This window comes from Tetrao urogallus (genome assembly GCF_951394365.1).
Source record: "Tetrao urogallus genome assembly, chromosome: 7".
In the NCBI taxonomy this organism is placed as follows: Eukaryota; Metazoa; Chordata; class Aves; order Galliformes; family Phasianidae; genus Tetrao; species Tetrao urogallus.
Genome location: NC_136820.1, coordinates 43,297,598 through 43,369,686, shown reverse-complemented (window position 1 = coordinate 43,369,686; position 72,089 = coordinate 43,297,598).

Below are 72,089 nucleotides of genomic sequence, written 5' to 3'. Positions count from 1 at the left end.
AGGAGGTCAGGAAGGTTCTTAGTTTCCAACATCCTACTGTGTGGACTGCCATGAAGGGGTGTCTGATGTATCCCTTGACCAAACTTTTCAACAGCTCACACAGGCTGTGCTGATCCTGTCATCTCATGAGGCCTGTTTTCCTTTAAAAATCAACACTGGGTCCCATCAGTTTGCATTATTTAATTACTCACCACAAAGAAGGCTGCTGGCAAGGTGCTTCAGCAGTGAGATAATGGTAGGTAAGCATAAATAATCATTTAAAAACTTACGGGACTTTAATCAACATGCTGTTTAGGCAGGATTTTTATGTTGCCTGGTAGGAGAGCATGCATAATGGGGCCTCATTGGAGGCATTTTTCACAACAGATTACTCAGCATATAGCAAGGGATATAGTTAGTATTAAGGTGTCTGAGCCAAAAGAACTGGGCAGGAATGGGCAAGCTCTACCAATTCGTGCAAGGAAACTCAGTGAGAATGGCTTTGTTTGCGGGCACCTTGCAGGCATTGCTCTTATGTCACGACAGCTTTGCTTGCACGGGATCACCAGTCCAGAAAGATGTTCTGCTGAGAGTTACGCAGCACAGACATCAGCCAAACACAGCCCTGAAGGGTTGTGGGTTTTAACGGAAAGGAGTTGCATCATGCTCTCACATGTAAGTAAAATCCAGACACAGACTATGCCATGTTGTAAATGATGTGGCTTACCTCTGAAGAAAAACATAATGCTATCCTTTCCATTTGATGGATAGAAAATCTACAGCAGAGAAGACTGGATTGCTTAGGCCTTACTACTAGCCTAGCAAAATTGAATTGAGACTCATCTTCTCAACCAAGCTGGAAAACAAAACTAATGAAGGCTCAAATACAGCTGAGCCATCATCCCTGGAGGTAATCAGGCACTGAAGAGATGTGGGACATGGTTAGTGGGCATGGTGAGGATGGGCTGACAGCTGGATTAGATGATCTTAGAAGTATATATGATTCCACAATTCTATGTGCCTGATGCTATGATTCAAATGGTAGATTTGAGTATAAATAATTATATTGTGTTTAAAAAAACACAAATGAATTTCCATACAGCGAGCAGAATGCTGTGTGAGAGTGAGATGAAGAGCTAAGGGGTTTACCTCTCCAGAGGTCTGTTTTGGAGTCTAGCATCCACTGGGTTCTTTTTTGACAAGAAAAACAGCCCTAGCAGATCTCTTTGGTTCCTGGATAACAACATATATATATATATATATATATATATATATATATAACACTACAGTTAATTCCTAAAAGAGATTTTAGATTCCAAGTCATGGGGAGGCTATTGACAATTTTACCTTTTTCTTCTTCCCTTGAGAAGTTTATTTTTTTCTTGCTTACAGAACATCCATCTCAGTTGCGCTTTGCATGTTTGCAGGAAGGTCTGAATCTGCCTGTTCTTTCTGAAGAATTTCCTGAATAGAGCTTGCTGTCAACACAGATTTCAAGACAAAGAAGGGAGATTTTTAAAAATGTAAACTGGAGCAAGGTGCCCAACTCTTTTGAACTATTAGTGAGAGCAAGGCACATTACCGCCCTTTGTGCTTTTAAAAATCATCCTCTGAGTTATTTATCAGATTAAGGTTTTAGCACAAATAGTTTGACTCTTGCCACAGTCTGTCCATTTAAATCACCAGTAAAGATGAATAGCTTGAGTTTTGCACTTGAAATATCCTCAGAAAATGTTCATGGTTTAAAAAAAAACAACAACAACAACAAAAAAAAAAACAACAAAAAAAAAACAAAAAAAATCTTTTGGAGTCTGTGTTTAAATCTACATTGAGCACTATGCAAATATTTGCATGCTGTAACTTAACTCAACATAAATCAGGGTTCTTGTCAATAGATTGTTTGATTAAACAGTGGCTTAATTTGTGCACCAGAGTGAGAGAGAGAAAAACAATCCAAAACAGCTGTGAGATTGATTTTTCCCTCCCGATCAGCCCTAAGTATTGTATAAATAACTAACTTCTATTGTGGTTAACTTCCGCAAAAGATAAAGAGAGGCCAGAGCTTGCTGTTCCACAGCCCTTACTTGGACACTGGTAGGTGAGGGCTATATAAGTATAAGCCTGGAAAGGCCCAGAGTTGTTGAGTGCTGGGACACTGATTTACACAAGTTAGATCACGTTGGGTGATTTGGCTTTGACTATCTGCAGAATATGAGAGTTTTCAACAGTTCTGAATTGTTCCCCAACTTCTGAGCTCTCTGACAGGGCAAGATTTGTTGTATAAAGTGACCATTTGAAACATAAAGGTTGTATGAATGACAGTTTTTGTTCAAATTAAAGATACATGCAGACAAGGATCACAATATCATAGAATCATTTGAGTTGGAAGGGTCCCTTAAAGATCAAGTACAAACACCCTGCAATGAACAGGGACACCTACAGTTCCATCAGGTGCTTAGAGCCCTGTCCAGCCTGACCTTGAATGTCTCCAGGGATGGGGTATCTACCACCTCTCTGGGTAACCTGTGCCAGTGCCTCACTACCCTTATTGTGAAAACTTTTTTATTTATATCTAGTCTAAATCACCCCTGTTTTATTTTGAAATCACTTCCCCTTGTCCTATCACAACAGACTCAAAAGATGATGCCCTCTGGCCAGCAGTAGATGCTCTAACTGTAAAACAAGCATACTGTGCGTGGAGTAATCAATGTAAACCATTGAATGAATATTTAATATTTCTTGAAGCCCTGATACTCGCTGACTTCCAGCATATTCAGTACATGATTCACCATGGATTGGTTGTGTTCTTGTCCTGCTCCAACCTTCACATATCAGCCCCTACTTACCCACTGTACTATTTACAGACATTTTGAGTTGCCTATGACTATTCTCCTTGTAAAGCAGCTTGGAAATATCTGCCTGGCAAGTGCCCTCTTGAAGGCAGAAGACAACCACAGGATGCAGATGCTTTTCAAGAGCATCCACTGAGGTAAGCAGGATCACCTGTTTCACAATTGGGCTGACTTTGCCCTCTGTGCCACACACAGATGCTCTCCATATTTTCCATTAAATCCACTCAATGTGGCAGATGAAATAATAGAACTGTAGCTTATAATACTGAGTGTGACCTCTTCTATAAAGTCAGCTCTCTCTGCAGTTGCAGGCTGGCACAAGAGCAAACTTGCTGCAGTGATACACGTGATTCCCAGCCATGTCAAGAATTAGAGGGATGTATGTCACCGTCTGTGTTATGGGGATTTGTATGGGTAAGTCATATTCTCTTCTGCTTAGACTGAGTGAGATGAAATGTCTTGGAAATCTATCAGGTGATAAGAAATTAAGAAATAGAGGTTGTGTTTGTGGTGTGGGGGAATGGGATTGCATGAAGTCACTGAAGAAATTTTGGCAGATTCTGTGCTTGCCTTGGCCCTGACCTTGCTGCATGTCGTGGAATATTTCTCAATTGTAGTGTGAGAGGGTACAGGAGGGCAGTGAAACATTTCTCTTCATCAGGAATATATCCAGGAATGCTTTGAAGGACTTGCTGGGGGTTGCACAAATAGAGGCTAAGGCAGGATACCCTTCAGGATACACACCAGAAAGTGAGAGTTTGGAATGGATACTGTGGACATCTCTTCAATCACACCGTATTCTCAAGCTTATGAAAGAATCTGAGTCTCTTCAGAGAGTAAGGACACTTCCATACCTAAAAAAATACAGAGTTCAGAAACACTCTTAGCAACTCAGAGATTGATTTTTTTTTTATTTTTTTTTTAATTTAAGATTATTCCTCTTTCCTGCCTCTTTTCTTTGCTTTCTTCTCCTTTGCCAGCAGTGTTTTCCATCGAAAGACTTCTAGTGTTTGGACAGTTTCACATTAAGGCTGACAAAACCCAGAGTCCTGCAGTGTGAAGGAGGCATATATATAACAGTATGTAGCAGGTTGACAGCAAAGGTTTTCAGTTGCTTAAATAGCCCTTCAGAACTGAAGTGTTGACTGTCCTTTGCCAGGCACTGTTTGGTTTTAAAATAGTGGCTACACAGTAGGAGTTCTGGTGAAATATCACTGCATTAAAATTGACACAGACAAGAAGAAATAAAAGATGGAGAAGCACAGGTTTCTGGGCAGATGTAAAAAAGCAGATTCTTGTTGCTAGGGATTTACTGTGATCAATAAAAGGCAGCAGCTCACGTTGTGCATTTGGCATAATTCAAGCTTTAATATTTGGACTTAGAGTACTTAAATGGCAGCCCAATCAGATATGGGACAAGGGACCATAACTTACAAGCCCTCCTAGAAGTTTCTGGAGCTTCACACACCCTGATGATTTTGTCAAAGCTGTATGTTTAAATTTTGCGTTAAACATAGGAGAGAATATTACAATTAATTTTTCATATATTTTGGAAATACAAACCAAAGATTTTGGGATATACTCCACGGAATAACCGAGGACAAGCGGAAGAAAGCAAACTAGACCACTCTCTGCATACTGTAGAAAATACATGTAAATATGCAGGTAGTGAGGTTTGTACCCACTAATTTCCAGGTAGATGGAAGTGACGGGGGCCCAAAGGGAGAAGTAGTGTTCCTAGATATACCAGAGAATCGTTTCGTTACAAGATTTGTTTAGCAATCAACAAGAACAGACACTGTTTTCACTGTGTCTTAGGAATAGAGCCAGGTATGATAAATAAGTAAGGAGTTGGTAAACATCCAGGGTCTCCTGTTCACAGTATCATCACAAAAACTCCTGAGGATATGTGCAAAAGTCAGCAGCACAGAAATATTGGCAATGTGGGAACAAAGAATGAGGTAAAGAAAGTTGACTGATATTGCCAGAAGAAACATCTTGTAAAAGGAGAAGACATAAAAGAGAAAGTTAGAAGTGATTTCATTTCAACAAATAAAAGAGATGTTACATCTTACATGGAGAAAATTCTAAACAAATTTGCAAAAAAATATATCAATTTTATACATTCAAGTTTTGGCTTGTTTACAAGCATAAGGTAAATATGGTTACATATCCAGAAATCAAACTTAGGCTTGGGGCAAATGTACATTTCTTTTTTCCCTTTCTCATGTAATGACTAATGACAAGGTCAGCAGTTGAATTTGTGTTAATCTGTATGTATCACAGCAGAACAGTGTATCCTTTTACACCTATTGAGAGAAAATCATTGCATTTTTTTTAACTAATTAAAACAACTGCTGATATTATCTTAATATACCTGACATTTTTTCTTACTTCTTTGAGACTCTTGGTCTCTTGCTATGTCATGACTATTGGATGATCTCACAGTGTGGAGGAATATTTCCATATTTACCTTTCCATATTCAGATTTGTATCTTTCACCCTCTTTTATGTTCTTTTGCTTCTGACTGGGATGAAGTGGGTAGGCTGCATTCATTTAATCTGTTCCAGTCTACTAGTGAACAGCCTTATCATGTTATTCTTTATACTCATTTTCCCTCTAAATTAATTTCTTATCATATGAATGTCAAACAGAAGCGTTCCTTGCTCCTACTCATCTTGTTTGTTTCTCTTTGAAGTATCTTCTTTTCTGCTGTGATTCAGTTGTGCAACAAACAGATTTATCTCGTCTAAGTTTAAATATGTAAAAGTTGGACACAATCTGGTCTGATTCAATCATGGCAGATTCCCTGACTTCCATGGAGGAAAGCAAGGATCTAAAGAGGGCAAATTTTCTGACCTGTTTCCGAAGGATTAAACATTTTTCTTTGGTTCAGTTATATTGAATGCACAGCAGTGACTGATGTCTTGCTGTAAAAATCCAGAGGCAAACATTAGTGCTGTAGATGTCAAAAGGCAAAGCTCTCCTGATGAAGAGGCCACTCTGGCATCTCTTTATGGCCTAATGGGATCTAGTAACAAGTGTTGTGGAAGTTTTGGTGCAACTCCTCCTCCTAAAGCAAAATAGAACTGATGAACCATGCCCAGATTTCTAACACGCAGAGACATCTGTTTAGGATCACCCACAACAGCTGAACCCATTGACACTGGTGAGGAGCTCTGATACAACAGTAATATATTACTCTAAGAAATTAGGAAGAGAGAGCATTTACTTGGCAGACCAGAGCCAACAGCCTTCTCATCATATTTCCAAAAACTATGGAGGCTTCATTGTTTCACTGAAAAACAAGAAAACCTTCAACTTGGAAATGGTTTTTGGACTCGTATTTTTTTTACTTTGTAAGAAACTTTTTTTAAAAATTGATTTGCTGAGATTGCTGTGAAAAGAACACTTCCAACTAGTTTTGTTCTCCCATATCATTTTCTTGTGCTATTCCATATATTTTCTTGCATTTTGTTTGCACCAGATTTGTGCCCACTGTGTACTGAGAAGATATTTTATGCCGAAAATTTCACTACGCCAGCAAAATACGTTTCCTCAGCCACTGCCATTCACTCAAAATCCCTCAGACTAGGATGAAGCTGACACACAGTAGCCTGCTGAGAAGCCTGGCACGCCCTGGGTGAGATTCACAGGATATTTGGCACCCTCATAGAAAAACACACAACACTTTCACCATTTTTAATTGGAGGTAAGGTACACTTTGTAGAAGCATGTATTATACAAAGAATGGGGAATACCATGAGTACCAGTAATATCTTGCATAACAGCAAAAAGTTGAAAGGGAACTTGTTTTTAAGGGCTCCCATAGTAATAGGCTCTGTATCACATGAGCAATCCCCTCAGCCATCTGAACATGAGCCGCGTTTAATTGACTGGATAAGCAGATCACATACGTTAAAGCTAGGAATGCCCCTTCAACTGTAACTTTGAACTATAGCTTGCACACCCTTTGGCAATGTGCTTACACAGAAACGTGTACATCCCTTGGCTATAACAGTAATTTTGGCTGCAACAGAAACATGTACACCCTTTGGCAAAGCTCTTGCACAGAACAGATTTTTTTTTTTTTAAAAGTGAAGCATTTCCCAGGTAAACACTGGCTGTACAGCACACTCATTTTATTATTGCAAGAGTATCTTTGAAAATATGTTTATTTCATCCCATCACAGTGAAAAAGTACTTCGTACTCTCAATATCAGCAAAAAGAAAACATGAAAACTAGGCTTCTTTTGGGTTGCAAATCAAATTCTTCTCTCACCCGTGACAATGGTGATCCGCAAGAAGTCTACTGAATTGGTCCATTTGATCACCTTTATGCACAGGCAGAAATTTCACTCTCTTTTATTTGACTCTTCCTTCCTCTAAGCATATTAAAATAATACCAGGAAGCCTTCCATGCAGCAAGTAAGTAAACACTGAAGAAAATCCTTCACAGCACAGAAACTTTTGTGCATGCTGTCATGAGCATAAATAATTCACACATACCTTTTGAAAGATAAGCTATAAGCTAAAACTTGTGACAATCGAGGTTAAAATCTGTTGGAAATTTGTGTGTGTATGCATATATACATACATGGGTGTAAACAATCTTTCATTAAAAAATTGTACCTTGTAGCAATGAGCCAGCCAATAAAATTAACCACAGGGCAGATTCTAATTTGGCTCAGCATTCATGAAAGAAGATGAGCCAAGGAGGAGCAAAGGACATTGCAAACAATCTGGCACAGGTTCCTGGCAGTCAGTGATCACTTCAGGTATTTTTCTTTCAAGGTGTGTATGGGCACATCCAGTGACTCACCTGTATTTATATACAAAGAGCCAAGATGGACCCATACTTTGGCCCTGAGCTGTACCAAATCCCGTATTTATAGCCTGCCTTGTTCCAGTAAATAGTAAGTGAGCAGAATTGCCTGTTAAATTGTCAGCTTGTGAAAGTGGGGATATTTTCAACTGATTGACATCCAAAGCATTGTATTCAACTGATGCAGAGTAACCCAACTGTTTCAGGTGGGGAGGGAACCAACAGGCAAGAAAACCTGCTGCACAGATGCCCCTGCATTATCCTCACTCCATTTAACAAGCTGTGCCTTCTCTCTTCTCTCACTGTCATTCTTACATTAGTCAGAGATGTATATTATTGTCACTGGTCATTCAGTGAGAATGGACTATCATTCCATTTATTTGTGATAAGACATGAACTTAAGCAACGACCTTCCACCAAACTCATTGTTGTCTCTCTTCTGTCTTCTAAACTGTGTGGCATACACATTGAACACACTGGGTTTCAAAATATTGGATATATTCTGTTCTTCATACTCAATTTGCCATTAGGAGTTTCTCCTCGTCCATTTTTGTCAGACTCCTTGTCAATATAAACCCAGAGAAATTCAACTGATGTTGTAAAACAACTTGCTTTCTGCGTACATTTCCCATGTCACCTGGAACAATGATGTCCTCAAGGAGAGAAGTGGTGAGCCACAATTTTCAGTTCCTGCTATTTTTGAAACATATTTGACTGTCATTATCTTTGCCTTTATTGAAGAAGAGCAGAGGTGGCTGAATGTGACGACAAGCTGAACCTTAAAAGCCTGAGTAAAGGTACAAACTTAGTAAAAGACTTCCTCAGTATGGGGTTTTAAGGGTTGGAGTGGGAACAATTAGGCTATACTGCAGGCCCCAAGGACATCCTTGGATTCTCATTGGGGCACCCTGGAAGTTGTGTATGTTGTCTTAAAACTAGTCTATCTCAATGATCCACACAGTCCAAATCTTCAGGAAATTTTCAGTCACCTTGGGAAAAGTACTGAAAAGATTCAGGGAGCAAAAACAAGGTCAGCAAGAAAGGAAGACCAATTTTTCTGTCAAAATGAACAAGAATTGAGTGGAACAAAAAACCTACCAGCCTTTTGATTGCTCCTGTGGTCTGAGCACCACTCCCTGTGAAACCTCCAAAAAGGGGCTCAGAGCTTGTATTCACATATCATTTGAATTAATCAGGTGTTTTTAATCTAATGAAAGAAATCTTTTGTGGTGTTACAGTCTATGCATCTGTAGGTCCTCTGCTTGATTAAGATCTCAAATCCTTTGTCTAGTTTCAATGCAATGTTGCTTTACATCTACTGGGAAAAGGCATATCAAACTCAGAAATGCATCTGGTAGAAGACAGGAAATTCTTTCTCATATTGTTTTTTGTATCATCCATATTGCCCTATCACAAACCACCTGACCTGCAGCCTTCATGCAATGGACATCATATATTTTCCTTTACAAAAGCATACAGACAATGCAAGCAAACAAACAAACCAAAAAAAAGCAGCATGGAATCATCACCAGAAACGTGTCGCACTACAGACAGCTTTTAAGCACTGCCTGACTAATGGTGCTTGCAAAGAGTCTGAATGAGGATAATGAGGTAGTTCTGCAACACATGTTTACAGGTGCTTCCTCCATAGCTTGAAAAGCAACGAGATAAAACACAGAAATGCCTGCTTGAAAAGGAAACAAATTGGCCTATTAACTTTACTTTCCTGGCAGTGTTAGTAGGCTGAGTGTTTCAAAAAAGCAGGAATTAAAAATAGGACATTTTTTATTCTGCATTTAAAGGAATACTGAAAACTGAGATACATGGAGACAACAACATTGAGCACAGCCCTGATAAAAATTACCTAAGGAGCTGCTGGACAGCAGCTGGACATGAGCCAGCAGTGTGCTCTTACAGCCCAGAAAGCCAACTGTATCCTGGGCTGCATCCAAAGCAGCGTGGTCAGCAGGGAGAGGGAGGGGATCCTCTGTTCTGAGCTGTGAGACCTCACCTGGAGCACTGCCTCCAGATGTGGAGTCTTCAGCACAGGAGAGACATAGATCTGCTGGAGTGTGTCCAGAGGAGGGCAACAGAATGATCCAATGATGGAACTCTCCTACAAGGACAGGCTGAGAGAGCTGGGGCTGTTCAGCATGGATAAGAGAAGGCTATGGGGGGATCTGAGAGCAGCCTGTCAGTATCTAAAGGGGCTGTAAGAAAGAAGGGAACAGACTCTTTGGCAAGGTGGCAGGACAGGGGGAAGTGGTTTCAAAATGAAAGAGGAGAGATTCAGACTAAATATAAGGAAGAAGTTTTTTTACTGTAAGAGTGATAAAACACTGGCACAGGTTGCCCATAGGTATGGAGGATGCCCCATCCTTGGAGACATTCAAGGTCAGGCTGGACGGGGCTCTGAGCATCTGATGGAGCTGCAGGTGTCCCTGTTCACTGAAGAGGAGTTGGACCTTTAAAGTTCTTCCTAACTCAAATGATTCCATGACTCCTTGGTTCTACAGTGGGAAATGCTAGGAATGTTTACTTCTGTTTTATTTTAAATTGATATTTCTTAAAGATTAAAAAAAGAGAAGTGCTTCATTTATTATGGAAATTGAATTATTCAAAGTATTTAATCTATTCTTTTCCATTACTTCTTTTTCTATACTTTTCTCCATAAATGACAATTTTCTAATGGAAGTCAAAACTGGTCAAACTCACCACCTTAGTGGAAAAGTTTGGCAATAAGTAAGAGTCATGCAGTTTCCCTCCACTGTCAGAGATGCACAATACACCCCATAGTTGGTCCCTCATGCAATCTCTATGCAATCATGTGTTTTCAGAGCGATCAACTTTATTTACAGTGCCTATTTAAAGCTGACATGAACCACACCCTCAAGAACCAGTTTCAACCCTCTGAGTGTAAAAGACGTGTAGCTGATTAGCTCAGAAATATGTGCCTACATTGTGTAGACCACAATGCTTGAGCAGAATACTTCTATTCTTCATGCTTTCTGCAAAAAAAAAAAAAAAAAAAAAAAAAAAAAGTTTGCAAGACAAATTTAGCTGAAAATCTACTTTTGATTCCAAAGCAGCTTTGACACAATTTTTTAATAAATGTTAAAAAAGATTTTTCTTGCAGCAGGAGAAAACATACTGGAATACTTAAACTTTATAGGGTAGCTCTTCTGCATAAGACAATTGAGTAGAAGTTTACCTCTGGGCATCAGACTGAACCTGCGTTTCATCAGCTCTCAGTCTTGCTAGGAATTAACTTCACCATGAATTCTTGATTAAGATAGGAATTGCATGGATCTTTAAAATCTATGTGTTTTCTACCTAGTTAATTTGCTTACTTTGTCTGACAAAGGGATTGGATAATTATGCTGGAGAGGAGACAGATCCAGGAAGATTTTTGTCATGGTTTACATGAAATTTACAGAGATTTACAGAAATTTACATTGTTTGCAGAAAGCAATGTTGAATGTCCATACACTCAACATATCTAAGCACAGAAATATCTTTCGAGCAAGGAGATTAAAACAATTCAAACCCACATACAACACCAGGACAAAGTTCCTTTTGTCTTTTTTGTAGCTCTCTGATCTTTCTTATTCCTGTCTGTGTCAAAGCAAATGCTTTTTATTCCCCTCCGTGAGGATGAGTCAGTATTTTCTGTTAAACTGTAGTTTTCCATCCAAAATCAGTAGTTATTGTGGGTAGAAACCTACAATAGCACCAAAAATCAGGCACTTAAAGACTTGTCTGAGACTAATCGAACCCATTAGTTCAAAAATAGCTTTATTTGCCAATGACTTCTTAGAGTCTGATCTCATTTCTTTTGCCGGGTTGATGAGAGTAGCATAGCTATATTGTGGATTGTTGAACAGTGCAATGCCAAAATCCTGTCTTCATTTAGAGCTTCAGTCCTCACCAGTGGAAGAACACAATGAGCAGATATGTAGACAAAAAGTTCAGGCAGGTTTTGAAAGATGCGCAGAAATATCAGAATGAAATTGCTCTAGAAATGGCATGACACTTACAGAGCTCAATAAAAGATCAGATAAATTTGCTTCTCATTCCTGAAATGAAGATTATGCCCAAAAAATTCTTGAATATCCACAAATGAAGTGAGAAATCACCTCTGAGCTTTTCAGCATTCAACGGATGTCATTTCAGTTCAACGCAATATATAAATTTTTTTTTACACATTATCATAATATTTAAATAGGTGTTTCTGCTGCTATAAATCTATCTTAATCATCAAATCAAAGTTCTCTTTGCATATACAAGAGATCTTGAAAATTGCCTGAAAGTTTGCCAGATCTTTTACAAAATACATCATCTTTGTAGATGTTATTCTCAGAACATATTAGTGAGTTGAAACCCAAATACACTTTGTAAATCTCATTGCAGCTGTCAGAAAGATGCATCCAAGGATCTCTCACAGACTCAAGATTGCTCTGTGTAAGTTACAGGTAGGTGTTATGTTCCTTGGTATGCTGTCTGTTAAGTGATAGATGTTGGCACAGATCATTTCTTTATTCAACTTTGTCTTCTTGGAAGCATAGTTTCTTTTTCTTCCTAGGTATTTACAGGAGACAGATAGCTTCCATGGATTTATACTTTGATTTATACTGTTAGATATCCCTGTTTCTACTCCTGTCTTAGTCACTAATGGTGTCCACATCTCACTGCTTTGCTAAGAATGGCTCAGCTGGAGTGCAGCACCTCTGAAACGTAATTTAGGAAGAAGAAATGGTTTAACAGGCCACAGTGGCATGATGCTATGTAAGATTCAGCTGCAGTGGGTTGTAAGATTCAGCTGCAGTGGGTTACATTTGTACAGACTTATATGGCCAAGGTAAACTGTAAGACTGTAGGTTACTATCAAATGGTTATAGGCTGGATCCCAGCACTGCACATGCAAGTCATAGAGGCCACAATTACATGGAAGCAGCATTTCATTTATGCTATAAGGCTAAAACCTTATTCATTGTGGTTTGTTATGTGTTTCTGCCCTTTGCACTTACTCATAAAAATTTGATCAGCATTGTACCTCCAAAAATATGTTTATCACATAGTTGTGCTTGCAAAAGGTCTGTCAGGAAGTTGATTCTGCTTTGTCAGGCTTCACCAATACTTCACCAATAGATGCCCCCTCATCTTAGAAACATTATGAGAGTAAGATGCGGGTAGGGTCCACCTGGTTCCAAGAACATAGTGCCATCTGAAAATATAAGTACCTTCCTACTTAGGGATGCTTTCTTCAGCTAGAGCATCAAAGACCATTGTGGAAGTAGCAATCATACAGTTTTGATAAGGAAACGTGCTCATCAGAAATATTACCAGCATATCCTCACAGTTAACATGATTTAGATTTAAGCCCTTTGATGATGTTTGTTAAATACAGAAGGTACTTCTTTACTTGACACCGGATATTGCAGGATTTGATTGCTATGTCTGAGGGCTTAAGGCATTTTATAATGAAAGAGCTATGATTTCAAAAATCCCCCAAATTATAAACAGAGTATCCTGGCTCCCATTTTGCCTTTGAAGGGAATAAAATTGCCTTGCTTACAGAAGCCACTAGGAGTAGCTCCCCTGTAAGACTTTGCCTGTACTATACTCACCCGTGACTACATGGTTTCCTATTTACATTCATCTGTGTTTATAATATTCTCTTTCTGCACTATGCTCTTACTTGTAGTAGCATCTCTTCCAGGAAAAGCAATGTGCCAAGGCACTGTCCGCATGAGTCTCAAGGAGAGCACTGGACTTATGCGTCCTCAGACACCAAGCTTGTACAGCTCCAAGAGACTCATGTTCTTTTACTCTTTTAGTCTTCCCAATTCCCAAGAATGGAAAACGTAGTCTCTCTTCTTCAAGGATGATGATTTCTAGTAGTAGAACTATGTCCTTCATTTCCTTTCTTCCCTGCCCTATCAAGTCAATATACAAAATAAGAAACACAGCTATACCAGTATTATGTTTACTCTTTGACTCTTCCTTCTGCTCTCTCCTGACTTTTCTTTCACTCTATTTTATTCTCTAATGATTGAATTGTGGTACAAAAGAAAAAAAAGGCAATTTATATGCTCATGTGTGACTTCTGTCCATATGGGTCATTTTAGTGGAGTTGGGAAGTTAAGCAGCTGGAAACATCCTAATTTTTCCAGAAAGCTACAAGACTGAATCCCTCAAGTGAAATATAGATGGTGGGAGCCATGGAGCCTACATTTGTATCTGCATTCCAACACTGCCTGTGAGGTTGTGGGCCTCATGGGCTAGTCCAAGTCTCAGACCAAACACTAGCAGTTGCTACTTGTCTGCATCTAGGCTTCTTTCTCGAATCCTTCTTTTTTTATAAAGTAGCATCCAAACACAGGATTGACAGCCATTAGGCAGAGTGATGACACACCAACCAAGACTCTTTGTGTTTTAAAATACTTATTAGTTTAGTTGACTCCAATTATGTACTCACAAGATGACCATCCTGCTTTGTCTGTGTCTTTGGCCATGCAATTAGAAAAATGAGTTCAGCTCTGCACATGTAACTCTGACAAGAGGGAGAGAGTTTCAGGGAAAAAAAGAGAACAAATGATTAAACAGTGGAACGATTGATTTACGATGAAAGATTAAAAGAACTGAATATGTATTGCTAAAGGGAGACAAGCTGAATGCCTATGAGAAGGTGGAGGGTGCAAGCACCAGGAAGGAGAGGCAGCGATCGCAGGCTCTATGAAGGAAAATGCAAAAATGGAGCAAAGAATATGCTGGTCTTTATCAGTAAAAATTCAAGAGACACTGTGAAGGAATGAGCTTTAGGTGATATTGCAAGATATTGCAATTGTTACAGAATGCTTCAGAATGCTTTGGGACAGTGACATTTACTGAGCTTCTGGAAGAATGTCTCTAATAATTGGCCTTCACTCGTGTGAAAGCCTGACCGAAAATGCTGCCCAGTTGTGATGAAAGGAGAAAGAAAATGTACTTCCCATGATTCCAAAGAAACTGCAAATATGCTACTGTGAAAAAGTTGTGGTTTAAATTGCTGTGGGTTAATACTATCTCCATTGCTGTTCCAGAAGTTTTCTTAATTTCTTCCCTATAAAACCTCTCAGCTGGGGACATCTGAGGAAAGCAGGGTGGAGAAGCCTCAAGTTTAGACAGTCTGAAAATAGTTTTTGGCTGGGAAAGGTGTGCAGCTTTCTTCTGGTTATAATTTCTTTCCATTTGCCATCTTGTAAGTACTTGAAAGTCAAAGTAAGGAATCTGTCCAAAAGATATTTTTTGTTGTTCAGTATGTAATACATGCATCTGAGACAGGATGAAGAGCTGGTAGTTGCAATGATCTACTCACCTGCTGAGCTCTGGAGCTGCTCACCTGCTGAGCTCTTTTCCCTTATTACAACAAAATAGTCAAGCAAATGAATGAGTCTGTAAACAGACTTCAGTGCTTATGTGCCAAAAAGAAGAGAACTCAAAATAAAGGTTAAAAATGGACTTACCTGTGCTCATGAAGGAATAGTCAAAGAGGATATATACGTTATAAAATAACATATTGTCTCTGAAACTAATACTTTTTCCCATATCTTTAGGTACACAGGAATAGCAACTTGTGGTTGTTCTTTCTGGTTCCCAGATTAAGGGCAAATAGAGTCAAGGAATGTCCTTTGTACAGTAGTTACCGAGTAAAGCTCAACTTCAACCACAAACTATGGGTGACGTATGTAACAGTAATGAGTGAAATGTTTCTGGGAAAGCTATTTACCTAAGTTGCATAGAGAGAAGAGAACTTATCATGTAAAAACATCTTGCTTTGATACGCTAGAACATGAGGACAATGAAATTAATTCAAATATACAAATATGGGAGGAGGTAAGGTAGGGCTAACAAGTGATACAGCAGTTAATCTCTGGCTTTACACACACAACAAATTAAGAGCACAATGGAAAAATAGGTTTAGTGCCATGCATGTAGGGGTCAAAGCTTTGCTTGTCTATTGCCTAACCTTAATATTCTTTTAAGGTCATTTTTATATTTCATAATAACAGAGGAGATAAGCAGCACCTACAAAGACAAGTGCAGGCACTGCACTCCTCTCCTTGTGCTCTGTGCTGGTTGGACGTGAGCTAGCACCAACCTCAGAGCCATGTAACTGTGTGGACAGCAAGGCATCAAATTAGGATGACCAATTCCTGGCCAAGGCTACACATGGGTTACCAAGGGCTTTATTGCATCTTACCTCTATTTTTCTCTTTCTTTAAGGTGATCCTTCAAAGGTATTCAGGGTCTACCACTAGGTTTGAGTGTGCTGTATGCTGTGAAGAACTTTGTGCCTCCAGCCCTTAGTTTTCCCATTTGTAAAAGGAAAATGTTATCTCCATTGCACAAGTATCCTCTGAAATTCTCATTACTATTATCTGTGCAGCTTCCAGGATGGAAGAAACCCTTCTTAGAACTGCAAGGTATCTGTGGCTGAAAATTGTAGTGTAAATTCTCTGCAGTCTGTGTAGGAGCATTGTGACCATACCTACTTTTCCTTGGAATAAATGTTGCCAGGGAAAAGCTAGGGAGTTTACTTTAAAAAATATTCATGATAGTGGGTAAGATGTTCTTCATTCTCATTGCCTCTGTAAAGGCTGAAATTATATTCTCTAAGAAATGAATTCAGAATGACATCACATATTGGCAGGAAACTTACCAGCCTCTCTTCCCACTCCGCACTGGCAGTAGAACTGACACATCTGTTGGTGTTTTGGTTGAAGTGTTTGTCATCCCAGTTATTTGTACAATATAAACGTGTTAACTATGATTTTGGTTTGTGTCTAACAAACAAGTGTGCAATTTGGTGTCTGCTATGAGTATGCAGGATTATGTCAGAGAAAGAAATGGCAAAAACAAAAGATTCTCCTTTGTGAAAAGGGTACAGTCATGGGGAAATAAGCAAAGAGGCTGACAGGTGCAAAAGCCAGCAGTGTTAAGACAGATGCACTGACCTATGCAGCAGAATCTATCTGACAAGGAATACAATCCTTTCCCAACAGTTAAAGACAGTCTTAATGTGTCAAGAAGACAATACTGGAAAATGCATGATAGGACACATAAGATATGGACAGCTGCCAGGCTTCTGAACAGCTGTGTGGTGTGTAAGAATTACTGCAGCTGTATTTAAACTAGAAATTAAATCTTTCTTTTCTTTTTCTTTTTTAATATGTTCAGGCTTTTTACTTATCCAAAAGAAAACATTAGCAATTATGAAATGTTTATTTCCCCACAAAACATGCTGTTTTTGTTCCTGCTGTCTATGAGCTCTGATGTGCAGGAGACATCCCTGCTCATCTTTAAGACTGTAAGTAGAGCAAGGGGGATATTTTATTTACATGCATCATTATTGGGAACAAGACATTGCGAATGGGCTTCACATCATTTTAACAGCAATTTGGAAAGGAATAAAGAATCAGGTCTCTTCTATTGTATTGGAAACACTGATAAGGAATCCATCTGATGCCAGTGTTTGTTCAGGATTCATATGAGACCAAAAACTTCAAAGCAGGTTCAGACACCTTAAATAATCCTATAAGCTTGGTGGATGTGCAGAAAGTAGAGTGCTTCTCACCACCACTAACTTAAGGGATGCTTCCATGTGCTTGTGAATGCTCTGATGAAATGATCACAGCACAGTTGGGCCAGATGTAATTTTATTTGATTTTCAATCTCACTCTTTTTCAATTTTTTAAAAAAACTAAAAGCATTAAAAAAAAAAACAACATATAATGTCAGTAGGAAATATCATATCTTTAACTTTCTCTCCCCTTTCCTATAATTTGATCAAGGTAGAACAGAAAATTGGTGAATATGCTAAAGAAGGTAGAGCAGCCCCATGAATTGCTGTAAATATTAAATTCCCCAACTGGCCACTTGTTGCACATTTGGCTGATCCCTAAGGCCAATGGACGAACTGAACATGAAATACCTCTCACTACATGGATGTAGAGTTGCTGGTTCCATACAAGCTGCCAGCTTTATTATTGCATGTGCTAAACAAGATACTGGTAGGTATGTGTGGGTTTGGAATGAAAGTTCTTGGGTTCTCCCTACAAAGCCACATCTGCAGTGTGTGGTTTGGCTGACAATCATGGATTTTGATTTGTATGCAACCCTGTGGACACTTATAATTTAATGTTTGTATGAAAGGCTAACTATGTGGCCACTTTTAATTAAAGGCGATTTCCGGACAAGTTATTTAACAGTTTTTGTGACTGGAGGGAGAGTACGGAATTTTTGAGTAACCACTGTGAAAATGAATGGGATAACACTTGGACAACATTTGTGGAAATGCATGAAGATTCATGGGTTTTGCAAGTAACAAACAAATCCAGAAATTCTCTTTTGACACTAATTCTCAAGCCTTCCTGTTCTACTTTTTATTAGTTTTCTAAATTACTACGGTTAGATTCACTTAAATGGAGAAGAGAGATACAGACATTACAATCTCAGGCTTGCCAGGTGCTGTAATTTTCAGATCTTCCCTTGAATCTGCATAAAACTTTTTTGTCCTATTATGTGTGGCGAGGATATCCCGTGCCTATTGCCTGCTACGTGAAAAAGCCCTTTCTATTGCTTGCTTTGAGCATGGCTTTCTCTAGCTTCCACTGGGGATCATGGTTGCAGTGCACTTTCCTATCTGAAATCCCCCCCAAAAAAATTTGGAGACTGTTCAGCAGGACAACTAAGTCTGATTTTCCACCAATGAAAACATTTGTAACACCCAAATGGAGCATGATATATTTTGTTATGACTTAGAAGACATCCATCTATTCTACTTAGGAGTAAACAACCTCAAAAGGAGGAAGATAAATGGAATATTAGTCTTCGTGTTCTCAGTTAATCATCTGAAATTTCTTACACCTGAAAACAAGCAAACAAACAAAACCTCTTACTTCTGTCAGCTATTTCTCAACAGCAGCAAAGAAACAAAATACTCCGGAATAACACTTGTATCTTTAGACCAAAATTACTGAGATTTTGAATAATCTTTGAATAATATCAGTGAATCAAGAAGGTCAATAAAAAGTTCTGGATATTTACATAAATAGAAAACTTATAAAAGATTAAATTTCAATAAATAATATCTTTCCATATATAATTTCAAAGTGCTTTATTAAGGCCCTAACCACTTCTATTTTTCCTACTGCAATTAAGTGATCACAAGGATGTGCAAACAAGTTGCCACAAGTACTAGGCTACTTAGTAATAACTGTGCACCTTTGTACCCATCAGTAAATGTAAGATCATTTACTTCCAAGAGGGGGAATTCAGAAGAGGGATAGGCAACCTCAAATTATCACACATTTATAACCATGTAAAAGCCTCCCCACAGGCAGTTACCACAGATGAGCTAAATTACTGCGAATTCAGACTCTAGCTGACATCATATTAACCACATTATGTGACTATCTCTACTTTTTAAAACAAAACACAATTTCTACTCAGAAGACATGCAGTTCTCATATAGGAGCACTAAACTGCATTGTTTAGACAGCTGGAAAAAAAAACAACACATGAATTTGGGGGGAACACAAGAAATCATGTTGATTTCACTCCTTTTCTGAAAAATGTTTCAGCTTTGATTACTCTTTAATTTCCTCTGAGGAAGTTTTTTTTTTCCAAGTGATTCTTCATCATCTCAGGGTGAATTTTTTTTTTCTTGTTGAAGTTAATGGAAAAATGTATCTTGATTCCTTTCAAGAATTCTTCCCAGCTGCAGAAAATCTATATATATCAATATCTATATATTGATATGTATGTATCAATATTTTCTCTGTTTTCTTATAAAAAATAATGCTATGGATTTTCAAGGGTTTGTTTCTTCATTTTGTTCTTTTGTAGGTCTAAGATGTTTGGAATGTAGAGATCTTCACTGGAAGGAATCAGACTACTAAAAATCTGCCTAAAAATATGAATTCAAAAAAAGAGGGAAACCCTCTGGTAAGGCTTGGACCCCATAAAGAATTCAGGGTACAGCACTCAGTAAAATCCCAAACTGCCAAATTGCTGAGCTTGTTGTATCATTGCTGAACGTGTTCAAAGATGAACTACATTCATTTGTCAGTGCTCACTCTTCCACAGCGAACAAAAGAAAAAAGTGAAGTAGAGACCAAATCTTGCAACTCAAGAACTGGTCTGGTTGAGTTATGGCTACACGCTGTCTAATTCTTATTCTATAAACTGTATCATCAAAATCTTGTAATTTCTTCCTAACAAGGACCATCATCTCTGGCTGCGAATCTGCCTCTGCCTTCAGGAAATCCTGCAAAACACTCGCCAGTGCAGAAGCCTACTTGCTTTTACTCACCTGTAACATGCTGGTTTTTACCAGCGAGTGACCTTATTCAAAATATTGGGCAGGTCTATTTGGAAGTTACTGTTGACTGAATGTTGATTTGGCAAAGAGTATGTAGGAAGCTTCTCCAGCTTAATCCCCTGTACACCTAGTTGATCATGAATTGAATACTTTTATCCTCTCATTTACATGCATCCTTGGTCAACATTTGCCAGATTCTGGTGTATCTGGAAATATTTCAGTTCTACTGTTTACACCCAAAGTTTATCATGTAAACTGTGTCCAAAGTCTTTTTTCTATTACAGACTTTCCTACTCCCAGTAGAGACAATGTATATTTTTTATACAGAACACACAAATTATGAAGTCATTCAGGCTGGGTAGGAATTCTGGAGGTTTCTGCTCCAACCCCGTGATCAGAGAACAGTAGCATAGCATTCAAACCTCTACAAAGCTGCATGACTTCAGGGAAATGTAGTGAAAGTTCAAAAATTCGAGAAACTTCTGGGATTTACTAGCATCTCCATAAAGTCATCACCTGGATAATGGCATTTTAAAAATAATACAGGCCCATGAATCATAGGTAATCTACCTGTGTACTTGCCAATCCATTTGCTACTTTGATTCTCTTAAATAACACCCATTTTTTACTCCAGTCTCTTGCATTTTACTATTCACCTGCTGTCTCCCTCACAGAGGAAAAGAAAAAAATGATTAAGTAGAATCAGTCTGTGCAATCAGAACTGAGCTGAAAAATGACTCGCATTTATCTGCTGGCATCTCTCAGCACAAATCTCCTGCAGCAACATCTCTCAAAGTCTCTACTAATTGAGCCATTTTCTGAACGCTAGCAGCGAATGGGAGCTTGTGAGATGGAGACCAACCAGCATACGAAATATGTCATTAGTGGGAATGGCACTTTTGCTAGAAGACTTTTGACGGAGTTGTACCGAAAGTGCACTTGAAGAAGTGTAATTTACTGCAGGCCTGCATTAAGTACTGACCTTCACGCTACTCAGTAGTAAGCTGAGAAACAGAGATGTTAAAATACAATGGAAGGCTTAAATAGAAGTGACTGTAATTAAAAATATATGCTGGACTTGGGAAACACCTGGGTACGATTTTAATGAAAACATTACCGTGCTGCTGATATTAAGATTTTAAATCCCTCAGAAAGAAATCATGAGCATAAGAAAAGATAAACCAACATGCTCCTACTTTTCTTTTCCTGCATTACATATCCAGCTGCATTGTCTCTTTTTGTTCAGTTGTGCAAAAAGCTTAATTCGATGGCTCCATTTTCAACAATATATTAGCATGGGACAGCAGGTGCTCATCAAAAACTGTTAGTGTCAGTAAGAGTAATCATGATGTGCTAAAAACCTATGAAGGATCAATGCATGTATAGCAATACATTCAAGGAAGGCTGTTTTTCATTGGTGGGCAAAGAAGCAATCCCTGCCCACACAGCTTAAATACCCCCAGCAGTGCCAAATAGCAGTCAGTATCATTTCTGCTAGGAAAAAAGCTGCAGTATTCTTAGGAGGGTGAAGATCAAATTGCACTGGAAAATAAAATTAAAATGACTCCTCTGGGTGAAGCAAAATGTCAGTTTTGCCCAAAGCTGTGCTGGTAGCTAGCTGAGGATGCCTGCAGAAGATGAATGAGATCAGTGCTTTTTCCTGAGCTGTACCTTCCCCGCTCTGCTCCTCTGCAGGTTAGAGCCTTCCTGAGCCAGAGGCTGTCTCTCTTTCTTTGTATTTGATAGACTTGATTAATTGCCTTTTTTTTTTTTTTAGTTAATTTATGTATTTGACATCCAGAAAATCCTGCAGCATCGTGTTCCACAATGTAACAATTTGCTGAATGCTTTATTTCTTTTGAATCCTCCAATTACTGATTGCTGCATGTCCATTCATTCCTTTTCTACCGAGGAAGATGAATAACCATTCTGATCTACTTTTCCCATGCAAGATTTATGAAACTGTGTAATCTTTGTTTTTGTTTTTCCCCTTAGTGTAGGCATAAAGCTCCTACTCAGTCTTACAGGTATCAGTTCTCTGGACAACTACAACTATCTCCCTTATCTACAGTGATGCAACTTAGAAGGAAGTAACAAAATTATGGAGACAGTCAGAGGAGAAGGGGCCAGCAACTTCCTGTGTTCATTTGATCTGTATCTCTGGTCACACTGTGGTTTATTCTAGTTTATTCTAGTTGGTACTTGCACTAGTTGTAAGGGAAACTTTTCACAGTACTCATATGGACTAGTTTTTAAACAAACTTTATGACTATTTTCACTCATAAACTGAAAAAGGAAAGAAAAGCATGACTCAGGATCTATACAGGATCTGTACTGTAGTTGAGTGATGGGTTTTCCTTTGCTTAGCAATGGAAAATTATTAATGTCTCCACTTTTCTTGAAATTTCACACTTTGAAATCTTCAAATTCATCAAATGTGTGCATCCCATGAGCAGGGATTTGCTAGTTGGGAATTGATTTCTCAGCAAAAGTCTTCTAGTGTTGATGCCAAGCAGAGAAGGACTCTGTTTCCCCATGCACTGCATGGAAGGTTTGGTATTACAGTTTTATATTTTGATGTTGAGAGTGACATTCTCCACTAATATATAACGTAACAGTCTGCGTTCTGCCCTCATTCTCCTTTCACTTGGGTAAAGATGCTATCAGCTGCACTGATTGCTGGGTGCTTTCTCTAGAGATTAAGAACAGGACCAGCTGGAGTGTTGCTATCCAGACATCATTTTAAAGGCCTTGGAACCTTTAAAAAAGGATAAATGAATTAAAGACTGCATTATTAGCCCACATTCAGTAGACTATACTTGTCAAAATTGGTCGAATATCCAAATTAAGTTGAAGCTAATCCCTGCGCGATCCTATAAAAACCTGCTCCCAATAAGCCTGCATAATAAATTCTTTGTGCCAGGAAATATGAATTAAATTGTTTTAAAGCAATAATGTTTAGGTAAGTTAAAAAAAAATGCCTCCTACTGAGAGATATTTTATGAACAAAATTAAATATTATAAAACCATATTATTAAATTCTGTCAAAAAGGTATTAATCTTGTTACTCTGGCATTGGTACCTCAGTTCTCCATAATTATGGATTAAGTCTGAAAACAAAAGTAGTGTAGAGGGTGTTTTCAAAGCTCCCAAAAAGGAGAACAAAATGCATTTTTGCATTTTGCAAACCTCTAGATTTGCAATGTGTCATTCTATTATTATTATTAACATATTAAGTGCTGACTGTATAATCAACATTGTCCATGGCTCAGTATGAATACTGTCCCTGCACAAACGAGTTTGCAGACTGTGCAATCCATTCTAAAGAAGATACAGCTTGTGATACAAAATGGGACAATGTAGATCTACCTGCATTTTCTGAAGTTAGAGAAAAGTCATACATTTATTTGTGTGATTCATATGTGCCTGCTCTATTTGCTCTTGGACCAATTGTAGAAGGGAAATAACCTTTCTAAAGGAGAGCCAATGATTGGGAAGGGAATTCCATGCATCACAAGAAAAGGTGCAAGTTTCTTCAGATGACAGCTTTGGTCCCAGAATACACCAAGTTTGGATGCATACCAAAAACTAGGAGTCATCTCATGTTTTAGACCTGTTCCATGGGTTATGAGGACCATTCATGGCCATTTTCTCTAGACCACAGAAAAATAGATCGCTTGTTCACTCTTCAAAGCCTTTCCAGATGCCTCCTTCTCTATCCCACTAACAGTGTAATGAGTCTAGAGTTGTTCTGGGAGTGAACAAAAGGCCCACATTTTAGTCCAGGTTATCAAGTTGAATAAGTGCACAGCTATATACCAATACCAATACAACCAATGAAGTCAATGGAAACTAAGTTCATCCTCTCTGGAGATCTGTGCCTTTGGGTATGTCAGTCTGGATCCAACAGGCCTGTGTCAGTTTTCATCCTCGGAACAGCCACAGTTCACCTCTAGGAGAACTATTTTAGTGCAGGAAAGGAACTTGGGCAGGATAAATCCATCAAGAAAGGTTGATGCTTTTTTTGCCTGGTCAGTCTGGCTTCTCTCTCTGAACATAAAGAAATCACACATAAGGAAAAACTGAAATGTAAGCAAAAGGAAGAGAGAAAAAAGTGGGGTCACAGAAGGTGAAGGTCACTCTGTTCACATGACAATAAGTCATGGAGAGAACTGATATGGTCCAGTCCTTTGCCTAAACGTGTGGTTGGGTGCCTAAGAACCACAGGATTGCAACCATGTCTTTGATGGTCCCCAGTCTCCAGTGCAACAAGAACTGTTATAGTATGATGAAGAGTAGATTCTATGATTTCCATCAATTCTAAAGTTTTTGAGAAGGAAGGAGAATAAGAAAAAATTATACCAAGAAAAATTCTAGATAGAAGGTATGGTTTTAGGATTTTTTGTGCCAAAGTAAATTGTCCCTCATGATCTTTTTTAATTTCTCCACTATAATTAGTAAAAGCATTCTGCAAATTTACAACATTGCCCAATTAGATTATCCATGAATGGATGCATAAGGTAGATGAGCCCACACCAGTACACATACACCATTACTCTCACTCTTCCCTGTAAGTCTTTGTAAATGGATCATAACCCTGGAATTGAGTCAGCAATTTTTGCTACAATCCAGGTCATTTATTCAGATTATTTGTTGGTACTATGGCATGCTTGCAATTTCATTACGCTTTCTTTACACTCTGTAGAATGTGCAGATAACCATTAAGCATGAGGCAACACTTAATCACATTTTACAATGTCTCTTACATACACTGGTAAGCCACTACTACAGGCAAAATAAACTCAGCAAATGTGTAATGAACTGGATTTTTGTTATTTTCTTCCAGCTTCATAGAAGACTCTCTGAGTTACAAAGTCTGTGACCTCCAAGTAGTAGTTTTGTTACCAGTTCAGAATGACCACTTACTGATGGTAGCTAATCAGTCTACAATGAGTTAGTTCCATCTCTTTCATCGTAACTAAATGTTCACCATACTATTTTACACATAGGATTAACTGGAGCACGTGCTTTTAACTTCTGCAAATGTGGCAAGAATTACCACTTCATCCCACCTGATCTCCCTTGAACTCCTGTGTTCCCACACTGGGGGACATCTTGCACTGCAGCTGAATATTACACCTACTGTTCTTATTGATAGAGAAACAGAAAGAATTGTGCTCACTGAGATGCAAACAACAAACACTGACAGTTACACAAATTCTGCAGTGATTCACAAGGTTTAAAAAATACCTTCAGACTACATTGTTAGTACCTGAAGTCTTGGAAATTTTTGGATGGTAGCACATAGCTGCATAATTCTGCACTTGTACGCTTTACATTTTGCTACACTTCATGCCAAAACTAAGTTCCAGTTATCATTTCCTTCTAAAATTATTCTGCTGAGGCACATAAACTTTGGATGAATCTGTATTGCAATTTAGATAGAAGACATAATTCTTTTTAAAATCTTTTTTTGCAACAATTATGAGATAATTCTAGAACTGTGAAGATGCTTCATGGAACATAAAATCTGGGGATAGAACAGGTCAACAGAAAAATGTAACAATCTATTGCATTTTCATAAAGATCTTGGATAAGTTTGGTGAACAGTGTTCACTGCAATGTGAAGAGCTACCAGCCTAAGGCCAGCTTATGGAGACTTAACATTCAAGGGCAGTCTGTTTTAATGCACTATTTGTTACTCCTCCCTGCCATTCATTTCTACTGCTAGACCTCTCTCTTTCCCACATCCTCATTTAGATAAGAACATAATAAACCCCTTGTGCTCAGTCTCAGTGGATGAATTTCAGAGAGGTTCAGTGTTGATGAATCAGTGACAAAGTTTTCAATCTTTGATGTAACTACTAAAATCTTTGACATCTACAATATTTTTGTTTGTTTTTATCTTAATAAAAGCGTAGAAATAAGACCTGTCCCTAAAGTGGAAGAAATGCATTGGATTTTTTTTTTCCCCATAAAATATGCGTTTCTATGCATGGAGAAGACTAAGTAGGATAGAAATTTAGTGTAATCAAAAAACTTGCTGAGGAATCATTCTAAGTCTACATCCATATTGCTGATAAAAATGTTGACCAAGACTGTCCCTAGAACTGAGCCCTAGGGAACACACTAGGGACAAACTCAAACTGCTAGCCAGATGTAGCCCCACTCACTACAGCTTTTTGAGCTCTACCATTAAGTCATCAACCAGAATAGCATGAGCGTTTTTATCTCACAGTTGGCCAATCAGTCCAGATGGTTGTCATGAGGGCAGGCCTAAAATCCGGAAAGAAGTCCACCACCTTTCCTTTATCTACTAAGCACATGACCACTTACAGGAGATCAAATTACTAAGGAAGGACTTTCCCTCCATGAAAACCCATGTTGATGATGTCTGGTAACAGCTTTGTTCTTTAAATACTTTCGGTATCTCCCAGGAAAATCTTCTCGATAGTTTTTCCAGGTACTGAGGATAGACTGACATGTCTGTAATTTCCAGGGTCTTTTCACGTCACCTTTAATATCATTGGCTGGTTTAAATTTTTTTATCTACATTGCCCCAGCTGGAAAACATATCTTGATATGCAGATAAAACCACCTTTTAACATTTTTATTTATTTCGTGTAAAGGCAGCTGAAAAATGTTTGAATTAATTTACATTTGTTTAGGGTTTCTTCCTCGGGAAAGAAAAAAAAAAAACCAAAACAATTAAAAGAGGTGATCTCTTCTGAAGATCTTTACATCATCTGATATTTTAACAGATGTTCGTAGTGGCTGGAGATCTGTCAGTGAGTCAGTAGGAGAAAGAGATTTGATTCTGACCAGTCTTTTTCACTCATATTTTTTGGCAAAACAAATTCAGTGGTAACGGCTGAATGTAACATCATCTTAAAAAAAAAAAAAAAGTTAAAATGAATCCAAAAGTCATAAAATTATGAAAGTCAAAAAGATTCCAGAGGAAAAAGGCACTCTAATATAATGACATGCACAAATTCCTCATTTATGAACACCGAAGGGAGTAGTTGAGTTGGGACTATGGACAGAACAATCACCAGTGCATCGTTTTAACAGCTTTGAGCTCTCTTCTAAAACAGCTCTGAGTGCCAAATGCCTGACAGTGGAATCTGGATGGGGAAGATAGAGGGGTATAAATTATATCAGTTACTGAAATTTTACTATTAGAATATTCTCTTTAAATTTTGCTGTTCAGTTACTGAACAGCTGTTCAGTGAATCTAAGATATAGCAGCAGTTCAGAACAGTTGAATCTAAGATATATTTGTTTCGTTACTGCTTTTGTTAAGCATTGCCCTATACTCTACAGGGAGAAACTGAGGGTCTGTAACATCTAGCAATTACCTAGGTGCCCCATTAAATCTTTCACTTACCCTGCTGGTTAAATGGAGAAGAGAAGTGTGGGGTAGATTTCAGACATTTGTGTTTTTAAGAGACTTAAACTTTGAAAACAGCTGATTCAGGAGTCATGTATTATTGAAAATATTTTATTTACAGTTAGAAATTATGAAAATATTTCTTAATTGTTTAAATGTTTAGAAAAAAAAGTTTATTGCACTGAATGTTTGAGGAAAAGAGAATCTTCTGTCCTGGAAAACAATTCCTAAACTGTCTTCTGTAAAGCTATTTGTAAAAGAAGAAAGTTTCATTTAATTAAAATGAATATACTTTTTGTTTGTTTGTTTTTTCTTTTGTTTTGTTTTTTTCCCCTGAAGCATACTAGTTCATTCCTTCTATAAAGATTCCACATGCCTCCCAACTCTTAAAATTCCCATGCTGCCCTTACTGCAATCTACTTCCTAACTCTGAATATGCATGCTGCCATCTCACATTTTGGGAGGCAAATTTCTTTTTGAAACACAAACAAGAATTGCTTGGATTTGCATTTACAACCCATATTCACCAGTTTACATTGACAATGTCAAAAAACCTCAACTGAGTTTTCCTTCTTCACACTCTTTCTTGCCTTCTCCTCAAGATGAGGAGGTTTCATCTTCCCATCTCTCTTTGTCTTTCAGATCTCAGCAATTGTACGCATCTGGCCTTGATCTTTTAGACTCTCCGGGTCATTTTTTGTTTCCTTGTTCCTGGATTTTGCACTGTCAGGAATTCTCCCACCATACTGGCCTTTCATTTTTCCAGACCACTGAAAAGGAAAATGAGCAAAAGTAAATTGCTGTGCTTGTATGCATGCTGCTGTGATTCCAGGCTGGGGTCTTCCCTGTGCTCTTCAAGGCAGCGCAACTTTGAGAGTCACAAATGTCTGGCTTTGCCCAGGAGGAACTCTGTGGACACTTCCACATTACTGCATCAAATAGGCCAAGGAACAGTTCTAATGTGATGATCCATACTGTGAAACAGAGAAATTATGTTGAATTTATTATAGGTTGAGAGGGGACAAAAGAGGTCATCTTGTACAATCTCTATTCAGTAAACACACTTTCTTTCATCCTCAGCTAATGAACATTTTTCCAGACAGTCCTAGATAGAGTTTCTTAGCAGAAAAGACTGCTTTCATCAAGCAGTTTGCATGAAGTCACCCCGCTTTGAAGGTTAAAGGAACATAACAGTGTGAACATGGGCTCTTCCATGACAACTGTACTCAATGCTGTGGAGTTGCATCAGGTACACTTGATTTAAGTATGACAGCAACCTCTCAGCAATATCAGCCATTTACTAACACACACAGCTTATGTTCTGTGCATGCTTTGCAGTACTATGCCACCAGATACCTCCTTTCATCTTCTACGTTGTTCAAAGAAGGAATTTACTCATCTTCATGGCGGAGTTAAAAATGAAACTTCTGATGTAGGGGTAAGCCGTACAATCTATTGTTTTCCTCATAGGAAAAAGGAAAGTATTGCATTGCATTGCAGAGACCACATCAGTGCATTTCACTCTCATGAAAAATAATTAACAACTTCGGGGTGGGGAGGGAGATTCTCCCTTCAGCAAAGAAACTGACTTTTGCATGTTGAAAACACACCAAATTTCTTTTTTTGTTTTAAATATTCCTCCACTATGTATCCAGGGACAATCCTTCCTTTTCACTAGTGGAGGATTTTTTGTTTGTGCTCTGTTCCTTGAGATTTCTTTCACAGAGAAAATGGCATTGGTCATAACGAGTATTTTGAACTAGAAAAATTTTGAGTGTCTGTACTTATTGAAAAAATAGATGCAGTTGAAGAAAGAAATGAAGAGTGAAATGTCAGTAGAAACCTGAACCTCCTTAGTTTGTTGTACCAAAAGTCAATGTCTGAACAAGCCCATGCTTATGGATATCTTTGTGAGATAAATTCTCCTTGTGGATCTCCTTCAACTGAGAGAATTCTATGATTCTGTGCTTGGGAGAAGAAATTCAGCGATTTATTTCATGCAGCAAGCTGGCACATCTCTGCCAGGAGTGATGTTCTTTTGATATTACTGCTATTAACAACTGCCACTACAAAAAGTGAATGTATAAGCATTTTTTTCTATATTGCTTATCATCATTCTAGAAACATTTGTAGGTAGCAAAATTGACCAGCACAATGCCAGGCTGCTTACAGTAATACTCCATAGAATGCAAAGCTATGTGTAATACTCCATAGAAATGCCTAAAAAAGATCAAAACAGATAAGGCAAAACAGTATGCTAGCATGACTTGGCTGCCTCAAAGAGAGAGACTCCTGTAGTCTAAGTTTGCACAAAATTGCATAATACAGGCACAGACATACCCTTGGAGTTTCACTGGCCTAGTTAGGGTGGTGCGGATACCAGCAGAGTTATGCAAGCAGACTGGGAGCACAGGCAGCTCCCCCCGCTCCCTTTCTCCTGAAACATTCAGATGCTCCTCCTAGGCATAACCTGCCCTCCTTGAGGTGTGTGAGCCAGAATACATCCTCCCTGCACAGTGCAGGACGTCCATCTCAGTTCTGTAGCACTGATCTCTCAGGGAAGAACCAAATGTTTGTCAGCTTCAGTTCAACGTGAGGGTGAGGGCTCTGAGCTGCCTGGTGGCTCCAGCCTGGATCTCCCTGGGGCTCAGTTTTCCATCAGCTCCAGCACCTGCAATTCCTTGTGGGTCAATTTCCTTTCCTAAAAGCATATACTTCTTTTTTTTCTTTTTTTTTTTCTTTTTTTTCTTTTTTAAATGACAGCTTTTTTATACTTACAACCTTTGCCCTCCCCATATTCACAGTATTTCCTTCAACAAACCATTTAAATGCAGGATATGATGAATTTATCCCATCTACTCTAATTGAAAGTAATGTATGGATGAATACGTCAGTGTATTTTTCCCTTTTTCCTGCAGTCAAGCAATTATTATTAGATTGACAATTGTTACTGATTTCTAAAATGCTTGTCCTTGAGCTTACTTCAAAAATCCATTTCTGTGAAGTGAATTTGATTAAATAACCAGCAAACTGTCAGCTGAAATGATTAAATCTTTTACTAACAGTGTTTCTTTCCTTCTGTTAAAAAAGTTAGTTTTTAATTAATGTTTGTCTTTTAAGTGCTAAGTATTATCAGGTTGTCATTTGCAAATGGCTGTTTTTATTTATTAAAAATCTTTAAATTCTTCCCCTGTTTGTTCTAGTACTCTCATTTTTTTGCACTTAAAGCACATGTGGTAGAAATTTTTACAGTCAATGTTTCGTAAAATAATTGTTTGCTGGGATGATTTTTGCCTGCTCTGGATTTTTAACACATGACAACATGAACTCAAAACATCAATACACAGGAAAAGAATACGCGCTGTCTGTTACTTTGGTTTGAGAAGGAGAATACTGGATTGAGTCTATAGGATATTACCTGTGCTTTGGCCTTTCCCTATCCTTGCTTTGCAGTGGGAATGGTCTTTACCTTTTGGTACCTTCTGCGCAGTACGGAGATGAGTGTGCTGAGGCCAACATCTCAGCATTTCATTTGGAGCTGACCACGTTTCCAGTCATGTCTTGTTACACGTTTTACTGAGCTGCAGAGAAACATCAATCTTGTGGGAACTGAGCAGCATTTTCCATGATGGGTGACTGTAGGTCCAATGTATTCAGAGTTCTTTGGAACATAAACATGGCCCAATCCTACATGGGCTTATGTACGTAAGCAGCACTGGGAGAAATCCTGATCCCATTGAAATTGACTTTTATGCCTTTTTATATTTTATATTTTATATATTTTATATTTTATAGCCTTTGACACTGTCTCCCACAGCATTCTCCTGCAGAAGCTGGCAGTCAGAGGCTTGGATGGGTACACTCTTGGCTGGGTAAGGAGCTGGCTGGAGGGCCGGGCGCAGAGAGTGGTGGTGAATGGAGTCAAATCCAGCTGGCGACCGGTCGTGAGTGGTGTTCCGCAGGGGTCGGTGCTGGGGCCTGCCCTCTTCAATATCTTTATAGATGACCTCGATGAGGGCATCGAGTGCACCCTCAGTAAATTCGCAGATGACACCAAATTGGCTGGAAGCGTGGATCTGCCTGGGGGTAGCGACGCCCTACAGAGGGATCTGGACAGGCTGGAGAGCTGGGCTGGAGCCAATGGGATGAGTTTCAACAAGGCCAAATGCCGGGTCCTGCACTTCGGCCACAACAACCCCAGGCGATGCTACAGGCTTGGGGCGGTGTGGCTGGAGGACTGCGTAGAGGAAATGGACCTGGGGGTATTGATTGATGCTCGGCTGAACATGAGCCGACAGTGTGCCCAGGTGGCCAAGAAGGCCAATGGCATCCTGGCTTGCATCAGAAACAGTGTTGCAAGCAGGAGCAGAGAGGTGATTGTTCCCCTATATTCAGCACTCGTCAGGCCGCACCTCGAGTACTGTGTCCAGTTTTGGGCCCCTCACTGCAAGAAAGATATTGAGGCCCTGGAGCGTGTTCAAAGAAGGGCAACGAAGCTGGTGAGGGGTCTGGAACACAGGCCATATGAGGAGAGGCTGAAGGAGCTGGGAATGTTCAGCCTGGAGAAGAGGAGGCTCAGGGGAGACCTTATTGCTCTCTATAACTTCCTGAAGGGAGGTTGTAGTGAGCTGGGGGTCGGCCTCTTCTCTCGTGTCATTAGTGATAGGACCAGGGGGAATGGTTTCAAGCTACGCCAGGGGAAATTCAGGCTGGACATGAGGAAGTATTACTTTTCAGAAAGGGTGGTCAGGCACTGGAATGGACTGCCCAGGGAGGTGGTGGAATCACCGACCCTGGGGGTGTTCAAGGAAAGACTGGATGTTGCGTTGAGGGACATGGTTTAGTAGGAGCTATTGGGAATAGGTGAACGGTTGGACTGGGTGATCTTCTAGGTCTTTTCCAACCTTAGTGATTCTATGATTCTATGATTCTATAAATGAATGGGAATTCAAAGGGAAATGCTCATTAGTGCTCTGGGTGGGCTTCTGAAAAACTAAGACTAATTTACTATTCTACTAAGACTAATCTAGTAATAAGAGATAGTCACCATGACAATGTTTTTTAAAATAGTTTTATTCTACTAAATCACAGCAGAATGTATAAAGTAGACAGAAAACAAATATACATGAAAGGTACACCATGTAAAGAATGCTTTAATTTTTAGAAACTATTTATCTTCTGAAATACAAACTACACCCTCACTGGGAGACTCTGTTTTAGTAGAGGTGGGCCATCCTGCAGTGAACAAGGAAAGACATTGCTAAAAGTTGTTCACATAAAAAAGTAAAAAACTATGACGAAAAGAAAAAAACAAAACAGTTCTGTGAGACAGCACAGGGCCACAAATCTCTTCCTTTGGATGCAAATGTAGAACTGCACAAGCTTGCCTATGGACTTCCCTGAGCTCTGTTGTACTTACTGGTACCCTTCTGCTTGGACTTTGCCTCAGGGTAATGGTTGGCTGTATGGATCTGCCTATTCACACTTGACTAGGGAAATAAAGGAAAGAAAAAGCTTTGGGATCCCATCCAAATCTCACACATGTCTCCAACACAGCCCAGTAGAGAGATAATTTAAGACTAAACTGAACATCCTTTTTTTACTCTTGATCTAAGAACATCTTAGGCATCTTACTCTAATTACAAGGCATTTAATTACCTCTTTAGATTTGGCCTCAAGAATTTAACACATTACCGATCCTATATCTTAAGATGTCATTCACTGAATGGATTTCAGTTGCTCCTTCTTTCCTTTCTCTGCTGAATACTGTTCATCTATCAAACTGAAATCTTTTGTTTGCTTTGTCACCAATGATTACGGCTGAGTCCAATAGCATGTGAGGCTGAAAGATGAATTTATGGCACGGTGTAGCTCTCTCACCCTTTAAAACTGATGCAGAAAAGTTAGTTGCTCTGCTGAATGGTTGAGGATAGAAATGAATTGCTGTCCCTGTAGCTTCCATGTACACAGGTGGGCTTAGGCAATTTGCAGTACATCTGAGCACCTTACTTTTCCCCATAAAAAACTGTTCAGCTCTATCTACTATACACAAGTCTATCCACTGACTTGTGTAGATAATGCACTGACTTTCTTCCCATGAAAAATAAGACAGAGAGTGTGCAGGGGTATTTGCCAGGCTATTAGTCCAACAGGCAGTGTTGTGGTAGCCAGAAGATGTATCCAGGCTAAGAATTGGCTAATCCAGCTCTAGAAATTCAGAGCTAGTTCTTATCCTTTCTACCAGTCTACCTTGTCCCTCTTGGCAAAATTACTTGACAGGAACCTGTTCTGTAATCACATCTTTTATCTTTTTGTAGGTTACCTGATTCAAATTCTGGATTTTTAGGACAATGGGTTAACAGATTGTAAATTGCTTTCACAGTAGTTCTGTCCTTCAGAGGGATTTATGTATACCCTTTCAATTCTGGTACGTGAAGATCAAGTCTTCTGCCTACATGTTATGAAACAGCAGAAGATGCATAGTTATGTTTTCCAGGCATCCAAGTGACCAGGTTAAGAAAAAATTGCTGAGAAAATTCATCTACTCAGTATGAATTTTTATCCACATGTTTACATTAATGCACACACTTGATTGCACAGCTTTGCTCTTCACCAAGCCTTCTCTAACCTGGGATGTGTCATTAGCCCCAGCTATTTTGTAAGTTGTATTTTAAGCGCAGGCGATAAACAGTAAGAGGTGAGGAAAAAGCAAGGGTGGATTTCTATGTTCATTCAGCCAATTGGCTTTTTAAGAAAATATCTTTAATACGTGACAAACATACAGTTTGTTAGTTTTCCCCACAGATTACTCCGAGCACATGGGCTTTAATCTGATTTGACAGCCTTGTGATATTTTCTGCCATTCTTGTTCTTAGCAAAGTGCTCTAAAAATGCATCCATAATTTATTTATGGGACCTTCTTTAACCCTTGAATAACTAGAATATACACTATACCTTTCATCCTTGAGCTGTCAGTGCTGATTGTGGAAAGTGCCATCAGACACTTCTGAGGTTAAATGGTTGAGCATTTCTCCTTCTTTCTAAAAAGATAAATAGAAAAAAGCCACTGTTTTCTTGTCAGAATGCTGAAGAATAGATATCAAACCCTCTAACACATTTCAATTTCATAGTAAAATTCACTAGCATCACGAAGATACACAGCTATTAATAATTTTGTGAGATACTTTAATTTCCAACAAAGGAAATTCCCAGGCTGATTTATTTTTGTCTGTGGCATGAACTATTTTTTCCACTGAAAACATACTGAACTCGTTTTAACATGAATATACCATTACAAATCCTATACAGAAAGCTCTTTGTAATGGACACGCTTCACGTCTCTTGTAAAGCTCTTAACTTCCTTTGTAATATACGCCTCTCACTGTATTTGGATTTGTTGCAATTATTTAATATCAAATAAAAATTCCTCTTTTTTTTTTTTTTTTTTTTTGATACAAGAAATAACTATTTAGTAGAATTAGCCTAATTACAAAACTGGCCAAACTATTATTATGATGATATAAAGAATAGACCTGCCATCTACCATTTCATCATAGATTTGGCCTGACTGTCTTCTGTGAAATGATAGGGCGCAATTCTTCACTTTTTTTTAGGCTAGGAAACATTAGCAGATGAGCACTGTGTCCTACATTGCTGGTTGTTCTACATGGGTATTGCAGTGCTGGATGGAGAGAGGAGAGCTGACTAATGCAAGCTTGTATTTCTTAGAGTACAGAATAGTTGCAGTTGGAAGAGATCTGTTCTTATCTATTCTTATCTACTTTGTCCTTCTCCTTAAAGTAGTTCAGTTTAAATCAGATTTCTCAGGACCTTGTCCAACTAAGTTATGAACATCTCTTAAAATGGAGAGTTCACAGCTTCTCTGGGCCCTGTTCCATTGTTGGACAGCCCTCACTGAGAGTAGTATTTCTTTCCTAATGTCTGATTGGAATTTCCCCTTTTTACAACTTTTGTTTGCTGCTTCTTGTCCATTTACCGGGCACCCCAAGAGGAATCTCACTCTCTCCTCTTCTGAGGAGATAGCAATATCTGGGTTTGTTCACAGCTCTGGATATTCTCTTGCATAGATGACAATCACTGATCAATCCTGCAAGTGAGGAGATGGTTGAAGCACCTCATGAGTGTGGTCTGGTTTTGCAGTGCCATTTTTTTTTTTGCTTCACATAAGTGAGGACAGCACAGGTTCATCATCATCCTGTACCAACTGATGGCACTACCCATCAGAATGTACATTAGAAGTCAAAAAACTCAGGTGAGACTCAGTCTGCTCAAAAAGATCCCATGCTCTGCTACGGTAATTGCTGGGACACTGATTCTGCATGATTTGGGGGACCTTGGACTCAATGATCCTTATTGGTCCCTTCCAAATTAGGATATTCTATGATTATATGATTCCGCTTTTTTTCAGTGGTTGGTGAATTTTGGCTCTGGGCAATAGCAATAAAGAAGTGATCCTCGAAACATGTAATTTTAAGCAACTGAGGTGAGATGCAGATGTACCTACCAACCTCAGCCATTCAGTGACTCTTCCTTGATTTCCCATGTCTTTGGGAGAATACTTTGTCTTTATTGCCTTTTGAAACTTAGAGGTTGTTTCCATATCTTAGAGAGTCAGTGCCCTTTTTGACAAATTATTTTAGCACACATCTGCTCAAAAATATTTCTCACAATCTTGTTAAGGTGAAAGATTCTCTTTCACTATTTCACTTCATTTTATTCTGCAGTATGTTTTTGTGCAGCCATATGATGATAAATAGTGCTGTAATCCAATGGAAAATGTTCATTGGAGACTCAAATGTATTTTTATAAGCCTTAGTTGACTAATGCATACTTGCTACCTAGTAATATTTATCATCTTGCTAGGTTAGCTTGAGCCAAAGTGAGAAGATGATTCCTTTGATGTTCATTTATTAACCTGATTTTGTAATAGATCCTGAGCAATCCTATCTCTAAGCTGTATAAGAAATTACCATCTCAGTACTCTATCAGATACAGAAATCCCTGGATAAGCAAAAATTAAGAGCTTCAGTTAGGCTGTCTGCACCCCTAAAGGCTTGTTTGTCATTCCTCAGTTCATCCCTCATACGGGAACTTTTATAAACAAAGATTTAAAGGGTTTGAGTTCTCCCCACAAGTCTCCCTGTTTTCTGACTATGAAGCAGGATTAGGGTTTCATTTTCTAGCATGAAGACAGCATAGGAGAGTCCAAAACAAGGTAGGAGAGTGGATTCACATACAGGTAGACCAAGCTCAGGACCAGGCTGGCCAGACAGGAGCAAAATCCCTTTCAGAAGCTATGCAGAAATTAGAGTATGAGGAAGTGCCCAAGTTCACCAAGCCGAACAACTTCAAAGGTGGACACCATAATACAAGTTTTCAGGTGGCACTTAGCCCTGTCCAAATCTGCCTGACCAATCAGTTCAGCATCCCTGGGTAATGCAGCCCCAGGTCTGAGGCAGCCGCAGCTGTTTGGGAGATTTGCAAGGAGGAGCCAGGAATTCCCCATCACAACCTTGCTGCCAACTCCTTCATAGCCTTAAGCAAGTCATTTAACTTTTCTGACTCAATTTCCCCATCTGCTAAATGGGGATAATAGCAGAGGAGTATTGTAAGGATTAATTAATTAGCTAATGTTTGTAAAGTGCTTTGAAGATCAAAGCACTAAGCGCTATTGTTGTTATCAAGGGTGTTGAATTAACTTTCCTCATTTTGGCACACGAAACCCCAGCACTTGGACCGTTACCCCAGGGCATGTGCTGGCAGTAAGAACACAATGATCATCATCTATTCATAAACAGAGATATCAAAGCACTTGTGGAGGTGCAGCAAGTCTCTGAGCCTGGAGCTCCCCAGGCAGAGATGCAGTTTGCTCCCTGTGAGGAAGAAGTGCAGCAACAGCAGAGTGACCTCTCAGGGTATACAGTGGATCAAGGTAAGCTCAGCAAGTGCTTACTGCTTCTGCAAACATGTCCATGCAGAGTGGAGACACTGTGCACAGACCATCAGGCCTCCAATCCTTCTACGCCTCTCACGTCCTTCTTTCAGCCTATTCCTATTCACGTTGCTTTTTTTTGAGAGGTAGAAACTCCCAACCATGCATTCTTTGAGCTGTTGGCTGCTCTCAGAGCTGGGAGCACGCTGTGCTTTTTTGGCAGACATGCATACTTAAAATAATATCGTTTGTATTCCAGAGGCACACGCTTCAACCAGCTGCCAAAATAGCAGGTGTATCACCAGGTTCATTGACCACCACAGTGTCAGGTTCACTGACCGTCTCAGGCCACCCTGTTCTAGGACTGAGGACAATAAGTGATTTCTTTCACTACTGGGCACTGGTGCTCTGGCTCAACACTTGAAGCAGAAGTTAAATAACCCCTGCTGCAGGGGGTTTGGAACTAGATGATCTTTGAGGTCCCTTCCAACTCAAACTATTCTATAATTCTTCTGAGCAGGAAACTCAATGCATTTCTTAGCCTTGGGAGAGCGAGGCCTTCAGTTGTTATCTTTGCACAGCCCCCAGAATAGATGAGGAAAATAAAAAGATTGTGATAATTACAAAGAGAGAACAGAGGGCAAATGTTGGTTGATAATGGGGAGTTGTTGTCAAAACGTCATCTTAATTCATCTGTCATCAAAACAAGCTCAGTTATTATTAGCAGTTAAAGACTGTAAAATTATTTTTAAAAATCATTCTTTTCATGGAAAACAAGCATTTAAAAGACTGCAGTGACATTTTAATATCACCTTTTATTATTGCTGAAGCAAAAATTCACACCAAAACACAACACTTTCCCTCCCCCCAGACATGATAAAGACAGCAGAGAAAGCAGAGAACACCAAATTTTCCTATAGGAACTGCTAAGGAAAAAACATATTACTGATAAGGCAGTGGTGTGAAAAACATCTACATATGGCCTTGCTTGCATTTACACTCTAATATCTGAGCTGTTTTTTCTAAAATTTGTTGAAGGGCTTTTTTTAAAAGTGAGGCTCTTAATACAAAATGCCATACTAGTTTATTAGGTTTGATGAAGAGCAGGAGAGTTCTGAAACAGAAAAAAAGTGCTGAGTTCAAAGCATTATTTCTGTTTGTAATGTTCTTTATAGTAACTATGCCCCCTCAATCTGGCACAAAATATATGGTTTTGAAGTTTTCTAAATACACCTGAATTACTGGGATCAGTCCTATGAAGTTGTGATACTAAATTGAACACCTGGATTGATACTGTTGTGCCCTTAAAATTTTCAGCGTACATAATAAAAAGAGAAGTTGGAAGACTTATTAATTGAATAGCAACCAGATTACATGTTGATAGTGATGCCATACTATACTTTTTAGATTTGATGTTTGTTTTTAGAAAATCATGAATGGGGATAAAATCCTATTTATTACAGGCATTCTGAAATATGAGGGCTACTCTGACCACTATACGATGACAAGCTGAAGGTGATGAGTTCCAGAGACAGGCAGGAGAAGAAGACAACCTTTCTTTTGCAACACAACTTGGATTGATGAAAGATTGACAACAATTTTCTGGTAACAACGACTTCATAGCAGCTGTGAAACAGTGGTGCAGATCTTTTACAAGCACTGCATGCAAGCTCTTGTCCATTGCTGGTGAAAATGCATAGCTAATGGCAGTGATTATGTTGTAAAATAGTGTTTTCTAGATGATAATTTGCTCTATCAGATAGTGTTATTGTGCTCTTTGTATCTGTTGTAGTTTCTATTGAAAAAAAATAGGTGGCAGTACTTTCAGAACAACGTACATAGCTTCAAATAGCAACTGTCAAATGGAGAATTGCACATGAAACATCTATGTCCCAGGTTGGAACTAATTTTTGACCATGGGTTTGGTTCACCCAGGAGACTCCCTCTGATGTACTATTGCAGAGCAATTAATGATGAACGTTACCTCAGCTCAGCAGCCTGTTAGGTTTCTTTCCAAGTTCACAAGGATGTTTGTGCAATTTGCATGTTCCCTAGATAAGCATCCTGAAAAAATATAGTGGCTCCTAGAAATGTTCATAAGCATTTCTTAGAAGAACTGTGTGATGTGAAGTGTCTAACACAGCTGGAAATTGATAAAAGAAGCTTCACCTCACGAGAACTGTCACAGAAGTATGGGCTGAACCACAGCATCCATTAAGTTCTGGATCTGCATCTTCTCATAATTATAGATTTTTGGACAAAAGGAAACAGCTACTTATATTAATTCAATAATTCATTACCAGAAAATCATGGCACATGAGCTGGAACATACTCAGCTCTAGAGCCACACATAAATCAGTTAATTACTATTTCACTAACAGGCAACTTTTTGCATGAACCTACACAGGAGTAGTATTTATTTTATAGCCTATTTTTAAGAAGGCAGCAAGCATTATCTTTAGCTTTTTTGCCCTTTTCCTTGCAGAAGAGCTAGCATGACTCATCTTCCTTTGGACTTTTCTGTAAACTCACAGCACATCACATGTATAAATACACCTGCTGAAGCATCAGGACACCACACACGCAGAAAGGTACATACAGTCTGTATCTGCCCCAGTGTTAAAAGTGACCCAGAGCCATAAAAATGTCAGGATAAGGACTTCTGAAAAAATAAAGGCAAAGAGTGGGAGGATATAGCTCTAATCTGAACAGGGGAGATAGGCAGAGATAGTGGACATGTACTAAGTGTTCACCTAGAAGTGGGATGGGTGTGTTTTACTAATATTAATTCTTTATTTGCACTGTAGCAGGACCAGAAAGATTATTTGGGTGGAAGCACTTTAGTACTGACTTCTGTATGAACGCATAAGTAGGCAGAGTCCCTTTACCAATTATAGTCAATACTTCTGCCATCCCAGAGGGCTCACAAATTCAGAGTTCAGGCCCCCCAAACCTTGAGACTGGCACAAAAATAATGAAATTGGAAAAAAAAAATCCACAACTGGGGTTATTTTTATTTGCCTTCTGGTATCTAAGCCTTTTCTATACACTTGAGTCACACTTTCTCCATGGCCCTGAGGACTAAAAATGTAGGTCTTGCCTACATGGGATTATTTTTTTGGCATAACCGAACATTTAAATTTAAAAAGATATTGTTATATCACTACAATCCCCTTCTCCCATTGGCCACTTGCTTTGGGGCCTGGTTGATATAACTTGGGCAAAGTTATAACTCAACTCATCTCCAAATACGGACTTGTAATGGAGTCATTGTTCCAAGATAGTTACATCAGCACAGTACCATGCCTATTGACATAGAATATAACTGTGAAAGAGAAGGTGCTCCTGAAACCCCTTGAAAAACAACTGTATATCATGAAAAACACAAGACTCCAGAAGCTGAATTCTAAACCTTGAAGCAAAAGGTTAGGTGCAAACCTCAAGAGAGAAATCTCTAATGTTGGCAGTGCTGCTCCTGGAGGCTGAAAATGAGTAGGAAGGAGGACAACATGAACTGAGATTAAATCCAGCTAGGAAAGAAGCCAAATTGTTCTGGGTCACTCACACATGGCCTATTTATAATTTTAGTACAAGTCAGATCATGAACAATATTAAAATAAATAGCATGTGCCTTAATGAACTCCTTGTCCCTGTCATGCAAAGAACTCTCTAATTCTCTGCCTACTAACAATCTCATGGTTAATTGCTTTCACACCCTTCCTTGTACACTCCTCCCCTTTACTATCACTCTATGTGCCACAATGGTATCCAAGTTCAAACATTTTCAGAGCAACTCTGTATCACTACATGCAATTCTAGCAATACATAGAAATTAATTTATCCTCAGCTGGCAAAACAAACTATATCAGCCAAAAAATATTTTACTGTTGTATCTTTCTTGTTAGGATGTAAATCAGGAGATTCTAATTCATCAGATTTACACTTTATATTTTGCATTAAGACCACAAATGTTCTTCCCTCTCACGATTCCCCATTGTTCACTTGCTGTTGTGTTGTTTTTCCAGATTATCCCTCCTACCTTATGCCAGGACAACATGCCAAGATACTGCAGTGAGTTGAACCTAGAAGTAGAGCACAGAAGACCAGTATCTCAGTGAGAAATTCTAGGGTTCTGAGTGTGACCAAGAGATTAGTGAAGATTTGCTTCCACTAACCCATGAGGGATAACCCACCTTTATTTGATACCTTTATTTGATACCATCATTCACTTCCACATGTGGACCCATGCTGCCCCGTTTTGTCACTCCCTTTAAGATGCTGTATGCTGTGCTCTTCTAGTCTTACTGTAGCTGCATTGTTTTGAGGGAATTTCAGACATCAGAGTAACACTGGTTCTGCCTGTGTAAAGGTAAAATACCCATAGGATTGACTAGAAAATAGGAATTGCTTGCAAAAAGCCCCAAGGTCATTTTCCAATAAACCCTATATTGTTACATATATGGGTAAACAATAGATATTTAAGATAGTTAATTTTTCTTTCAGGTGGCTTATCTAAAACTCAGTCAAACCTCCTAGCACTAAGAGAATCAGGCCAGAAATTCTGCAAGAATCACTTTAATACTTCTTTTGATGGCAATGACATGCAGTGGAAGCCTGAGGTCTTTTGGATATTGCTCTCGGGCACGGGTCTTAGACAAACAGAATATCAGGCGTAGATTAGAGGCCAAAGTCTTCAGATGCCCGCACTTTGTACCAAGAGCTTGTTCTACTTTTTGCTGAATGTGATAATTTCTCCCTTCGTTCATCTATCTGTCCCTCCTACTTCGCTGGTCTCTCATTCTCTGCTCCCTATTTCTCTCAGTTACCATTTTTCAGCTCTGTCAGCTTTTTTTCTCCCTCACATTGTTTTCTTCCATTTTTTTTTTTCACATTATGTTGTTCTTCCCTGGCTGCAGGATCCAGACTAACAATCAGATCTACAGAAGGTAGCTGAGAACACTGAGCTGCTCCTTTACCCCACACATTCTTGAAAGTGCTGGGATCACTTTAACCAACACTATAGTCCCACTCCATTTGCACATCTTTGCCTCAAGTTGCTCCAGAGGAGGTTTAAGTTGGATATTAGGAAAAACTTCTTTACTGAAAGGGTTGTTAAGCACTGGAATAGGCTGTCCAGGGAGGTGTTTGAATTACCGTCCCTGGATGTGTTTAAAAACCATTTGGATGTGGTGCTCAGGGACATGATTAGCAGAGGGTTGTTAGAGTTAGGGTAGCATGGTTCAGTTGCAGTTGGACTTGATGTTCTTTAAGGGCTTTTCCAACCTGAGCAATTCTATAATTCTATGATTCTATGATTCTATGATTCTGTGATCTTTTCCACTGACCTTTTCCATCTAGTAATTTTTTCCATCTAGTTCTCCTTAACGTTTATTTCTCTTCTTTGTTTTTATGGGCTATGTTCTTTCTGTTTTACTTATGTATGTATTTCCTTCAATTGATTTCTTTCCTGATGGGCAAATGTCCTTCTTACACATGCCACAAAATAAGGTTGTTGTCAAGGGAAATGTGACATTGGAGGAGTTACTTGAAATAATGTATAAAACATTGTTGCTTATGTTCAGAAATGCATCAAGAAATGTTAAAACATCTTGTGTTAAAGCTTGATACCTCTTTCTAACTGTCATCCACACAACAGTTGAGCATATGGATTCTGGCCAGTGCGGTAAGTGACTTAGATCTCTCTGTCAGTGCCTACCCTGCAACATAACTCCCACGTAGCATGGATTTATTAATACTTTATTAACACTTGCACAAATGTGCCTTTAGCATAGTTTACTGCTGGGATCTACCTGAGGTTGCAACGTGCTCTTGGAACCACTGACAGTCTTTAATAATGTTGGGTATGAGCTTGATATGAAAGGTAAAAAGATAAAGCAAGGCACCTTTATTATTCACAGTTTTTCTTGTGAGTTAAGCAGTAAGACTGCTTATGTTTAAAATAGGTCCCATCTTTGCTGAAAATTTGGCTGGACATGCAAAGAACAATGCTATTCTGTGCCCAGCCACAAAATAATTTACTTTAAGTTACAATTTTGACCCTACAAAGAATTTTACAGAATTTTACTGTAAAGGCAAATGTAAATGTTGCAGCCTTGGAAGAAAAATTAAATGGTAAAATCCAGGCAAATGAATTGAAATATTCAGCAAGGTTTGAATTCTTCACAATGTCTCAGTAGAAAATGTTTTATAAGAATACAAGAAATTGAAAATGAACCCTTCACAAAAGCCATCATTCTGCATTGCACAAGAAGGCTGGGTGCTCTTACTGGGTTCCCCATCTGCATGGTGTAAGCATATACTCATTTAATTGCTCTAAGAAGAGATCTTCAACAACTGATGATGTAGATTCAAAACTGCTCATAGCTATTCCCTTGGCATTGCTGGAGAAAGTCTAAAGTTCCATTTGATAAGAATAATGCATCCAGCATTCCTGGTTGTGATAATAACCTCAAAATTAGGAGCCATGTGTTACCATTTCTATGTCATCCTCCTGCCATTTTTAATTCACTAAAGACGCTTTGCTGCTCTTCCTCACTCTCACAGAAGTAACACAGAACATGTACCAAAATCTGAGTAAGCACTGAGTGTCTCATATCAAGCCTCCACATGTTTTTGGAGTTGTTTTTTGAGGATTGGTTTATTTTTTCAGACTAGTGGAAGTGCAGCTAGCCTGTTATTCTCCTCGGCTTTCCATTCACATACTGTTTAGTAGTGTCAGGATAAAGGGAACTAAGCCAGCACATATGCCATTATCAAAAGAAAAAAAAAAAAAAAAGGCTAGATTAACTCTCTTCAGGTACATGATTTCAGCATTAGAAGCTCTTATCTGATCTTTTATCCGAATTACTCTTTCAGGAAGACAGTGGGATCATTAACTCAAATAGTCATCATTACTTGCTTCAGATATTCTCATGCCTGTCTGCTTTGTGTATCTGAAGAGAACACTCTGATGTGAGATTGGTATCAAGATTTCCCGTAAGATCTGCAAACTTCTGTGGAAAAACAGGGCAGCGGCTACGGGACTTAATGAGAGGCACTAAACTCATTCTGCTCTCAGAGAAAGAGAGTCTAAGAGGATGTGCACATTGCCAAATAATTCCACTTGCTATTCAAACATGCAAAGAAAAAAACAGGCTTAGTGTTCAGAGAAAGGGGCTGAAAAATATGAAAGCAAAATTGAACATAGAAAGAACAAAACATGGGCTAGTTTACTCATGACAGTGCTGTAAATCAGCTGTGAGAATAATGTCAGGGAATAGAAAACAACTCGCATCACAAAAAAGCTTGTGCAGAAGGATATGTGCTATAGAAGAGAAAGGAATAAACAATTGAATGCTACAAAACTCTCTTATATCTGTCAGGGCTTTCTGATACGTTTATGTAATTTCCTATGCTGTATGTGATCAGACACGAGGGAAATGAGACTCACAAAGGGCACTGCATGGTAGCTGTTGGGCACAGGGAAAGTCCAGCAGGGCTTCAGGGTGGCACAGCATCGGCTCTGCCTGTGCACTGAAATGCAAATGTGCGTCGTTGTTGTCTGCTACAGCAGTAAAACTGAAATTGGAGGAAGCAGATGCTGTAATCTGATGATGATGTTGTTCTTGCTGAGTCTGAAGAATCACTTCAAGAGCTAGTAATGAGAGTCGCTGAAGCTAGTGTTGATTACAGACTACATCAGAATGTAAAAAAAATAAAGGTGATGACACTTCTGAAATGGCGTATTGCAGTCACAATACAGAGACATTGAGCAGTGAAGGAAATTCTGTTTCTAGCAGACAGTGGATAAAAATGGAGAATCTCATTTCGAGGAAGAAGGCATCTCTTTCTATATTCGCACATGCAAACATACGACTATTAGAGATCCCCAGAGGATCTGTGTGCACAAGACCAGGTGAACCACTGCACCGCTGGGAAGCGAGAGTAGGAGTGCATTAGAAACACAGCAGGCAAGTTAGAAAAGCTGTGAGAGTTTTTAAGCTCAGGCTTCCTCCAAATGCCATGAGAATCCCACTAGGATGGACTTTGGGTAAAGCAGTGAAAATGCTTTTTAAACAATTTCTTCACAAGGGAGCAAAAAAGAAGCAATGTGAGAAGGAAGCAAAGGGAAGCATTTTGAAATAGCTGTGTTGAACAGGCATGTCAGACCAAGACTGAAGCTGGGTTTGAAAGGTTATTGGATGGCCACTGAAACTTGTCAAACAGATCCAGCTGTGAAAAAACAGTCCCAGTGATCAACAGGAAAATTCTGCTAAAAAGTTCCAGGTGAAAGGAAAAGTTGCACAAGGCACAGAACTGTTGTGACCTATTGTGAGATAGAGAAGGGAGGGTGAGAAAACAAAAAGCAAAATAGCAAGGGCTAAGCAAAGGAATATGAGGGGCATCCTCATAAAGAGGAGTCCTCAAGAGGTGGCCAAAAGAAACTACAAGAGCCCAGTGCCTCAGCTAGTGTAGATGCATATTTTGGAGTTGGGCTGTTTGGATATGGAATTTTGGATATTTTGGACTGTCCAGCCTTACTTGTGCTCTGCCCCTGATCTGCTGCACGTTTCCACTTGGATTACTGTTCTGTTAGTGCTGTACCTGCATGCTATTTCCAGAAGAAGTCAGTTCTCAGCTTCCTTAGAAGTGAAATATTAAGTCTCTTCATTGCAGTATTTCATCATATTGCACATTGGCTGATAGCCACATAATTTCCAGTTCATAAATGCACAACCATCAATCAGGCACGACTGCTGAGGAAGTGAAAGAGTTTTTTGCCAAATTAGACTGATTCCTGAGTCCTTGCACTACAAGTGACTCTTGTTTTTACCTGCCCATTCATGAAACAAAGGATTCTCCAAGGCTATCTACCCCAAGACAATTGAAAATATGAAAAAAAGTATCCTATTTGTACATTGGAACCAATTAAAACTGGGAGAACTCTAGAGCATTCTAGAAGATCTTATGGCCCTGCTTGTATCCCTTTAAATGTTACTGCTGTGTCACACTACTTCTAACACATTATGTCATGTGTGGTGTGATTTCAGAGCAGGCAGTCTCTGAGCCAAGCACACAGCAGATGTTGAAGAGACCAGGTGGCCATAAGAAATGCGTAATTTTAGATCTATCCAAATAGTTCAGCAGCCAGCCTTCTTCACTGCTTCTGTATCTCCAGTCCAAATCTCTGACGGCAAAGACAGCAACTTTGTTTTCCCAAAAAGCATCAAACATAATTGTCTCTTGATCCTTCGGATTTATCCAGTCGGGTTTGTATTAGAAGCATGAGTGCGGGACTAGCAGAGAGGGTAATAACAGCACAAGTACCTCTTAGCTAGCTACTTGTCAGGCTAAATGCAGTTGCAATTGCCAACCGGTGTCTGCTGTTCCAGCAAAGCTGATTTAGTTAACTCTGCCAGCTTCCCACTTCTCACCCTCTCCTGTGCAAGTAACTTCAATACTGCCTCTCCTCCCACCTTCCTGTAGTTGAGACACTTCTCATTCTTGGACTCCATTCTGATCTAGCTCAGGGCAAACTACTACTGTTAAAGCTGAAAATCTGACTACTTGGGTATCACTACTTTGTAGTAACAGGTTTATCCATCCTAGATACACTGCATAACACCATTAACAAGAGCAGAGTTCATCTCCTACAACTGCAGCCTTCTAAGTTAGTTGTTTGGAGCTGTCAAAGCTCCCACTGTAGTCCGCAGAAAGACAGATGCACTTCCAGATTTTAACCCCTTTTATCTCAGATATCTTTTTTAGGAGAGGGAAAATCAACAGCCTCTGTATGCTTCTCTCTCCATTGACAGTAGAGAGAGCCTGGATCATAAGCACAGATACAAAGGCAAAGGTTTAGAAGTGCAATGAGATAAACCCTCCCTCATCATATCTTTCATAATGCTGGTTACCATGTTATACTCCACTGTTCATCGTGAAAGTAAAGCCGGTGCCAAAATGACCTCATACACATCTATAGGTGAGGGGTTCATTCATGGTCAAGGCCAACTAAGAACCACTAGTTTTGCATCTTCAGTAGTGGTCTTTTGAATGCCTGTGCCAATTGCCTCACTAGATTTTCTGCAAGTGACAAAGGAACTGCTCTTAAAGAATGCTTTCCTCCTTTACAACTCAGTGACTATACAAGTAAGGAGTTTAGGAAGTTGGACAAGTTGCTGCTTTTCAAAGCTCAATACATGAGCCGTACATTATTTTGATTTAAGGATCTTCCTTCCAGCAGTCAAGGCTCCCTGGATTTTCAAGAAATGGGTTGTACTGCACCAAGCTCTAGCTGCAGAGCTCCTTCCACCTATGAATTTCAGTAGATTTTAGCTCTTTGCGTTCCTGCCCAGATCTATAGCTATAGAAGTATCACTTTACTTTTTCTTGTATCCTGGAGCCAAGGAGTTCATTTTAGGTAATAAATCCTGCATATTGGTAGAATAATCCAAGGAAGCAGTAACTGCAGTGATATAGAAAAGGTACTATTTTTCTCAGTCATGATTTAGGTCACAGCTTCATCAGATTGGTTATTGCTATAGCAACCACAGCTTTTGCTTTTGTACAGAGACTTCTAACAGTATTCCACAAGGTAAAAGAAACATTCTGAAACATAAGAGATAAACCAAAGACATAAAGGCATGCAGCCAATCAAGGTAAAAAGAAATGCAGAACCAGTCTACGTTTTCCTTAAAGATTCAACTAACTCTTTGTTGCAAAAGGGAAAGAATGGAAGGAGTGAAAATAAATTTAACAAGTGTTTCATGGGCACTGGTAGAAATGAAATTGCAGTAAGGTTATTAGAGCTCAGAACACAAAGGACTCTTTCCTCTGGTGCAGAAGGTCACAGATTTAGCTCCCAAGAAGGGAAAATCCAAGCACACTTCATTTGCTGTGCTACTGCACTAAAATAAGCACCTTTAATTATTTTAGCCCTTCTCTCTGCTTTAAGGACACTGACAAAGCCTCGTGAAGGCAGGGTTCTTATTTATTACCTAGCTCCTGTAGTACGCTGTATTTAACCAGCCTTGCCAGCACAGTGATTCCTTTGGAAATTTTGTCCCTCACTGCAAACTGTGCCCTATTAATTTAAAGCAGCAGAGACAAAAATTAACTTTTTGCTTCTTTGCCACCAACCTGCAAGGGACCATTAAGAATGTACCAATCCTACTCGCTAAATGTACTTGATGCTGGCAGGTTTAAAAATCTCTGCCTGTAACAGAAAAAGTTTTCTGGTGTCCTTTTAGCTCGGTTAATGTACAAAGGAAAAATAAAAAGAAAGAAAAGAAAAAGTAAGGACTTAAGCTAATAGTCAGCACTTGCATAGTAGAGCACTTTTTGTCTCCAGAGTGCTTTCCAATATCAACTAATTAAGTTTAACCCATTCCTAGAAGAGGGACATCATGATTCTTCCCTTCACAAGATGGTAACAGGGAGTAGACCCCAATGGCACCTTTTAGAACCATTCAAGTTTGTTAAACATTGCTACTGAGTTTTGTTTTGCAGACAATGAGGCCCCAATCCAGCAAAGAAATCTGAGCACTGCATTCAGTTAATATTTATCCTGAAAAGCTTATGCTGAAGACTTAGTGCTTGGCACTATGCTGTCTGTGGCACACAACCCTAACAAAGGGCAAGCAGCATATTGCTTAGCAATTAGCATCAGTGGAAGGGTTCTGCTCCAGTCATTCTATGTAAAGGCATATTTCTGCAAACACAGGCTGAAGTTTGGTCTAAAACAATTGTTCCTCAGTAGGCCATCACATATACAGCCTTACTTTCATTCTTTTGACCAGCTGAGATTTCATAATATTGACTTAGTAATGTTTCCTTCTTTTGGCTATGTTTGCTGAACAACGTAACTTTCTTTTTAACAACTGATTTAACTGTATGCAATGATGCAAATTATTAGACAAACCGCACCTACCTGCAGCTCTAAAATTTTCCAGCTGTTACATCAATAAGGTCAAAATATGACCAAGTGTTTTCTCAGCATAATATTTCTGAAGAAGTCCTCCAGGTCTGTACCAATTTTTTTTTTTTTTTAATTATATTTTTGATAGCTGAAATTTGCCTTAATGCTCAGAATGTGATTGCTTGTTTTATTTAACACAAAGTTGTCTGTCAGCTCACTGTGCATCCAATGTAATTACCTGCCTCCTTGACACAGTTGCACCAACACATATTTTCAGTCTACATACCAGTCTCTGTGTCCAGTGATCAGACATCACTCTGATCACACAGATTTAGACTGTTGTGAGAACTGCCATGAAACACAATTTCCATTTAATTAAAGGCAGTGCAAACATTCCAGTCTCTATGGCTACATCCATCCTAGGACATAAAATGGTCAAAGGCCCATTCTTTGCCCTGATGGCAAGTGGTAAGGCATGGCTTGTAACCATATGGCTAAATTCACGTTTTTCCATCCTGCCTCCTGGGAACAGTCCCTAGGAGCGCTGCTGCCCTGATTGCATCTGGACATCATGTGGAAGCATGGTGGCAAGGGTTAAAAATGTGCCAGAGAACTTGCTGATAACTGATCTGCATGGATCACAGCATAAAGTGTTGAATCCCTGCTCTGCTCCTTTTTAGAGTACTAGTGCAGAAATAGTCTGCAGACACTGCAGAAAATAAAATAAAACCAACTGGAGAGTGGAGAGGGACTTGTATCCCCACATCAGCACCCTCTGGTCTGTTAGGATGGCTTCCTGGCACACTCTATCATGACCAGACTTCAACTAACGGGGTGAATGATCACAAGCCAACACCATTCCATGTTCAGCTTGCCCCCATGGATGCACTTGTATGCGTTTTTAGATCACAAAACAACATGGCTAAATACTGAAAGTTTTTTAATGAGTTTAAATTAGACTGAATGCACTTCAAGCAACAGGCACGTGTGCGTGCATTGCCAGAGTTATATGGCTCTTGCACTAAGGGATGTAACAGAAAGGACCTCAATTCTGTTATTTGTGGCCTGAAAAGTTTGTATCCTTCCCTCCAAGGCAACACTCTTCCAAAATTCAATAGCATTTGGGAGAAGATGCCAAAGGCTTTGTTCAGCAAAAGAAAACTTGTGCATCAGACAAAAAATTCACAGCAGTAAATACATTCTCATCACAAAGCCTTCACTGATGTACTCTTTAACACCTTGTACTTAGATTACAGTTAATAGCATGTATACTCGAGGTCACGCAGGTGGTGGGCAGAAAGGTTGAGAACAAAGTGTCCCATCACGGATGCTCAGCTGCCAAAGTGCTTCCATGGGTTTGCCAAGCAGTGCTCAGGCTTTCTCTGGTCTTTCAGTCAGGTGACTTCAACAACTTGTACCTGACAGCTGGTACACCCATACGGCATTACCTGGGACAGGACCAGTATGAAGCCAAACAGATGAAGGAGGGAAGAGAAAGGGAAAAATCTCACATTCTGCAATAGAGGCTTTTCCCTTAGCATTTTACAGAAGCTTCAAAGCCGACTGGAACAACTGAAATCACAAGCGGATGTGATTCAAAGCTATTCTGAGCTGGTTAAACTATTTTTAAAAATGTAAAAGCTTTTATTAGCTTAACATTCTATTTCAATCCACACGAGTAAAGCAAAGTGTGTCTTCGTTATTCTGTCAAGATTATGCGCATTTCCCTCCTGACTCACAACAGCACTGATCATAATGGTTTTAATTGATATTCATGTGCATGCCATATTTACTTCTGCAGAGTTCCCGTGTAATTGAGCAATAGTTAATGGGCACTTAGGACTCTATTCACAGGAGATTACAAATGTGTGTGTGTACTGGGAAGCTTTTCCCTGTGAGTTTCCATGTGTCTGGATAGGTGCATAATCAGCACGCAGTCATCAGACACAGCAGCTGACACTTGCGGACCAACGAGGTTGTAATGAGACAAATCCTCAGCTTTTTCCAGATTTGGATTGGACTGGGGGGAGGAGAGGCTGCGGTTGGGAGATGATTAAGAATCAGGGCTGCTCAGAAGAGCTGGAGATGGCATCCCTGAAGGTTTGCTGCTACTGAGGTGAACAGTGCCTTCAGTGTTAACTCCCTCCTGCTAAGCTTACTGTCTGCAATGCAGCAGCCAATTCACAGCCCAAAGCTGTGCTGTGCACTGGTTCTGGACAGCAACAGGACTCAGTGCAGCATCCCCTGGCACAGCACGAGGAAATAAAGCAGGCGTGGTGTGACTGCTTGGATTGGACAGTGCCATCTACACATGCATTTAGGGAAGGTTTCAGACGAGGTTAAGTATGATGTGGTTTTGGCTTCCCTGGGATTTGTGAGTTAATGGGATGAGGGAGAGGAATGAATGACGATGAGCTGCTAACAACACTGCTGCATCAGTGTGTGAAATAGAAAGCAATACAGATTTTTACTTTCTTCTTTTTTTCATCTTCTTTTTGTCTGCTAGCCAGTATTGCACAGAGTTCAGTCTGCTCTGGTTACTGAGATTAATAGTGTCAGACTCTGGAAATGGTAAAAAGAAATTATTTCATATTTTTATATTCACTTGCAATTTTGAGCTACTGATTTATTTGACTTTTTACTTCCAACCTGATCCCATGCTGGGACATTTCTACTTACGTATGAGGTAGTCCCTCAGGTCATAGTCATGACATATTTTCATGAAATCTGAAAGCTTTCCCTTCATTCTTTTTCTCTTAGATGAGATGCCTGGATCAATTTGCAGTTAAAAAAAAAAAAAAATGGGGGAGTGGGGGGGAGTGCAGTATTTTCTGATAGTATGAGCTGTGCTTGTCTATAGAACTGTGACTTGTCATAGGATCATGCTTCCAAAACAGAGTCTACAAGCTATGTCTGAAGACAACCTCTGGGCTGCCCACAGCATAACTGCCAACAGCAAAGGAGTGAGATGGGGAGAGAGCTCAGAGTTTCCAAGGACAGAACAAATTACTGCACAGATCAGCAAAATTACCTTTCTCATTGGTCAGGTAACAGTGAAGCTACTTTCCCCTCTAGAAGAAAGCAAAAAAATAATTCTCTCTAGCTTTCAGAATTGTATAGAGTTGATATGACAGAAAGCTCTGACGTGATTTGTGGGGAGACACGTAAAGATATTTGCTATTGGAGTTAAAATACAAGATCACTTATATTTCATATTTCTCACACATGGGTTTCCCTGATTTTATCACTATAGTTATTACACTACACTCATGTGATGACAACCTTCAGGTGGAACAGCTCCAGGAAGCACAAATGAATGTGTGAATCCCTTCTTATGTTTGTCATGCTTGATATAAGTCTCTACTGTTGAAGAGAACAATAACAGCATTTCGTCTCAGTCCTTTATCACATTCGTTGTGATGTTAAATATTTTGTAGAACTTTTCCATGCCATGATATGATTGAATATGAAAACACTGGCTTTGGATGTCAAAGCCTTGGCTGGCTGAAAATGAGATACTGTTACAAACCAGAAAATTTAGGAACCATCCAAAAAAAGTGGCAGCATTTCTCCTTCACTGAGAATGTTAATCTTCATTTCAAGGCATTCTGTACTGGTACCAGTTCTGATGTGCAGCCTGCATTTGTCCTTGAACTACAGAGGCTGTTCTGCTTGCTAAAAGAGTTCATTTTAGAGAGCCTCCAAGTATTTTCAGTGAATCTCAGTGAGTTCATTTCACCTGTATGACTGAATCTTGCTTTTCAGATGAGATATGAAATAAAATCCAGAAAAAATCTGTTCCTGATCTTACAAGAATTCTCAGTTCTTGATCAGTTCCATGGGCTTTCTTAGACCAATCCAAAGACCAGACCCCCATACAATCCATGGAGGGTGATAACACTCAGCAATAATTTATGGATTATAGTACTAATCCACTGTATGCAAGACTTAGATGCAGTGTCTTCCTCTTAATTAGCTTATTTCCACCTTTCCGTTTTACTTTCCACTTGAATCCTCCAAGGCAGACAGAATCATAGGTTGGAATTTTTTCCTATATGTATAACTTTCAGTTCCCATGGAAGACTAAGATATTCACTGAGCATTACAGATTCAGTGGGGTTTATAACTATCCACCTATGAATTAGACATAGTATCACTCAGAAATCCAGTTGTCTGTTGCCCCATCATAGTTGCAACCAAAAGACTAGCAATTAAACTCTGCCGAGTTATATAGTTACTTCATCAGTATCTGCAGTAGAAGGCTTCCTCCATTAAAGAATTATCTCATGAGATGGTAAATGCCAGATTCTGACCTTATCAAGAGCTCTCTGAGTGAACAGTACATCTGTTCCAGAAACTCTCCAAATGGGCAGAGACATTATCCTGTATAATGTTGGTAATGATTAGTATGGAAAGTGCACTTGTGGGTTGGAAGATGACCTTTAGTAGTGACGAAATCGAAGTGTTCATGGAACATCTTAGCAACACAAACTATTCACATCACTTGGCAGAGTTGCTCCTGAATATGTAGGAATAACACTTTTTTTTTTTTAGAGGAACAGATGTTTTGGAGGCTCTCACGGGAATGCAGTTTTCATCTCAGCACAATGAGCAACAGTAGTTTCCAGGATCCAGCTCAGCTCCAGTGAAACAAATGAATCTTTCCACTGGCATTGAGAGAAAAAAGAGCAAGGTCTGAAGGCCCTCTATTTCAGCCAGACAAGCAGCATCACCTCAATAGCACTGAGCCCAGCCTTCCAGGAGGAGCAGAGCATGGGGAATCAGGGACAACCTGATCACATCCACCTATGTTTCAGTTTGCTTCCAGGTTGCTTGCAGTGTCTGCAGTCTCCAGCATTTGCTTGAATCTCAGCTCTTCCCTTCTACCCAAGGCGTCACTCTCGCTGATGATAGAAATAACCATTTCCATAGCTGATATTGCCACATATTCATAATATTCTGACCCAAGACAAGATTTCCATCTGATCAAGCTGGGAAATACATCCTCATCAAGATACAAACTCTCCTCCAGACAACTATATCTTATTGGGACGGATATAAAGTGTGGAATATAATTCTTAAATGAAACGTTTCATACTAATTTTTTTTTCTTTATAGAAGAATAACTGTTTTGTTTCTTGTTTTGCATTACTGTCACGCTGGAGTACTGCTCAGTGTGATGTGCATACAGTTTTCTTTATATTGGATTTTAAATGTCTTCATCACTTTAAATCACTTCATCACTTAAAATCACTTTTACATGGCCTAAACCTATCTTATTTGCTCTGAATGAAGAGAATTTTGGGCATTATTTCCCATGGCATGTTGCAACTTTGCATGTGGGGAATCAAAACAAAGTTTTAATTTTTTAACCAAAGGAGGAGATGAAAAAAGAAAGGCTCTCTCTTTTTAAGATTGAGAAAAGAAAATTTATAAATAAATAAATAAATAGTCCTTTCCATTTTACAAAGAAAATATCTGCAGATTTTTGCTGAGATCTCACATTTCAGTTGAGTTGAGCTGAGTTCAGTTGAGGCTTCTGAAGCCGTCAAAAGAGACTGATACATAGAAAAGTCCTGTACATTTGTACTACAAGCAACAAAGTTGGAAGACTTGGGGGAAGGAAGCAAGAATGCTTTGACATATTCAGCAGTCACTCATTAAACTTTGACCACAGGCCTTACAATGGCTTCTACTTGCCTTACTGAACAGTGAGATGCTGACCTAGATCAAAAACTCTTCCACAGACAGTAATAAAATTTTAGACCCATGTCTTAATATAGTGTCTGTTTTCAGTGGAAATACTAACAGACCATCCCATATCCCAACCTACCTTGGTCACACAATGCTCATACTATTCCTTTGTTGCATTATGCTGCTGCCATTCCCCTGCAGCCAGGAATAGCAATGCCGTGGCAGCAATGCACCTCACTGGGGTTAAACTAAAGTGTTTTTGCTCATGTGGTGGGAAACAGAAGTAAAACTCAACTTCCAGCTCCCCTCTCTACCAGGTATGTACAAATCTTCAGAAAGGATTACCCACAGGTTAGGTGTGAATTGATCTATCACTTTTTTTCTCACTGGCATTGTTACTCACTAAAATAAAATACTCGGGTTTAATTCAGTAAACTTCTGTAGAAGCTCCTTACAGAGTGTCAGGCTCATAATCCGAAAGTTTAATGCACTGTACAAAGATGCTAAACCATCCTTCCTTATGGAGGCAAAGTTCTAAAGTGGGAGCTTCTGACTTCTTGTAACTTAGCATCACATAAAGTCACATAGGGTTCAATGATGTTCTCCAACCTGTTTAGAATATAATTACAATGCTTAAGGAGTTGAACAAGTTGCATCAGTTAGCACAAAGATACATCTACAGCACTTTCCTTATAGTGCTACCTACCCATCTACAAATATTTATAAAAATGTAATGCAGCTAACAATAAAACTGCATCTGATGCTCTTTCTTTTTGTAAGTTCATATAAGCATGTGGAAAGAAAGAGTGAATGTACGCATTTATGTGCAATTTTTTTCATTTTGTTTTGAAACAACTTCTTGTCAGGGTGTTTGAATAGTCCCTTGGAGCCTTTGTTTTTGAGAAAAGCGGATTGTGTGACAATAACAAACATCAAGTTACTGTTATTTAACAAAGTTGGTTAAAAGTAATTCCACAGCCATCATATTTCCAATTAAGTTTGAAAGTGATGCATAACAAAAGGACTCGGAGAAACTTTAATTTCATATTCCAAACTAGTTAGTCCTATTTGTTTGCTTTGAATCACTCATTTCAATAAGGTGAAAACTTGTGTTAATCCTCCATTCATCAGTTGCCTGGGTGCGTGTGAAATGAGTCATGTGGACAAAATAAACCACTGCTAGCCGCAATATTCCATTGTCCTCTAAGCTTCTTCAAGGGGCCTCTTCACAGGTACCAAAAAGCCACTCTAGACACTTCACATATTTTTGAAGATCCTCCCTTTTTTCACATCGCACATTACTCACTCATTGAAGAATAGCGAAAAATGGGCATAAAATGAAGGAAAAGCTGAAGTGGGCCAAACTCATTTTCTACACAGAAAGAGATAATTGGCACTGCAGTAATTTTGGAGAACTGAATTAAATGAATAAATTGTGACATGGGAAAAACTGAAAAGGACAACAGTTTCCTGGCTTGCACATAATGGTTACTTTGGGCAGCATTTTTCCTGGAGACCAATTGATAAAACAGGACAAAAATGTTTTTCCCATTAATTGCTTTCAAACATTGTCCTGCTAAATGCCCAATTAAAAGGTAGAAGTGTGAGCTTCTTTTTTGCTTATAATGACCACATATTGGGGGAAAAAAATCAGTAGCAATGTCCTAGCATTTTCTTTTGTGCATGCGGAATAAAAAGATCAATGGAAAAAGGTTCTTAACTTACCTTAAACTAAAACAGCAGCCTCAAAGCCTGCAGGGCAGTGAGGGGGTGAGGATGGGGAGGTGAATGGTGGGGCACAGACACTATCACCGCTCTATGTTGAGACTATCATTTATTCCCCAGCCCTGAAAAAAAGATGGCACTACTCATAAACATAAGTTCATAAATTGCCTATTGGGATTTTGAATGAAATATAAATGGGATTATTGCATGTCCAAGAAAGAAATAGTAGTTGTGTACAAAAATGTTATACCAAAGCTTTTCCACAGTTGATCTTTAAAGTACATCTTCAGTAAAGACATGGTTTTCTGACTGTTAAAAATATTCTAATGCATCATACAAGTAAATGACATTGGAAACATTATTTTTGAGATAACTGCACTAAATTAAAAGTAGGTTAATTCATCACCTTCCATTAATGATGCTACTTTATATCTTCAAAAGCTGTCATTGTCAGTCAGCACTGGAAACATTCATTTCTTGTTGCAATAGTATTTTTAACAGAAATTCGCAAGGAAATTCCTCTGTTTTAGGTGAGAGTAACCTAAATGTAGTAAACTCATTTTGAGAGGAACATCCTACAACAAAGTATTTTTTTTCTGTCTGTAACTCAGCTGCACATCAGTAATGTCTATATGATCTATATGTCTCACAGTGATTGACAATTTCTTGTGGGCCATCATGAAAATTCATTGCAGATCTTGAACAGAAAATCCTCTGTAAACAGCTTTCACTAGCCTACACTGCAGGTGCACACCACTGCATATAAACCACTGGCAGCATGTGTCCAAATCCACCTGATCTCTTGCAGAAAGAAGATAAGCAAAACGAAAATCCCCTTCTAGCAGAGACAGCCACACAGCCATCGTGCCAGCATTGGTGGCCCACTCAAAGCCATTTCTAAGCCAAAGAAAAGAAAGTTTCTGAGGATATTGAGAGTACAGTGACCCTACAAATTTTCCCTCTCAGCAATCTAAATGAAATTTTCAATCTTTGTCACAGAAAAGAGATCAGTCCCTTCAGGGCAATAGATTTCATCTTCTTTCCTGAGGCACTGATTAAGTGAAGTGCTTAAGCACCTGAGTGACTATAAGCACAGGAGAGATTGCACTGAGTCAGTTAAAAGTTAGCCAAGTGCTGAAAAATACCTTGCTAAGGGAAAGTTGCTATGCAGAGCTATCTATTAACAGGATCACAAGTCAAAGAATACCTCATGGTTCTACTGCATTTTTTTGCAGTATTCACTAGTATTCAATTATATGGAACAGATCCTGCTCACAGTTTTAAAACTATTAGGTTTTAAAACTAATAGGAACAATTAGGGGGGGTTGGAACTGCATGATCATCGAGGTCCCTTTCAATCCAAGCCATTTTATGATTCTATGATTCTATGATATTGCATGATTTGTTTTGCCTTCCCTTGCATTTCCCACCCTGTAGTGTCTGGACAACACAGAAGAGCTATGGGCGACTTCTTGAAGAGACAAGAAAAATCTAACAGCTGTCTCCTAAAGGTGATGCCAACACCCAGGGACAAGGAGAGGACAAGGAGAGCCCTGACCATGACACTACAAAGCTCCCAGCAACACTGGCTGGAAAAGACAAGGAGAATAGAAAGGGTGTGGGGAAAGGAGACCTTCCCTCCTGGAACATCTCACAGCAGCTCTGTATAACTCCCTTTCTTAAAGGTTGTTTTTTCCTCCATTGTAGATTGACATCACTGCTTGTGTCATTTTTACTATGCGTGACTTGCATGAGATGATCTGCATTTAAAAGTAATGCGCATTTTCTGTTTCTGAAACACTCTAATGATAATTTTAAAATGTTTAATATACAGTCTCCAAACTTCATGCTTTGCCATGTTTTGCTCTCAACCAGTTGAAACACCTTTTGAAGGTTATACGTGAGTGAGCATCTACGTAAAAATTTATTAAGCATATAGTGAGTGAAAGTCCACTGGCAACTTATTATTAAGGTCTCCTGTGTCACCAGATCCATTATACACTGATTTCAAACTGAAGAAGGCTGAATTTACATGTACCTTGTATAATTTACATGTACCTTGTATATCAATAAAAACCATAACAGATACTAAAATTATTGCATTTTCTTAACAGTACCTTGTAGGTTATTATAGTTTCTACAGGAATGTAAAACAGATATCTTATGTCACCCAAGAAATTTATAATTTTTTTTAATGTCCCCGCTACTTTAAATGGAATTAGTGAAGGTTGTATGCTATTCTCAGCCATCATCCATCAGAATTTACAGTCAAATTGATTAAAGTATTACTTATCTTAACTACTGTTGACCTATTTTCTTTCAAACCTGTCATACATACATATAAGATAAAATATACAGTTGGAATTGTATATTTATATGTGCAAGGATGAAAATTTGGCTTTTAGAACACAATAAACCAGTTGGTTATTTCTAGAAGAGCAACTTTTTGAACACTGAGAAGATATAAAAGGGATGTACATAATTTTAACACGATACTGGACAGTGGAAGATTGTTTAGTTACTTATTTTTTTTCCATCCTCCATAGCCTTCTTTTTCACATTGTTCTCTTTCCTATATTCCTTCTATTCTTCTTTTAACCACAAGTCATAACTCTACCTTTGCCTTTTATTAGATACAGGGAAAAATTCCTGCTTACCACATCCCTTTCAGAAAGTGTGTTGCTTCAGTGCAGGGTTTGTAACCAAAATAGGCTGCCAGAATGAAGGAAGAACACAATTGAACCTGACTGTGAGTATGTTTTCATGTCCATTGGCCGACTCATTGCCAGTTCAGCTGTTCACAACTACTTTCAAATGCCAAGTATCTGTTGCATAGACAGAAATCATGGCCTACCATTCTATTTCGAGGCATAATTCCGGAAGTGCTGCAGAAACACAGGCGTTTCTGAAAGCCTTGCTGTGGACAACATTTTGCAGCACTCACAAAATCCTAGCAAGCTGTCTGTACTGGACATAAGAAGAAATAGAGGGAAAGAAGAAATCCACAGAGCCCTTCTTAGAAGTAATCCAAGGTACTATGCAAACAGGCTTTAAAAACTGAGATCCCATCTCCTTTTGTTAACCGCGTGGAAACAAAATGTGATCAGTCCCCTCACCTGCACTCTTGGCACTGCATGAGGAAAACTGTCCAGTTTGAGACCACTCAGTAGAAGCACGATTTCGGAAAACTGGAGTGAGGATCATCAAGACAATTGGAAGGATGATGCACATTATATACAAGGGAGACTGGGGATGCTGGCCTTGTTTAGTCTGGAAAAGAGAAATCCAAAATGCAATGTAATTGTTGGTTTCAATTACCTAATAAGGGGTTATGAAGAAAAGAGTACTAAACTCTTTTCAGAGATACACAGGAAAAGAAGATGAAATGACCATAAGATACAGCAAGGAAAATATTGTGTGAATATGAGGAACAAGTTGCCCCAAAAGGCTTTGATGTCTTCATTCTGGAAGATTAAAGTTGATTGCATACATTCCTGAGCAACCTGCTCTAATGACAGTCCTACTATGAAAGCAGGGTTCAACAAGATGACTTCCAAGGACCTTTCAGGATAGATTATTCTATGTCATTTCTACTGAAATTCTGTGGATTCTTCTAACAAAAACTGGAGACTGATGTTTAGATTGCATCCTTTAATCTCCTAAAATATTCAGCACATCCTTGTCCTTGCTATATAGACTACCTTTCTTTATGTATGCATACTTGTTTTCAGAATCTCATTTTATTGTTGCCCAAGTTCAGTCCATTTCTTAGGGTGTGTTAAGTTCCTGTCATCTTTGTGGACTGAAGATGAAGTTGTGTATTTTCTGCATTTTAGAAAGGTCAAGAGTCTTCTATGCACCATCTCTCAAAAGAAACATCAAAAAATCAGTACTTAAAATATAAAATTCTGATTACATCTTTCTCTCAAAAATATCATATCTATAAATACTAGGGAGAAAAGGGAAAGGGAATTCCAGGGTTGTCATCACACTTTATATCCTATTCTACCTGTGCAAAGAGACCATGTCCTCTTTGCTATCTCAATAAAGATGAGGTAGTTAACTAGATTTCATAAATTACAACTTCAGCCTTTAATACATAATCTATCAGAACACAAAATCAAATTGTCTGGGCAGTGAATAGCTTATGCTGGGACTGTTCGCAGGGCAATTCAGTTTTACACGCAGATATAGAACCCCAGTCAAGTCCCATTGCAACCAAGGACACCCACATGCTGAAGCTGTGGCACAGGCCAGAAATAAAAACTAGATTACTTGCAAGCAATTCCAGAACATCCCAAAAACTCTTGAAAGTGAATTATTTGTCCATAAATAGTGGGGTTTTTTTTGTTTTTTTTTAATTGAAAGCATTAAGTTTTTTTATACAGTTCACACTTTAACAATATTGGCTTGCTTGGGAGTCCATGTGCTCATATGGATCTCAGCAAAAAAGTTAGCAAAATTCCCTCAGAACAAATCTTTAAGTTCTTCATGATCTTTCTGACATTAACTACTAGCAACATAAGAATGTCTGTCTGCCTCCTCTGTGAGGGTATAAGAGGGATTTTAAAGCAAAATACTGGTAAATGTATGCCTTGATAATCCATCAGTGAAAGAAGTGGAACCAAACAAAGTCTGATTCAAGTGAGTGTGAAAACATGCTCAGAATTACTTTTTTGTAGGTAGGATCCTTGTGATAGCTAGCTGTCCTGAAAATATTATACACCGTTGTACCAGACACCTCAAAATGAAATTAATTTTAATTATTTATTTCCACTAGTTCTACTCACAGAAGTTAATAAAGATCAAGAAACAGAAATCAATCAAATATTTTCAACTGATTTTTTTTTTTTCCAGATAAATTAATTTTTTTTTTCTTCTTCCGAGCATTATTTTTCTGTGAACATTCCAAATTTCTCAGCATATAGGCTGGTTTAGGTTTAGCTCTCATATCAGCTCAATGGATTCTTCTTAGAGCTTAAAACAAACTAATCTAATACCATCAAATTCAACATTCACAAAGCCTTATGGTAGCTATCCTTATTTTTATTTGTTATGAACTACTATAGAAATATTGATCTGCCTCTTGGAAGTGAGTTTGTGTGACAGACATTTTGATGAAACATTATGTATTGTTATCTCGATACTTCAACTGCATAAATATGAATCTTAAAAATTTGGATGTAGATCTTGGCAACATCCTCCAATTCAGGCTCAAAATTTCTAAGTCTGTCCACACAGTTCTTTCATATATATGTATTTCAATTTCAGTATTTACATGGTACAGCTTAGTTTCGATGGCCTGTAGATTGTATTGTGTATGTTCTACGTGAAAATGAATGAAGAAAAAAATCGAATAACTGGAATGAACTCTTTGCCCAGTGAGGTAGTAATGTAAGATGAAATACCACTTCTCTTATACTGTAAGATCATATATATTTATTTTTCTCTCATACTTTCTTCATCTGTCAATTCAATGAGACTTTTTTGGTTTGACAGCCTACCCAAGCAGTGCCAAACATTCATGAAAGTCTGCCTTGGTACCTGGCAGTGCTGATCATGTAGGTATTTTACGGCAGGTTGGACAAACTTCTGTCAGGAATGACGCAGGTAGACATGATCCAGCCTTAGAAGGACCAAATTACCTCCTGTGGACCCTTCCAGCCTTTTTTTCTAATGATTTCACTCCCTTGGGGTAAGGTGACACATTGGGTCTGATCTTATTGCCTGGAATGTTGAAAAATTTTTACATTGGTTACTTGTGGCTACATAACATCATACTCTTCTGGCCACTACTTCTTATTTCTCTGTCTTTTACCTTGGGCTATACACAAACTCACACGCTTCCTCAGATTTCTCATTAAACTATTATTAAACTATAAAAAATGAAAGCATAATGAAACAATATTAGGAGCTGAAAATAACCTTTGGCATTCCACTCATTTTGAAGTCTGTACTTTCCCTACCGGAGTTTGTTTTCAGAAAGATGACTTAGGCTTTTAACGTGTTTTGCAGCCTGCAGTGTGGTATAGGTGTTGTAGTATTTGTGAAGTTTCCTGGCTGGTTCTTACAGTTTCTTTTGTAGAGCCAGAGGTTTGTAATTCTGAAACGCTGGGAGACAGAGGACTGCAAATGGGGGAAGGTAACGCATTTGTCAAGGGGACTCTGTAAATGCTGCTTCTGCCCTCTTTTGGAAGAATTCATGCATCTCTGAAGTCTGGTGCTCAGCTCCGGGAGCAGAACCCAGTTCAACACTTCAGGAACACCTGTCTCCCTATCTCAGTGTGGTCCCCAGCATTGCTACCACAGATTTTAGTGACCGTAGCCAGCTTTACTTATACTGGTTTTCTTATTTCATTTAAACTGCTAATACAGAGTTGAGATGAAACGTTATGACTTCACACAGGGCCACATTGTAAGTAAATGAAATTTTTAAAAACCACAGTAATAGTAATTAGAAGAAAAAAAATCTTGCACGAGAGCAAAAAATATATCCTGCTTATTACAGGATATGTGAAGTACCTGCTCATGAAGTACCTCCTGTTAGCAAGAAGGAACCCACATCACACCATTTTCTGACAAGCATTTTCTCTAATAAGTCTGCACTCTGTTTGCCTTCAAGCAAATGGTTATGAATATTCAGCTCTCAGTATAGTGCTGATATCTGGGTATTCATTCTGAAAATGGATTATCTTGTCATCTCTCTTTTCCTTTAAAAGAGCTACTGTCCTAGGAAAGAAAAATAATTAAAGGCATTTACTATTCAAACTCACGCAAACGTTGTACTACAATCAATTGCTCCAGATGAAAGTCATAAGAGCCCACCTTTGCATTTTGTCCTGAAGGGAAATGTATGCCTCTTTTTTAAGAAACAAATAAATGCAGATACATTTGCACAAAAAAGCACGTTTATTCTGTTCCTTAAGTCCCAATCCAACTCCAGAATTAGTGCATTTCAGTTCAGCCACTTTTTGCTTCAGAGTATGATCATTTTTTAATGTCTATATTTAATGTTTATCTTTCTATACTTCAGTCTTGAAATCTGTCCTGTTTACGTCTAGTAAATGCTCAAAAGAAATTTCAACGGACAAGAGGACAGATTGTAAATGTAAGATAGCAAACAACAATAGTTGAATTACTCTGTGTGGAACAGCCTTTTGTGTTTATTCCTCTTTGTTTCCTTTTATTTTTTTTTCTTGATCCCTGGAGAACTCACATCTATTTCGGGTTCAATATTTGTAAGTATTTGTAAAGCACTTTTTTGAGAATAATGCAGAGCCTACAAGTTCTCTCCCACCCATTCCCTGACAGCATTCACCAGATGCTCTCCAGGCTGAGTTGGATGGGTAATCAAAGACATGGAATTATTTCTTCTCCCCGACAAGTCAATTTCCATTGTTTAAAAAGAGGTAATAAAAACAATTATCAAGTGACACTCTTTGAGTACCACTTGTAAATATTCATTCCTGGCTCATGTCCATGAACTCTAGAGAATACACAGTGATTTCATGATCATGTGAGCAACCATCTGAAGATTCTCTAATACAAGAAGATTCCCTGCAAGGAACAGAGTTGTGAAGTGATTATATTTATGTGCTTTTTTTCCCCCCCATTTGTCAACAAGCTCTGCTTTTTAAAGTGTGGTAAAAAGATACACAGATGCTCTGTAAGCTTATTTTTTTGTATTCCTTCACATTCTAAAGAGCTTGCTGGAAAGGCACCTGCATAAGACAATATCACAAAGAATGGTCAATAACGACTGAAAATAGTGTTAGTACAGGTGTTGTATGAATATCTTTGATCTTGAAAGCTTTGCTTCTTCTAAAAGCTTTAGGAAGAATGAATGTGTTTAAGTCAAAGACAGAACCTATGAGTATTGTTTTCTAAAGTAGACAGGAAGAAAAATCACTGACTTTACTCAAATACCTACTACACTACAACAAGAAAAAAGACTGAAAAGAGGTTAAGGCTTTATATATATAAAGAAATATGAGTGGATTACTGCAGCTAGCAGTACCACACCACTGGCAAAAAGTGAAATACATTATTCACAACCCTCTGATGAACTACTTGTAGGCAACCTCAAAAAATGACATTTCTAGACTAAGTCTGATACAGACATCTTTCTCTAGGTTCATATTTGTTAATTTTCTAGTAGTTTGCATGGTGGAATAGCAAATTTGAGTACGCCCTGAAGAGCTGACTCCAATCCTTTGGATGAAGCAAGATGTGTGGAGGATTGTACAATTGTGAAGACCTCTAAGCACGTGAGAAGTCCTCATGGAGACTGCCCTCATGGAGACTGCCTCACAGCCAGGAGCTATGTGTGTTCACTTCTCGGAAGCAGCAAGACAATACAGGTATGAAAACAACTATCTGACTGGCAACCAAAGTCCTGTGACAACTTCAGAGCACATAGCCTCAAACATTAGGAGCTATTGGATTGGCCAAGCTGGATTGGCCACCAGAAGGAGACATATATACTAAAAGTTGAGGCCTCTGAGAATACAGTGCGGTCGCCTATGCTATGAGTACTGCAGCACAGAACAGGGGATTTATTCCCTTGTACCCTCTTTATTCTGAGACCTGCACTGCAGCTTTTTTTCAATTAGTTGATCTTTACAAACAGAGGAAAACATCAGAAGTTAAAACAGAAAAATGCTGTATCCAGCTGAGGGTTAGACCTTAGGGGCTCAGCAACAACCTCTGGCTCCACAACATGTAATATCCGAAGGTTCATTTGAAACGGAAGTTACTCTCCCTTGAAGAATGATCTCACCTTAATTCTTACATCTCCTGACAGCAGCCTTGGCCAGAGAATAAAGGCAGAGGCCTTCTCCTGAGCTATTTGATCCTCAATTTCAGTAGCCGAGATCAGGGATCAAACCCAAAATTCAGACCAGTGAACTGAGAGGTTTCTTTGTTCACTTTGGTCAGACCAGAGCGCAATCTAATTCCCTACATGCAGAAGAGTTAGAAATAAAAGACAAATGCAATGGCTGGCTTTCCTGAATCTTCCCTGTAGTCAAACACGAGATAAGGTTGTACACATAAAGTTAATGTTATACATTTGGATACTGGTGCTTCTTATGAAGTCTTGATAGAAAAAAAAATGAGAAAAGAACATTAAAGTCTAACACCAAGTTTCAGGAATATTTACAGTAAACAAACAAACAAACAAACAAAAAACAACCTAATTTGTTTCAGAATAGGTTATTTCTATAAGGGAACAGTGAATTGTGGACAATATCCCGATACTGAGATTTGTCAGTGAACTTTAGAGTGATATTAGCAGGAAAAACAAACGATTTAGTATTCAGCTCTTATCTGAATATAGTCCCCACCAAAGTAATTCAGCTCTAGAGGAAGAGGAGGTAGATGCTGAAACACATCAGCCAGTGGAGTTTGATACTGAAGACCGCTTTTAGCAAAGTGATTCAACAGTGACATTTTCATTAAAATGAATCTATTATTATAATTTTCTTAATGGTACAGATAAAGGGTGGAGTTACGGCTACAGTCAAGACTAGGATAAAGTTCTACACTCTTAACATAAACAAGAGCACAGAAGAAGACATTTCAGAAAAGGAAAAAAAAGGACTTTGTGTCTCTAACATTTATTTCAGCAGGAAAGCCAAGCTGAAGAAGAAATCAATTAGTTAAGATTTAACATCAACCAGAACTTTCATCTGATTGCCTTTGTTGCACTTCAGAGCTTGGCTCTGCTGCAAGTTTCCCTAAAAAGAGACGCTGCTTTTTAGGATCCCTGTAGTAACTCTGCTTCACTGTCACACTAATCCCCAACAATGAGATCCTCAAACTCAATAGCAGGAGAGAGGATTTACAATTTTACCAAATTTTCACAAAATCGAAGTGGCTAAAAGGTACCGTAGCTCCCTGTTCCCTGAGGTGTCTTGCAAAAACATTCAGAAGCTTAGCACTGTACTTAGCCAGGCTTTCTTTAAGTTTTGTCTACTCAGCCCATGTCTGCATTAAAAAAAACATTCAGCATCTCGGGATTACAAGAGCAACAATCAAAGTAAAGCCTAAAAGCTGACCTCTCTTCAAAACCTTGAGCTATTGCTGTGCAGGAAACTATTTTATACTTAGGTGCCAATCTTTGCATAAGCCTTAAGCTTCTCAAAGCAAACAAAGACTAAAGAAACATTCGCCTCCACCAAACACCAGTGGCAAACATAAACATTGTTTTTTGTGTATCTGGTGAAAAGATGGTTTGAGAACAGAACCATAATTCACTCTAATTGCAAGACCTGACTTCTGCTCTTTCAGAACAAAAAGATAAATTTGAAGCCCCACAATCTCTTTGGTCACCTCACCTACACCAGACATCAGACGTTCTCAGTTTCACAGAGTTTCGTTATAAGTTTGACTTGAAAGTTTCCTTTAATGTCCTGGATGAGAAAAGCAAAGTGAAGAAATACCTCTGACACATTAATGCTAGGCCTCATAAAGCAAGTGGTATAACAAATAAAGGTGAAAATAAATCCTGACCATCAGCTGTTCAAATCACATGCTCACGCTATACAGAGCAATTTTTATTTAAGTGTAAAACACTTTTCCAGTATAAAACAGACGCTAAATGCATTAGTAAAATCACTTTTATCTAAGATGGAAAGCTCATAGAAAGCTATTTTCAGTGAGATATTATAATCAGGGGTAGCCCCCACAGAGGTATGGACGTTTCACTATCGAATAGCTCTGAACTGGGACAGTGACTGGGGTACAAAGTGACAATACTGGTAAGGAAGAGGGGACCAGTATACTTCCAGGAAATTGAAATCCATTTTCTCAGTGAATGCAATGGTAAACAATGACATTATTTAAAGAGATTTGAAACGAATCGTAAAGTCAGGCTAAATTTGACAATTACACCCAGATTCCTTACTCATCTGCCAGCAAGAAAGTTAGACAGAATGTTGCATTTCAGTGTTTTAAAAGAAACTCTTTTGCTTATTTATCTTGGGCTTTTTATGATTCACTTATTTTGATAGTCAAAGAATTAGTTATTCACAGAGACCAAGTTGGGCAGTGCTCACCAGGAGAAGGAAGCCCCTTTCGTGTGGCATATTTTGTCCAGAAGATGGATTCACTGCCATTCTCATGCCCAGCAGAAAGACGTTCTATGAGACTAACTCCCCAGAATCTCCAGTCACTAGGGGTCAACAGACCGTGTAACACCATAGACTGACCTCAGCTCTGAAAACAAAGGAGTTATGAAAACCATAGAAAAAAAAAATGCAAAATCCACTGCATCCCAATCCACTTTTAAGGCAACCTGCTAGAGAAACATGTGAGATCAAAGTAGACATGAGGCCCAATTCTGTTTATCCTTGAGATATTTCACTGAAAGAAAAAAAATTGAAAAGAATGGATTCATGAATTATTTCATTTTTTTTTATTGCTAGTAGTAACCTAGCAAGGTTCATTTACAGTCAACAAACTATCCACAATAGACCATACAAAATCAAAGACATTTCCACGGTGAAACTAGGAAATCATTCAAATTGAAATAGGATATCTAGAAAAATACCTCATTTTGTTTCACTTTCCTGATGCTTGCCTCCTGTTGTATTGTTGCAGGTAGTTTTTGGTCATATCAATCAAGCTACCAGCAAAGAAAGGAAAGATACTATAAGTAACCAGTTATTACTAGTGGTAGGAAGCCACATGGACCAGGGCAGGAAAGTACTCTAATGTGCAACATACATCACCTGTATTTTGTGCATTTACTCTGGACATAGTGCAGTAATGCCTCTGCAAATCACCCACTTCAAATATCTGAGTTGGGGATAAGCAAAAGTGCAAAATCCACTTGCAGGAATTTCCCCAAAGGCTGCACACTGCTGAGGACAGTCAGGGCTATCCCAAAACATGGAGTAACCTCACTCAGCAGCCGCTCAGAAGCTGAAAGACAGTCTGAGCTGTGGAGCCTCTTTAGTTACACCTGCAATGATCCCTCACATAGGCATCTAGCCTAAGCCACTGCCAAAATCACTCACCAGTGAATGGAGAGACACAGGTATAGATGACTGCCCAGCATAGCAGAGGTGAGTAAGGTCCCGCGTATGGACTGCTTCCTCTTGGATGCTGAGGGAAACAAGGTGAACAGCTCGACTTAAAGCCTCATACTCACCCATTGGTACATTATATCATAGAATTGGAAGGAGCCATTAAAGATCTTCGAGGCTAAATCTCTTCAATGAACAGGGACACCTACAGCTCCATCAGGTTGCCCAGAACCCTGTCCAGCTTGACCTTGAATGTCTGAAGGGATGGGGCATCACCACCTCTCTGAGCAAACAGTTCCGATAGGTCTTGGGACATCTTTTATAATCAAGGAAAAAGGAACATTTTCAGAGGGCAATTAATTCCACTCAAGGCAGTGGCAAATCCTGGAACTGAATATCACTGGGGACACTCAGCATTCTCCTCTAGCCAATGTGCCTGATTTGTGCACAAATAATATCATATCAAAGCATTTCTTCTACTCATTATTTAAAACAAATTAAAACAAACAAACAAACAAAAGCAACACACATCAGCATCTATCTCCTATAAGGAAAAACATTTCTTTAATGATGATAAGCTCTCACAGTTCTCATGACAAAATATTACAGTTGAGAATGTATCTTGGTTTCCATAACATAACTCAGTTATTATATTTATTGTAAATGTTTCAGTATGAGAAACACTATATAAATATTTTCATTTCAAAGAAAAGCCGATCTTTCCCAAATGCATTGGAGCATATTGAAGTAGTCTGGCAAATCAAGCAGACAGATAGTAATAGACCAACAGGATATCAACATCTTTCTTTGGCAAGTGAACAAGTGTAAAGGTAGGCAGTAAATGTGAGAATAGCAAGAGGAATGAGGAGAAAATACTAAAATGTAAAAAAAAACAGAAGATGCAAACAAGGACATTTCCTTCCTCCCACTTTCCCTTTTCAGAGAAGTCTCTCATTTCCTTGCTAGGAAGTACAAGAATTAGGAGCCAATTACTCAGAAAATAAAATAGGATGTTTTTTGTGCTGTCTACTGCCCTTCACATACCTAAACTGAGACAGGCTAGAGCACCAAAAAATGTAGGCATTGACATTTCATAGAGAGTTTACTGTAGCTTTTCAATGAATGCACTTTAAGTAGACAGCAATTCTAGGTATGCTATACATAATCCTAGGGTCATGGTCCCTGGATAAATTTAAAGACAATTTAAGATTGGATAATCCCAAACCCTGCATTCAGTGTTTTCACACAATCCACTAAGTAAAATGAACTAGATAGCAGGGTGGGATCCACCTACATATGTTACCATCTCCATATATTAAGATCTAGCCATAACCCCAAGCTACATGTAATAACAGACATTGCAAGATGGCAGTGGCCAAGTGGTTGCATTAAGATGGCACAACACCTCCATTCTATAGCTTTTCTGAGCGTAACACTTAGCTCGTACAACTTTGCTGTGCCTGGACAGTGAGCAGGTATCACAGACTGTGTGATGCTAGTCTGAGGATCTCTGCAAATCATTCTTCAGGTAGAATGAGCTGAATTTTCTTGACTTCATATCTGTCTGCATTCGCTGAACAAGATATTTTTCCCTCTGAGAGCTGCTGAGTGAAAACCTATCTTCCCATACCAAAGAAGAAAGTCAAGGCATCACATCTCACCTCTCCAGAAAAAGCTGCCCAACTTCTGCTCCTGGAAATCCCATAGTGTCACTGAAGTCAAACACCAAGCTCAGAGGAGGTGCTCAAACTATACAGTAGTACAAGATCCTGCCTATCAGTCCCATCTGGGCAGAGTACATTTCAGTAGCATATCCACAAACATGTCTAGGTGAGTCAGATAATATAAGGTGTTTCTAAAACTGCCAGATTTCAATGCTTAAATGTTCAATCTAGTCCTTTGGTGTACTTAGAAATCCAACAGTAAGTACATTACTATCAGAACGCAGATTTAGAGAATAACCTACACTATTTTTAGCTCAAATAGTTATATCTACTCCATCTGTGCCCACATTTTAGAAAATTGACATCATAAATCACCTTTTAAGTATTCTTTCTTCTGTTGTATTTGGGTCTCATTTGGATCTGTGAAACCACAGAAAGGATGTAATTTGGAAAATAAAGGATGTAATTTGGAAAATTAACGCCCATCTGCATATTTACATATATACAACTACTTACAAACACTTTTTTTTTTTCTTTTTTTTTTTTTTTTTTAGGACAGGAGAGACTTCACAGTTTCTGGCTATCTGACATAAAAGATCAAAAACATTTCTGTTTCACTTCACTCCTTTGTTCCTAAGCTACAAAATACAACAATTCAAAAAGTGTCAGTTATGGGGCACAAATTGCAGAACTGCCTCAAGTTTGGTCAGCTTGCAGTAGATACATTAAAATTGGTATCTCCCCATAGACCTTTTTGTCAATTAACACTTATGATGGCATTCATCTCACATAACATGAGATATCTAAAAATTCAACATGCTGTTTAACCTACACTTCTTCTATAAAAGTGAAGAGAGAAACATAGCTATGATTAATACATCCAGATCCTTGAACTGCTCTGTTCTGACTGTGTCTGAGCATCAACTCAAAATGAAGGAATGTATTCATTCTCTTTTCTTCTTTCTTTCTTTCTTTCTTTCTTTCTTTCTTTCTTTCTTTCTTTCTTTCTTTCTTTCTTTCTTTCTTTCTTTCTTTCTTTCTTTCTTTCTTTCCTTCTTTCCTTCTTTCCTTCTTTCCTTCTTTCCTTCTTTCCTTCTTTCCTTCTTTCCTTCTTTCTTTCTTTCTTTCTTTCTTTCTTTCTTTCTTTCTTTCTTTCTTTCTTTCTTTCTTTCTTTCTTTCTTTCTTTCTTTCTTTCTTTCTTTCCATCTTTCCTTCTTTCCTTCTTTCTTTCTTTCCATCTTTCCATCTTTCCATCTTTCCATCTTTCCATCTTTCCATCTTTCTTTCTTCTGATATATTGTTAAGGTTATATTCATTTTTGTTGAATGATCACAAACTCATTATAGGTGTTGAACCCATTTAGTCTACAGGTACTAAAAATTATGGAAAAAATAATGTCTTTTCTAAGGCAGCTCATCAATAAAGGTGAGAAAGGAATACAGTAATATGAATGATCACCAGCTCCAGCTGAGTTTTCTTGAGAAAGAAACTATTATTGCTTGTGAGTACACAGATATCAAAATTCAAGATATCTTAGTAAAATCAACAACAAAGACATTCAATATGAAGTCATCACAAAACCATGTCACAGACCATCAGGAATATTTCAGGTCTGTGGGATTTCTCCAGACTGGAGGTTTGGAATAGGTGACAAGGGGACTGTGTAGGTAGGTACTGAAAATGGAGGCCTAGTGAG